The sequence below is a fragment of the Nyctereutes procyonoides genome, unplaced genomic scaffold (genome assembly GCF_905146905.1).
Source record: "Nyctereutes procyonoides isolate TBG_1078 unplaced genomic scaffold, NYPRO_anot_genome, whole genome shotgun sequence".
In the NCBI taxonomy this organism is placed as follows: domain Eukaryota; kingdom Metazoa; phylum Chordata; class Mammalia; order Carnivora; family Canidae; genus Nyctereutes; species Nyctereutes procyonoides.
The window spans coordinates 78,890,050-78,952,486 of record NW_026575146.1 but is presented as its reverse complement, the minus strand read 5'-3'; the positions used below and the strand labels follow the sequence as shown (position 1 = coordinate 78,952,486).

The 62,437-nt window shown below is 45.9% G+C and overlaps 1 protein-coding gene across 1 annotated transcript; it reads right to left on the bottom strand.

The window, feature by feature from the left end:
* Window positions 1–26,727: 26,727 nt before the first annotated feature.
* LOC129499612 (cytochrome P450 2B11) lies at window positions 26,728–42,854 on the bottom strand. Its single transcript, XM_055309399.1, has 9 exons — window positions 42,650–42,854; window positions 38,479–38,641; window positions 38,183–38,332; window positions 36,384–36,544; window positions 34,518–34,694; window positions 33,898–34,039; window positions 31,531–31,718; window positions 31,222–31,363; window positions 26,728–28,311 (listed from the first exon to the last, which is right to left on the bottom strand). The coding sequence occupies exons 1-9, from the start codon at window positions 42,818–42,820 to the stop codon at window positions 28,121–28,123; spliced, it is 1,485 nt and encodes a 494-aa protein (XP_055165374.1). The 5' UTR covers window positions 42,821–42,854; the 3' UTR covers window positions 26,728–28,120.
* Between the last annotated feature and the right edge of the window lie 19,583 nt (window positions 42,855–62,437).

Here is a 62,437-nt window from a genome sequence, read left to right as displayed (position 1 = left end):
GGGCAGTGAAGGATGAATGGGTAGATATCAGAGTCTGGAGGTATATGGTTCCTATAGATTTGGGGTTAGGGACGATCAGTTACAAAGTCACAAGAGAAACAAATGTGGTATCTGTTAGTATCAGAGACCCAAAAATAGCAGTGGTTTAAGCAAGGTAAATATATCTCCAACATGTCACTATGAATGTCAGCAGTCAGAGGCTTATATGACAGCTCCAGCGTCAAGAACTTATGTTTCTTTTGTCTTTCACTCCACAATTTCCCAGGGCAATGCCCTGATCCTCTCAGCTCACTATATCATGTGCTGGGTCTGCATACCCACTAGCAGGATGATGAGGCCCAGGACTGGAAGGCATAACCTGGAAGTGGTCACACCTCACCCTCTCATCCCCAAATCTCATTTGGGCACAGTCTCAATGTCATGTCTAGCTGCAAAGGAGGTTGGGAAATGTAATATTATTTTGGATGGTTCTTGAGTTGAGCTCAAATTCAGAGATTCTATTACTAAGGAAAGAAGTGGTAAATGGGTGTAAGGGGATAATTAATAGCATTTGCCATGGGTATCAAACCCGGGGCTGATAACAAAACAAAAGAAAAACAATCTGCAAATAGTATGGCTGATATTCAGCTGATGCACTCATCGTTATGAAGCTCTGGGATAGGAAGTGGGGTCCCAGACAGGTTCCCAGACATGGCAGAGACGAATACTTACTTTGAGCATGTTGTCGCTTTTATTCACATGCTTCCAGATTATAAAGCTCACCAGGACGGACACGTGGCAAAAAGGAAAAGGGTGAGGACCTCTCAGATCTCCAAGTTACCAGGAAGAAGGAACTGTCCTTGGCCATGGGCCCTGGCTAAAGAGATCCTGAGACTCAGATTCTTTAGTAACCTAAATACCTTTGGATTAAAATCCCTGGGGGTTGGATCCCACGTGGGAGCTTGCCATGGCTGTGGAGATTATGTAACTTCTAGTCTCCTCTGAGCTCACCATTGAGTGCAGTGTCTTCATCCCTTCAGCCCCTCTTTGCTAACATCCACATACTCCAAGTTTGTCCCCTGAGAACATGTCCAAGGCCATGGACATTCTAGGGTCTGGGAGAACCAGGTTTGCATTGTACCTCTGCTCCTTTCTTGGTAAGTGTGATCTGGAACAAGACACCTAATTTCTTTGAGCCTCAGTTTCCATTTCCATAAAATGAGAATGCCCATAACAGTACCTCCCTTGCCAAACCTGGAGGTTTTTACGGATTAAATGTATTTAAAGTCACAGCACAGTGCCATTACTATCAACAATCAACTCTGTAACCCGGGCTCCTCAGCCTTTTGGAATCTCTTCTCAGGGAGGAATTTACTGTAAGTGGGGCTGATGGCTCGGTCAGGGAGGCTGAGCAAGGCTGAGTGAAGGCTGCGGTAAGTGGCAGGTTGTGGGGAGACGACAGGATAGACTGTCAATGGGTGCTGAACCAGGAGGGAGAAGTGGTGGGGGCTGCCCGTTGCTGGGCCTCTTCTGTGCGCCAGCGCTGTCCTAAATTCCTGACTGCTACACTCTCACAGATCTTCATGTGTTTGTGCATCATTCCTATTTTATATACAAACAGGCCGAGGCTCCCCCAGGTTACTAGCTCTCAAGGGCAGTTAGGATTAGCATGTCCATTTGCCCCTCCAGGAACTATCTCCCACCAGTGACTTGCCTGGGGTCCTCTCCTTGAAGAGGGAAGGTTTGGGGATGGGATCGGCTGGTATGTATCAGAGAGGGGGTAAGAATTAGGGAGGCTGTGAGTGGGGTGAGGGGTCCCTGCAGCTGAAAGGAGGTTTAGGATGGTAGCTGCTTAGTTTTTCTCCAGTGGGTGGGACACTGACCTACTGAATTTTCAGGAGCACCAGGGTGGACCAAGAGTCCCCAGGAAGCGGGGAGAACCGTAAGCATTGTTTCCCTTGTTGAAGCCCCATAACAGCAGGCTGAGCAGATACCAGACATCCTTCTTCTTCCTCTTTTTTTTTTTTTTTTTTTTTTTTTTAACCAGACATCCTTCTGTCCTCAGATTCCTCAGCTCAGCTGAATTGGATGATTCCCCAAAGTTTCCATCACCACCTTGTTTGCACTGCTTCACACTTTTCCTAGGGGCTGGGGGAGAGCCCTTGTGCCTGCTTGCCTGTCTCCTCTGGGGAAGCTCCCCATGACTATAGCCTCTTACCTGTTTATTCTGTTTCCAGGTGAGGGAGGCAGTTATCTGATCTCTGCACCCAATCCAGGAAGAATGAGGCTGGGTTGGTGGGCTGAGAAAGAAAAAAAGAGAGAAAGCTAAGAAAGGTGAGACAAAAGAAAATGTTCCTTCCTGGTCACCTCCTCACCCCCCACCGCCCCTATTCATAACAAACAATTACATAATCAGCCCCATCCTACACAGCAGGAGCCAGAAGGGGAGGGGTCTGGGCAAAGAACAAGTGTAAATAAGAAGGGAGCAAAGAAACTGATCTTAGGGTGACAGAAAAGCAAGAGAGAGAAAGAGCGGCAGAGGATGGAGAGAGAGAGAGAGAGAGAGAGAGAAAGTCTCAGAAGAGAGAGATAAGAGAGGTGGGGGGATCCCTGGGTGGCACAGTGGTTTGGCACCTGCCTTTGACCCAGGGCGTGATCCTGGAGACCCGGGATCGAATCCCACGTCGGGCTCCCGGTGCATGGAGCCTGCTTCTTCCTCTGCCTATGTCTCTGCCTCTCTCTCTCTCTCTCTGTGTGTGTGTGTGACTATCATAAATAAAAATTAAAAAAAGAGAGAGAGAGAGAGAGAGAGAGAGAGAGGTGGGGAGAGGACAGGAGGGAGGGGCCAACTCAGACCCAGAGCAATGGGGAGAAAGAATCAGAAAAACACATGAGACAGAGACAGAGCCCTGGAGGGAAAGACACAGAGAAAGGAAGAGCCAGAGCAAAGGACACTCACTCAGAGATGTGCAGACAGAGAGAGAGATGTGGACACAGGGAGAGATCTAGAGGAGCAAGAAACAGAGCTTCAGAGAGATGATCCCATCAAAGGCCTGGCGACCTGGCCAAGCCTTGTGAGCATCCAGCAGACATTATTTTTCTAGTCCATGTTGTGTGTCGGACTGGATCCCTTGTAATCCCAACCACAAGACTCAGTGACAAAGGGCACCAGCTAACGCTTACAGAGCATTGACGTTGTCCCGGGATGGTCTAAGCACTCTACACACATCGACCTAGTTCCACAGCAACCTGACGCTGCCGCCCTAGGGACAACTATGAGCTCCTTTTCACAGACAGGGAGACTGAGGCATGCAGAGGGTTAAGTCAAGGTCACCAGCTAGCAGTCAGGAGTCAACACCCAGGCAGTCTGGCCCCAATCTGCCATGTTGAGTTCTCCGGTTTCAAGAGAGAGCTGGGGACCCTAAAGTCCTGGTCCTTAAATTTGCAAAAAGTGAGAGTTCTTAGCCTGGGGTCCCAAGATTGATGGAAGGAGCTTCTTTCTTTCTTTCTTTCTTTCTTTCTTTCTTTCTTCTTTCTTTCTTTCTTCTTCTTTCTTTCTTTCTTTCTTCTTTCTTTCTTTCTTCTTCTCTTCTTCTTCTTCTTCTTCTTCTTCTTCTTCTTCTTTCTTCTCCTTCTCCTTCTCCTTCTCCCTCTCCGTCTCCCTCCCCCTCCCCTCCCTTTCCCTTTCCCTCCCCCTCCCCCTTCTTCTTCTTCTCTTCTCCCTCTCCCTCCCCCCCTCCCCTCTCCCCCTCCTTCCTCCCCCTCCCCTCTCTCCTTCCCTCCCTCCCCCTCTCCCCCTCCTTCTTCCTCCCCTCTCCTTCTCCCTCCCCTCCCCCTCTCCTCCCCCTCCCTTTCCCTTTCCCTCCCCCTCCCCCTTCTTCTTCTTCTCCTTCTCCCTCTCCCTCCCCCTCCCCCTCTCCTCCCCCTCCCTTTCCCTTTCCCTCCCCCTCCCCCTTCTTCTTCTTCTTCTCCTTCTCCCTCTCCCTCCCCCTCCCCTCCCCCTCTCCTCCCCCTCCCTTTCCCTTTCCCTCCCCCTTCTTCTCCTTCTCCCTCCCCCTCCCCTCCCCCTCCCTCTCTCCTCCCCCTCCTTTTTCCTTTCCCTCCCCCTCCCCCTCCTCCTCCTCCTCCTCCTTCTTCTTCTTCTCCTTCTCCCTCTCCCTCCCCCTCCCCTCCCCCTCTCCTCCCCCTCCCTTTCCCTTTCCCTCCCCCTTCTTCTCCTTCTCCCTCCCCCTCCCCTCCCCCTCCCTCTCTCCTCCCCCTCCTTTTTCCTTTCCCTCCCCCTCCCCCTCCTCCTCCTCCTTCTTCTTCCTTCTTCTTCTTCTTCTTCTTCTTCTTCTTCTTCTTCTTCTGTTTAAGAGGAAGTGTCAGGTTTGATCAGGTTGGTAGTGACATGAAATAGACTAGACCAGGCAAAGGTGGGTAGAGGCAAGCTTTTAATGGAAGCACTCTTGGGCGAGGTTCCGCGGCTCCGCAAGGGAATGAAGCCAGGGAAGTCACGGGGCCAGGGAAGTCACTGGGCCAGGGAAGTCGCGCCCAAAGGGAGTACATGCAAGCTTTTTAAGGGGAGGGGTAAGGGATTGTGTCTGTATGGGGTGATAGGTATTAGGGCATATTACTAGTGGAGTCAGTACGGGGCGATAACTGCTTATGCCCATATAATGAGGGTTTGGGTAAGGTGCGGTTCCTGTTTCCTGCATAGGTCTTGTTTTTCCCGTGATGACATGTCCTTGGGCGGTCTGCAAGTGCCGGGAATGTTCCGAGGAGAGGGTAACAAGATGGAGGGTCCACCGCCATTTTGTTGGTGTCTCCCAATCCCCCATGATCCCGATGGCTCAACAGGAAGAACCCAATTTTTTTTTAAAGGTTCTCTGCTTTTATTTTTTTTTTAAAGATTTTATTTATTTATTCACGAGAGACAGAGAGAGGCAGAGACACAGGCAGAGGGAGAAGCAGGCTCCCTTTGGGGAGCCTGATCTGGGACTTGATCCCAGGACCCTAGGATCACAGGATTTGGGACTTGATCCCAGGACCCTAAGTCAGAGGTAGACACTCAACCACTGAGACACCCAGGTGCCCCTCCACCATGGTTATTATGAACCCTACATGTTGAGCACTGTTCTGAAGGATAGGGTGGGGGTCCACAGAGACCAAAGCAAACAATCACCACAATGAATAAATTGGTGAGAATCTCTGTCCTCAGGGATGTTATTTGGACAGGAAGAGACACTGAATGCTCCGGGAGTTCTTCTTCTTCAGAGTTCTTCGAGATGGCTTGCTCTTGCCTCAAGGCTTTTGCCCTTGCTGTGCCCTCTGCCAGGAATGTTTCTCCCTGTACCTTCCTAAGGTTGACTCTTAGAAGTCACCTCCTCAAAAAAGCCCTCCCTGACTACCCAATCTCCAGCAACCCTCATCAGGCAGCATCCAACATATTTCCTTGTTTCATTTTCTTTGCGGTGTTTAACGCAAGCTGAAGTCATTGTATTTATTCAATGTGCTGCTTGCTCTCCGTAAGCCTCCCTCACCTGCTAGAATTTAACAGCCTTCACAAGGGGAGGGATTTTTTAGTGTCAGGTTCTTTGCTACAGCCTCTATGCATACAGTAATATGTAGTATGTGCTCACTAAACCTTTGTCGGTTGGTAATGGCAATAACTCATGTATAAACTCATGTATAATGCTATAGACCACGAGAGGCTCTATCTGCCTTTCTCAGGAGTACTAACTCAGTTAATCGCTCTGCAGGCCTTGGAGGAGGGGGTTGTGGATGGAGACAGTGAGACAAAGAGCTTAAGAAACTTGCTCCAGGGACACCTGTCTGCCTTCAGCTCTGGGCGGGATCCTGGAGACCGCGGATCGAGTCCCACTTCGGGGTCCCTGCATGGAACCTGCTTCTCCCTCTGCCTGTGTCTCTGCCTCTCTCTCTCAGGCACAAATACAGAATCTAAGAAAACACAGAACAAAGGTTAAGAAGCAGATCCCAAAATATGGTGAATTAACAAAGAATGCCCAGGCTGGAAATACTTTTGGGAGGGAAACTTCTTTCCTTAGATTTCACCAGAATATTACAGGGCTGGGTGCTGGGGACACAGCAGTGACCTAGGCAGCCTAGCACCTCCCCCTCATGTTGCCTGTAGGGGAGACAGCTGTTCCCTAGGCAGGTGAACCTCTCTCAAGGTCTCAGTCCTGCTGACACGGGCTTGCTCAGGGGCACATATCCAGCCCTCAGCTCTCCTCACCTCATATTTCCCGGCTTGGAAGGCGGGAGTGAAACTGCCACTAGGCTCAGGAGATACCTTAGGGGAGGAATGAGAGGGATAGGGACAGGATGGAGGAGCCAGGAGACAGGAGGACAGGGAGGAACAGAGGGAGGCTGGCTGTCCAAACTCCCTGACATACCATCCCAGCCCACCCGCCTCTGCCTGTGCCTCCCATCCCAGGCCTGACCACTCGGTACTGTCGCTCTTGGGGGCAGGTTTGTGTGTTCTGTAAGGGCAGGAACCCCAGCCGTCTCCCTCTTTGCTGTGTCTCTGCTGCTCCAAAATAAATACTAAGGGACAACTTAAAAAGCAGAGAGCAGACTCCTGGAAAATTCCAGGGGAGAGATGAGGAGGCTTGAGTTGGTGCTGGAGAGGTGCGCAGGGGTGAAGCCAGGTGACCCTCTCTTTTCCTCCTCCCAACTCCCTCACACTACCCTCACCACCCCACCTCCCATCCCTCCTGTACCCCGCCTTCCTGGCCCATTCCCGACAAGGCAGAACCTCTGATTTCATAATCTCATTTCTGGCTCCTGCTGTTGACACTGTTTCCTTTAGAAACAAAACAAGCGCCAACCTTGGCCGAGGCTGGCCCCTTCCCCACCCACACACAGATCTGGCCCTGCGGGGAGGAGAGCGCAAACCAGAGCAGCAGAGTGGGCTGTAGGGCAGTTAAGGCCATTGGAGGGTCTCCCGGCCCGCAGGCCCGCAGGCCCGCGGCCAAGAGGGTAACCCGGGGCTCGTGCGCGCCCTGCAGGAGGAAGGCTGCAACCTCAGGGCCCGACGGCGCGGAGGAGGCAGAGGAGGCGGGGAGGCTGAGGCGGGTAGGTCAGCTGAGGCTGCCAGGTTTCCCGAGCAATCACCGGCAATCACCACCGTCTTTGCTGTGTCCTGATGTTTAGAAGGGCCACACCTGACTTCTTTCTCTGCAGTCTGCCTTTCCCCAAGTGAAAGGGCCATTGGGTACCCGGGGGGAGCGGGGAAGCCATGAGGAGACAAGAGGGAGAGGCTGTCCAGGGCAGCAGGGGAGGAGTGCTGAATGCTGGGACTACCATAGGACCCAATGAGTTTTTAATATCTTTTTATTGTTTTATTTTGGCAAAATACACATAACAGGTTTACCATTTTAACTACCCGAAAGTGTACAATTCAGTGGTATTAACTATAGTCACAATACTGTGAAACCATTATCACCTCCTAGTTCCAGGACATTTTCACCACCCGGAATGGAAATCCCAAACCTATCAGACAGCCTCTCCCCAGTGCCCTCCCCAGCTCCTGGCAACCACTAGTTGAAGCTCTGTCTCTATGAATTTGTCTATTATGGACGTTCTGTGTAAATGAAAGCATATATAGTTGGCCCTTGAACAATAGGTTTGAATTGCATGTCCACTTATACGTGGATTTTTTTTTCAGTACAGTACAGTGCTGCAAATGTGTGTTCTCTTCCCTATAATTTTTGTAATAACCTTTTCTCTAGCTTCCTTTACTGTAAGAATACAATATATACTGCATCTAACACCCCAAATATGTGTTAATCGACTGTTTGTGTTATTGATAAGACTTCTGGTGAATAGTAAATATTAGTAGTTAAGTTTGGGGGAAGTCAAGGCTATATATGGATTTTCAACTACAAAGGAGATTTGAGCCCCTAATCCCCATATTGTTCAAAGATCAACTGTGATATATGGTCTTCTCCAAGTGGCTTCTTTTACTTAACATGTTTTCAAGGCTTTTGATATATTGCAATGTTGTAGCATGCATCATAATTCTCCTTTTCATGGCTGAATAATATTCCTTTGTATGGATAGACCACATTTTGTTGTCAATGGCTGTTTGAGTTGTGTCCACTCTTGGTTGTTGTGAATAGATCTGCTACAAACATTCATGTTAAAGCTTTGGTTTGAACATCTATTTTCAAGGACCCAATGCTTTTTGAATTATTATGTTGGGTGAGTTGGCAAGTGAATTCCACTGATGTAGATATTAGTTTGTATGTTGTTATTTCCATCTCTGCCTTGTTTTCCTTTACTTTGGAGCTAATGTCAACTGCCTGTCTAGTTCCAGTGCAGGAAAATAGAATTAGCAAACCCCATTTATTTTTTCTCCTTTTCCAGCATTGTGTTTGTTTCTGTAGCAGCAGTGTACCAATCCTTCCTGTATATTTCCTTTTTGCTGGAAAATGTATGTTGAATCCAACTTTCTATAAAAATTAGAGAGGTGGGGTGCATGGGTGGCTCAGTTGGTTAAGCATGAAACTCTTGGTTTTAGCTCAGTTCATGATCACACAGTTGTAAGATCGAGCCCCAGATCAGGCTCTGCATTCAGTGCAAATTCTGCTTCAGATTCTCTCTCCCTCCCACTTACTCTCTTTCAAATAAATAAATAAAATATTTTAAAATATTAAAAAGAGAAAGGAAGAGAGAGAGGGCCACCTCACCCAAGGTCATGCCCTTCCTGGGACAGCCCACTTCAGTGAATGATGGAGATGTGGGGCAATTCTAATGGTCTGTATTTGCTCCCGAGAGCCCAGGAGTTGGCCAAGGCTGATGTTGTATCTACAATAGAGCTTAACTTCTCCCTCCACCCACTCCTGCTTCCTTCTCTACCTTCTACAGTTGTTGGCTATCCCAATAACACTCCCTAATAGATATCCTGCAAACAAAACTCCATATCAGGATCTGCCTCCCAAAGAACCCAACTTGCAATACCCATGTACTTCATGAAGACAGTCATGTAAGTAGTTAGACGTTAACTGTGTTTTCCACTGGGAGAGCACCCATTGTTGTGGACACATGAAAAAGTACACTCAGGACTTGCTTATTACCTGCTGGCTGTCTGGCTGTCATGTGTCTTTCATGTTGTTATGTACCACATCTAATTCATACACGGAGGGAAACATAGAAGGAATCTGGAGAAAGAGTCTGAGAACTGATACCATTTCAGGAACTTTTAAGACCTTTGAGACTCTTCAGAAGCCACCAGTTTCCTTGGCCTGGATTGTGATGACCCAAATGAATTCAGGTGAGCCCAGGTGAGCTTGCCAAGGATATCACTTCTGTGTTGTTCTGTTCTCATATTCTAAGCCATGTAAACTGTAAAACTTATAAGTATGAAATAGTTGAGACTAGGTAAACTGGGTAGCTAGGATACAGGTGGAAACTCAACTATCACCATACAAACAAACATGCCTGTTGGGTGCAGCTAAACCATACCCGCATGGTCTATTTCATCAGATTAGGATGTGAGCCTGATACATGTTATAATCAGCTCCAGGTGACATAATGAAAGACAATAGACTGTGGGTGAAACAACATTTATTTCTCACAGTTCTAGAGGATGGGCAGTCCAAGACCAAGGTGCTAGCAGATTCATTTCTCCGTGAGCACCTTCTTCTGGCTTATAGATGTCTGCCTTCTCCCTCTATCCTCATACAGTGGAGAGAGGATACATGGTGCCTGCTGTGTCTTCCTCTTTTTTTTTTAAGATTTTATTTATTTATTTCAGAGAGAGAGCATGAGAGCCTGCACATCAGGGGAGAGGCAGAGGGAGAGAGATAGCCTTTAAGCAGACTCTGCACTGAGCATAGAGCCCATCATGGGGTGATCTCACAACCCTGAGATCATGACCTGAGTCCAAACCAAGAACTGGACACTTAACTGATGGCACCACCTAGGTGCCACCCAGGCACTCTACTTCCTCTTCTGATAAGTACACAAATCTCCCCCTTGGGGGCTCCAATAACATGAACTCATTTAAACCTAATATCCTCCTAAAGGCCCCATCCCTTAATACCCTCACATTGGTGGTTAGGACTTCAACCTTTTAATTTGGAGAAAACGTAAACAGTACACCATCGGTGTTTTCTAGTTAATCACTTGAGATCTCACATACCTATATTAGCAAGAATCCGGTGTTTACATCTCCTTCCCAAATTATCAAGGAATCCAGGGGTTTTTCTCCCAAAGACATCGGTTTTTATTCCAGAAGCCAGGCAGAAAACAGGATTCTCCCCTGGGTTCACTCTCAGGGGGTATGCAATGGGAACTGCTGTGGCAATGCCTCCTCTGTCTGCATCAGCCAGGTTCCAGCATGGTGTAGATGGCACACTCACAAGGCTTCACCAAGGGGAGCTCAATGGTGGGCTTATCTGTGGACGTGTGGGCATGGCTAGGGGAGCCAGTGCTCAAGTAATAGCAAGAGCCACAGGTGGTAATTATCTCTAAACCTGAGGAGCAAAGAGAGAGACCCATTACTGGAAGCCAGCCAGAGCTGGAGCGATAGAAAAGAAGCCAGGGATCTGTGACTAGACAAAGATGCAGCTGTTGCCAAAACCATGGTGAACCAGGGAAGGACCTCTCTTTTCCTCTAGGACCTTCCCTTAGCTGAACCTAATTAGTAGAACCCAAAAGCCAACGGGTGCAGTGGATGATCAGAGTCAGCTCTTGATTTTGCCCCAGCAATTCGGGCTCCTTGTGAGGAACCTGCTTCTCCCTCTACTTGTGCCTCTGTCTCTCTCTTTCTCTCTGTGTCTGTCATGAATAAATAAGTAAAATCTTATAGTAAAAAAAAGACTCCTGGGTGGCTCAGTGATTTGAGTGTCTACCTTTGGCTCAGGGCGTGATCCCAGGTCTGAGGATTGAGTCCTGCATCAGGCTTCCTGTGAGGAGCCTGCTTCTCCCTCTGTCTGTGCCTCTGCCCCTCTCTCTCTGTGTCTCTCATGATCTTGCCCCAACATTGAGGATGCTCTTCTCGGCATGCAGACAGCCACCTTCTCCCCGTATCCACACATGGCCAAGAGAAGAAGCTCTAGTGTCTCTTCCTCTTCTTATAAGGTCACTATTCCCATCCTGGGTCTCCACTCTCATAGCTCCATCTAAACTTACTTTCCTAACAAGGGCCCCAGAGAACAGGGTTGAGGGAAGGGGCCAAGCGACTATCTAGCACACTTACCCACTAGTCTATAGACAGTTGTGCACACGCTTGGTCTCCAAGATTATAGCTCTTGAAGTTCAAACTCCCATCCTCTGCTGTTGTTCCTCAGAGTATGCTCATCGTGCTTGAACGCTGGGACGGAAGTGTTGCTGGAAAGCACCAATGATACACCATGTTGGAAGAAGTCTCCACCACACGTTTCCATGTCTTAATATTGAGAGCTTCACCCAGATTTCATTCCTCGGAATGCTACAGCACAAACAGCTCTCAATTCTCAGCAACTCACTGAACAACGCAAGTTTGTTTCTCACTCATGTTATGTGTCTGAGGCTGAGCCTCAGCTCTATTCATCTTGTTGTGCTGGCACCATGCTGAAGAAATGGCACCAAGGTGAGGCATGCTCTTTAGGATGGAGAGGTGGAGATCAAAGACTGAGATGAACCACAAAGCATGGTTAAAGCCTCTGTTCAGAGGTGGGATACAAAACCTCCTTTTCTTTACACTAACCAAAGCAAGGCACATGACCAACCCAGACAGTGTGCATGGGGAGGTAACCACACTCACAGAGGCCCTTGGAGTCGTGTGGCATCTGCTGAATGGGCATGTTCTCACCGAGGAGATTGGGTGGCCATGAACAATAAGAGTCTACCACAAGTGCCTTGCAAATTGCCACCTTCCCTAGAATAGTTCTGCCTACCAGCAATTTTGGAGTGAGACAGCTTTCCATGAAGCACAAATGAAACTGTTGAATGCTTCTGTCAAAACACTGGCTGCCTATTCTTTCATATTTGTTTAGTTGAGAAACATGACTTAGGGCCACCTGGGTGGCTCAATGGTTGACCATCTGCCTTTGACTCAGGTCATGATCCCAGGGTCCTGGGATTGAGTCCGCATCAGGCTCCCCACAGCGAGCCTGCTTCTCCCTCTGCCTGTGTCTCTTGCCTCTCTCTCTGTGTGTCTTTTGTGAATAAATAAACAAAATCTCAAAAAAAGAAATGTGACTTATGGTGCACATGGATGCCTCAGTCAGTTAAGCATCCTTGATTTAGGCTCAGGTCAGATCTCAGGGCTGTGAGATTGAGCCCCGTGTCGGGCTTCCTCCTGGGCAAAGAACCTGCTTAAGATTCTTTCTCCCTCTGCTCCACTTCATCCCTTTCAATCAATCAATTAATCAATAAATAAATATCAGGAGATATTTCAATACTAGGAAATGTAGTAACATAAACCATCACATTAATAGATCAAAGGGGAAAATCATATGCTCTTACTATGGCTAGACAGTGCTCCCGGTACTGCAGATACTGCAGAGAGTGACATCGTACTGTAGAGGAAGTAGACAAGAAACAAATTAACACAGAAACAAAGTGTTGGCCAGTGAGTGTATCAAGAAAATAAGACAGAGTAAGAAAATTAAAAGTGATTTAATTGGAGGGCTACTTTAAATAAGTTTATTCAATCTTACAAAGAGCCTTTATGCAGAGGTCTAGAGGATGAAAGTGAAGGCAGCTGAAAAATGAAGAGGAAAGAGAATCACAGGCAAAAGAACATCAAGTGCAACAGCCCTCAGCCTGAAAGGGCTTCCAGGGTTCAGGAAACAGAGAGATCAGTGGGACTTGAATGTGGTGATTGATGAGGGATGAGGCAGAGGATGACTCTGGCTAGGTCTGGAAGCCATGGGAATGAGTCTGGCTTCTCTTGTTTGTTTGTTTTTTTGTTTGTTTGTTTGTTTGTTTGTTTTAAAGATTTTATTTATTTTTTAATGAGAGACACAGAGAGAGAGAGAGAGAGAGAGAGAGAGAGAGACAGACAGAGGGAGAAGCAGGCTCCATGCAGGGAGCCTGACATGGGACTCAATCCCGGATCTCCAGGATCACACCCTGGGCCAAAGGCGGCGCTAAGCCGCTGAGCCACCCCGGCTGCCCAGGGTTCTCCTGTTTGAATCACTCAATCCCTCAAAATTCAAAATCCAGGGAGGAGTACTTAATGGATCTGATGTGGGTCATGTGGCCCAGGGGAACATGTATGGGCAACTTCGTCAACCCCAGGTAGATTTTATCTAATAGGGATTGGGAGGTACCCAGAGCTAAATACAGGTGCTGATACCTGAAAAGAGGGGAATGGGATCTGGGAAAGCCCAAACCAAAGATATCCATCGTATTACTTCAGTGGCACAAGAGCTTCACTCCCAGTGAGTAAAAATACATATTTCTCCATAGCAGCAATTATTGGAAAATGATATCAACATGAATGTCTCCTTCCTGGCTCTCTGTGATGCTGCCACCTCATCAGCTTTTGTACATTTGTTTCTCCCTCTGTTCAGGCACCCTTTCTTCTTGTTCCATAGAATTCCTTCCTCTGCAGCAACAGATGCTTTGGAGAGGTTTGTGGAAGTCCCCAATTCTTCAGGACTGGGAGAAACAGCCAACTGCCAGAAAGGCAACCACTCCTCAGCACCATGAACAGTAGCCCACAAACCTCCTTTTCCTTCCCAAACTCTTTCAATTTTATATGTCCCTAAGCCGTTTGACACTCCTCCAGTCAGAGGGAGAATCTGATGCCCCTTCTCTTAAATATGGGTATGACTTCCCAACTTGCTTCTATTTGAGTTTGGTGGATGAAGGGTCTGATTGGGCTGGTGAGGAAGCAAGGTCCAACTAGAATAATCTCCCTTTTGATGAACCCAGTTAAGGAAAAGCAAATAAAAATACCAAAAGTGCTTTCATGGAACCCATTATGGGAATTAGGACTGTATATAAATATCTCCCTCTGGAAACTCATAGCCTGTTCTGCTTCCCTCAACATACCAACTTATTCCCCTTTCTGTAGATCAACTTCTAGATGGTTTTTAAATATTTTATTTATTTATCTGAGAGAAAAAGAGAGAGAGAGCATTCCATTGTGTGCAAATGGGGGGAGGAGCAGAGGGGCGGAGAGAGTCCCTGTTGATCATGGAACGTGACCTGATGCTCAAGTCTCATGACCCTGATATCATGACCTGAGCTGAAACCAAGAGTTGGAAGCTTAACCAACAGAGCCACCCAGGTGCCCTGTTCTAAAAGTTTTCAATTTGTGAACCCAGAAACTATAGCTCAAGTGTATCTCTGGCTTTCCCTGGCATTGCGTCTTACTCAAGCAAAGTGACATTGGGTACATAGTGTCAAAAAAGAGAAATTGACTGATCTTACTCATGGATTGGTTCCTGTTCTGTCACCATGTCAGGTCATCCTTAGTCCAAATCACTGTGGCCAAAATGGTGTGGTAATATAGTACAAATTATATCAATGGAAGAGACTAGGGGTGGGGAATAATTTCAAAATGTCCCTCTGGCCAAATTTTTGTTAGTCTCATTGCCCATGCAGCCTCTAGATGGTTGCCTTCTTTTGGCGCAGATGTGGAAACTTTGACCAAGAGGACAGAGTCACATGATATAAATCACGGAAACTTATGCAGAGGGAACCATCCAGCCTTTTTCTCAGAGGCAGATGCTGAGACTTTGATGGCTTCCCTTTTGGCACACTTTTCCAAGTATCTTCTGGACTCCCCCTAAAGTACTGAATCCTTCAGGGTCACTAGAAAATGTTGTAGCAAGAAAAACCTGGGGCAGGGGGCAGGGAAGGGGTCTACAAGGATGGACTCTGGCAGAACTCATGTTGCTAATGGCTTAAATGAATGTTTCGATGTGTGAATAAAAAAAAAACCAACAAGTGGATGACTTAGGAGGAATGGATACTCTAATACATGTGGAACTGGTGGAAAGTGTGGACCTTTGGAGAAGAGTCGCTCTAGAGGTAAGAAGTGGTAGAAGTGCTCAGAACAAGCTATAGGTGAGACTCTGCCATCTTGAGCAGAGAAAGATGTCTTGGAAGGCTATAAATGAGTCATAGGCTCCATAGCTGCTGATAGCTGACCTCCAAACATTCTATCCTTCCTTGTCAGTCACTCAAGACTCAAAGTCCAAGGAATGAGCACTTGGTGAATATAAATTAGATCATGTGCCTGCCTCTGGCTGTACAGTGGCTGGGTGAGGGAAGAGCCTTACTCCCTGGGAAAGACTAAATTGTTCCAAAATTTCATTATTCTGTTATGAGACTATACACCCACATCCTTTGCCAAGTGCCTTTGCAATACCTGCCATTTGGGACAGAATATATAGCCCAGCCCCACTGATGTTGAGCTTGATCCTATGACTTTCTTTAACCAGTGGAATGCAAGCAGATGCTTTAAAACTGCTGGCCCAGGTTGAGTAGCTTCTTATGCTACTGTCATCTGCAAGAGAGAGCATGCCTGAGGTAGCAGCTTCCCTTTCACCTTGGGCCCCAGAAGGAAGGACTCCAGATTTTCAGTTGGATTCAGGTCTTAATAAACAGACTTTCTGGCAGATATATACACATTATGTATATACACTTATATATGGTTTGATAATGGATTATATATATAATATATATAATTATTATATAATTATTATATTATTATATAAATATTATATAATATATATAATGTTATATATAATGTTTATATGTATTTTATATATATATATATGTATTATATATATAATACATTATCAAACCATATGGACACACCTACTACCTTGCCTGGCACATAAAAGGTCATTTCATTCATTCACTTATTCATTCATTCACTATCTTCCTGAGTCTTTTTGTCACACTATTACCCACTATTCCCCCTCCTTCTAGTCTTGCCCTTCCTTTCTTTAGTCTCTCCTCCTCTCCTTCCTCTTTACCCAATTGTTTTCCTCCTCCTGTTGCTCCTGTGTCTTTCTTGTCATCCATTCTCTGACACCAATTCAGTGTTCTGTAATTTGATTCCATTCTGATACTAATTGCCTGGGGTTAGCATCAGATTTCACATATTTAAGGGCTCTATCCCACAAGACTGCCCCTCTTCAGACGCTGCAAGTTTTGGGTGTCCCCAAGCCACCCAGATTTCTTCTACCTAGCTGGTTACAAATTGAGGGCTTCCTACAACCCTCTCATTAATTCACTAATTCACCAGAACAACTCACAGAACTTACTGTACTTAGGACTACAGTTTTACTATAAAAGATACAACTCAAGAGCAACTAAATGAGGAAGGCACACATAAGGCAAAGTCTGAGAAAGAGATGCAGAATTTCTGTGCCATCTCCTTGTGAAATATGGGCATCCTCCCAGCACAATAGTATGTTCATCAACCAGGTGAGGACAAACTAGTTTTTATCTGGGTTTCATCATAGAGGAGTGGTTGATTAAATCATTAGCCATGTGATTTTTTTAAATTTTTTTTAATTTTTTATTCATTTATGATAGTCACACACACACACAGAGAGAGGCGCAGAGACACAGGCAGAGGGAGAAGCAGGCTATCTCCACTTAATGATTCCCTGTGAGATTCCCTGCCAGCAACCCAATCTCATCCCTACTGAAGGATCTCTGGACTATTGCATCAGCTGCTCTTGAGCAAACTCAATCCCACAGCACAGTCATCTGCCAGAGCCCTTGGAAGAAAGACCAATGTCCTGTGTTCCTCCGAGTGTTAGAGTGTAGTTTCCACATCTTTCTTTCTGACCACCTGCTCCCATTGAGCCTAAATCTTGCTGTCTATGGCCTCTCTCATGGAGGTGTGCACATGTCAGGACAGGCTCCAATTTCTCCCATCTCTACAGGACTGTGATGGCCTGGGGTGGGCATGTTGCCTGAGCATGAAATTCACATGGTGGTCTTAAACTGAGATGTTCATGTTGTTTATCACAGTCTCACATGTCCTGACTTGCCTCTACAGGACAGCATGATCCAACAGTAAAACACCTACTATTTTTTAACATTTTTAAAAAAGATTTTATTTATTTATTCATGAGAGACACACAGAGAGAGAGAGGCAGAGACACAGGCAAAGGGAGAAGCAGGCTCCACCCAGGGAGCCCCATGTGGGACTTGATTCCGGTTTTCCAGGATCATGCCCTCGGCTGAAGGCGGCGCTAAACCGCTGAGCCACCCGGGCTGCCCCTATTTTTTAAACAGATCAAAAGAGAAAAACAATTTGACCATCATGACAGGAGCAGAAAAGTTATTTTAGAATACACACACACAAATTCCTGATTAAAATGTTTAAAAATGGGGGTGCTTGGGTGGCTCAGTCCAACTCTTGATTTTGGATCAGGTCATGATCTCAGAGCCCCGGGTTGGGTTCCACTCTCAGTATGGAGTCCTCTTGAGATGCTCTCTCTCCTTCTGTACCCTGCACCCTGTTCTTTTGCACATGATCTCTTTCTCTAAAATAAATAAATAAATCTTTTTAAAAATGTTTGAAAATGAGTAACCTGATGTAAAATAGAGGCAGAAAGGGTTTTTCCTTAATTGGATATAAAATGGAGAAAAATATATGATAGAATAACCAAGGGCACTTGGGTGCCCAAGGAGCTTAAGAGTCTGCCTTTGGCTCCGGTCATGATCTTCAGGTCCTGGAATCCAGCCCCATATCAGGCTCTTTGCTCAGCGGGAAATGTGCTTCTCTTTCTCTTTCTCCTGCCCCTCCTCACTGCTTGTTCTCTCTCTCTAATAAAAAAAAAATTTTAACTTACAAAAGAAAGAAAGAGAAAGAAAGAAAGAAAGAAAGAAAGAAAGAAAGAAAGAAAGAAAGAAAAAGAATAACCACAAAATACCTGGAAAGGGCTATACCCAGCAGTAAGCTTAATAGAGGAAAAGAAAAGATTCCTTCAGAATGTTAAGAATTAGACAATATTGCTCACTATCACTACTATTATTTAACATGATTCTGGAAGTCCTGGCCCACGGAATTAAGGGAAACATATGGATAAACATAGGAGAATGCTAAGTCAAATATCCTCAGTGCAGATTCTAACACCAATTATCTGGAAGACCTAAGGGAATAAATGAAAAGTTGTTCTCTATAAAAGTGATATAAGGAAATTGTCGAATTTTGACAAAAATATCTTACCAAAAAAAGCCCACGGGATTTCTGATATACTAATTAAAACCATTTAGAATACTATATTAAAAGAGTGCTATGGGCTGAATTGTGTCTCCCTCCCACCCCAATCCATATGTTGCCCCATACCTATCAGTATGATGGTATTTGGAGAAGAGAAATTCCAGAGGAAACTATGTTTCAGTGAGGTCACAAGGGTGGGGTCTGTATGATGGGATTAGTGTCTTTAAAAAAGAGGAAGAGACACCAGAGCTCACTCTCTCTGCCATGTGAGGACACAGCAAGAAAGCAGCCATGTGCAAGCCAGGAAGAGAGGCTTCCCCAGAACCCAACCATAGTGACACCCTGATGTTAGATTTCCAGCCTCCAGAATTATGAGAAAATAGGTTTGCTGGTGAAGCTCCCCAGTCTGTGTCATTTTCTTTAGGAAGACTGAGCTGAGGGACACCTGGGTGGCTCAGCGGTTGAACATCTGCCTTCTGCTCAGGGCGTGGTCCCGGGATCAAGTCCCACATCGTGCTCCCTGCATGGACCCTGCTTCTCCTTCTGCCTATGTCTCTCTCTCTCTCTCTCTCTCTCTCTCTCTCTCTCTCTCTCTCTCTGTCTCTCATGAATAAATAAAATCTTAAAAAAAAAAGGAAGCCCAAGCTGAGTGAGACAAAGAGGCTGTATGATCAAGAGCCACAATCTCCTCCTGTGTTTCTTAGAAATAAATTTAGCAAGAAATATGCATAACTTAATTAAGAAAACAAAAGTCCAAGATGCCACCAAATCATACAAGGGTTGATTCAATGGACATACTATCTTTTTGTCTCGGATATATCAAATTTCTCAAGTTGTCAAAGCCATCCAAATTAATCTGCAAATTTAAGTTGATCCTAGTAAAACTCCAGTGGGATTTTTTGAGACCTTGAAAAAAATTTCTGAAGTATACTTGGAAGAAAAACAAGGGCAGCCCGGGTGGCTCAGCGGTTTAGCGCTGCCTTCAGCCCAGGGCGTGATCCTGGAGACCCGGATCTAGTCCCACGTCCAGCTCCCTGCATGGAGCCTGCTTCTCCCTCTCCTTTGTTTCTGCCTCTCTCTCTCTCATGAATAAATAAATAAAATCTTAAAAAAAGAAAAAAAGAAAATAAAATGTGTTACAAAAACCATGTAGGGGCTCTGGGTGGTTCAGTGATTGACTGTCTGCCTTTGGCTCAGATCACAATCCTGGGGTCCTGGGATTGAGTCCTGCATTGGGCTCCCCGCAGGGAGCCTGCTTCTCCCTCTGCCTATGTCTCTGGCCCTCTCTGTGTGTCTCTCATCAATAAATAGATAAAATGTTAAAACAAACAAACAAACAAACAAACAAACAAACAAACATGTAACTATCTAAGTCAGAGGGGTACCTGGGTGGTTCAGTGGTTGAGCGTCTGCCTTTGACTCAGGGCGTGATCCTAGGGTCCTGGGATGGAGTCCACAATCAGGCTCCCCAACAAGGAGCCTACTTCTCCCTCTGCCTGTGTCTCTGCCTCTCTCTGTGTGTCTATCATGAATAAATAAATTAAATATTTTTAAAAAACTATCTGAGAAATAAGAGTAATGGAGGGGGACTAGCTCCTGTAAAATATTAGAACATATTACACAGGTATAATAATCCAAATAGTATGGTATAGCTAGAAAAGACAGATCAGTGAATCATTGTGGATATGGGTCAGTGTAAGTAAGCCAGAAATAGACCTAAGGAGATTTAAAATGCTAGCATATGATAAATTTCAAGTTAGTGGCTAACAGTCGAATTATTTGATAGGTGAATCAAGGCACTTGCATAGCCACAAAAGTGAGTGGATACTGCTTCCATTTTTATGCCCTAGGGCTTGGATTTCAACAACTGGCTAAAAAGAAATAAATCAAAAAAAATTTTAATTAAAAAAAAGAAATAAATAAATTCACTATCCTCTTTTCCCTTCCCTACTGTTCTCTTTTTCTTCTTACCTTTCTTTTATCTACCTACCTATTATCTAGCTGTCTAACCATCACCTACCTTTGTGTTTGTGCATATATTTAACAAAAAATGTGGAAGGACATCCTCTATGATATTAACAGGTTTGGGGTTTGGAGCTCCTCTCTACTTGCTAGATGGGATGCTTCCCAATTCATGAATCACTTAATAAAGTCAATTAGATTTTTTTTTTAAAGTCTGATTTTGGTAGTGAATTACAGGTGATTTTCACTTTCAATTTTATAGCCTCCTTGCTTGTGTAAAAATTAGAAAAACACAATAAAGTTATTTTTATTTTGAAAGAAAGGCTCAAATGCCTTTCCCAATTCTTGGCACATAGCAGATGCTCAGTAATGGATCATTCATTTGTCTATTCTTTGTGTGTGCATGTGTGATTATGTGCATGTCTTTCATCTCCGTCATTGACTTCGTCTCTATCTTCTCCATTATACCACCTCCTTTTCCTTCTCCCCACACCATCTTTGTCTTTGTAGATTTTTTTGCATCCCCCCCCACCCCCCGCCGAATCCTCATCTTTTTCAAAAATCTTCACCCAGTGTTTGGGGCTGGACAAAGGGAGAAAGTTACACAAAAGGGAGGTGGTGAGCAGGAGTTCTAGATAGGTGGGGAAGGCCCAGTTTACCCAGGGAGAATGGGCTAAAAGCCTCTTGTGTCTTGAAGTGAGCCTCTGCATCCAGGAAGTGGCCAGGGTGGATGGCTTCTGGTTTCTCAAAGGGGTATGGGTCATGGAGGACAGAGCTCAAAATGGGATACACAGTAGTATCCTAAGAGATCATCAAAGAAAAGAGGACCCAAGTGGGCATAAATAAGGAGTGGCTGAATCAATTATGGCACATCCACAGTTGATAATGAGCTTCATTCACTGGATGGCTCTACAGCTAATGGCTGATATATTGAATAATTTTGCCCCATTTTGTTAATAGTTGTGTCCCAAGCCTTCAGGTATTCCCAAAGACTATCTTGTCTCCTCTTCCCCAAGACCCTTTGGGCTTCTCCATAATTCATCAACTAAAAAGTTCACATTTGGCTCAGCAGAAGCCTCCAACACCCAACTCAAAAAAATAAGAGCCAGGATTTACAGGTATACCTCAGAGACATTGCTGTTGTGGTTCTAGACTACCACCTTAAAGTGGGTAGTACAATAAAGTAGATCAAATGAATTTTTTTTATTTCCCAGTGCATATAGAAGTTACGTTTACACTCTGCTATAGTCTCTTAGGTGTGCAATAGCACTGTGTCTGAAAAAGTTTAATAGTAAAAATTAATTAATTTTGGGCAGCCTGGGTGGCTCAGCGGTTTAGCACTGCCTTGGGCCCAGGGCCTGATCCTGGAGACCCGGGATCGAGTCCCACATCGGGCTCCCTGCAAGGAGCCTGCTTCTTCCTCTCCCTGTGTCTCTGCCTCTCTCTCTCTCTCTCTCTCTCTCTCTCTCTGTGTGTGTGTGTGTCTCTCTCTCGAATGGATAGAAAAAATCTTTTTAAAAACTAATTAATTTTAAAACACTTAATTGCTAAAAAATGCTAACCATCATTTGAGCTTTCAGCAAGTCATAATCTTGCTGATCAAGAGTCTTGTGCAATGTTGATGGCTGCTGACCAATCAGGGGGATGGTTGCTGACAGTTGGAGTGACTCTAGTAATCCCTTCCTTCCTTCCTTCCTTCCTTCCTTCCTTCCTTCCTTTATACTAAAGTAAGCTTTAGTAAGCCCCAGGGTGGGGCTTGAACTCAAGACCCTGAGATCAAGAATCACATGCTCTACCAACTGAGCCAGATGGGAGCCCCTGGTTGTGGCAATTTCTCAAAATAAGATAACAATGAAGTTTGCATCACTGATTGACTCTTCCTCTCACAAACAATTTCTCTGTAACATGTGATGCTTTTGCATATCATTTATCCACAGTAGAACTTCTTTCAGAATTAGAATCAATCCTCTCAAACCCTGCCACTGCTTTATCATATAAGCACATGAGTATAAGAATATGTGATATTCTAAATCTTCTGTTGTCATTTCAACAGTTTTAACAGCATGTTCCCTAGGAGTTGATTCCATCTCAGATCACCTGAACAAATATAATAATGATGAAAATATTTCAAATATTTAAAAAATTACCAAAATATGACACAGAGACATGAGGTGAGCAAATGCTGGTGGAAAAAATGGCACTGAGAGACTTACAGAGTCTCTCACAGAGAGTTCCCACAGAGTTCCCACAACTTTCAATCTGTAAAAACCCAATATCTGCAAATTGCAAAAAAGTGACATGCAATAAAGTGAGGTATGCCTGTATTCTCATGGGTTAGTGCTCATTAGGAGATTAGATATTGTGACTATTACCCCTAGGTATATCTATGCTTGAGAACACGTGCAGCCACAGAAAAAAATGACTTAGAATCATAGGTATTGACTTGCAAATATATTGACAGCATACTGTTGATATATTATAAAAAGGAAAGACACACACACAAACACACAATAAAAGATAAGTTGCACATTGCAATGATATGCACATGAAGACAGGAGGGAAGAAGACAGGCACGCTGGACACAAATCTCAAAGTGATAGATAAAATAGAAACTGATATGGGGCACACCTGGGGGGCACACCTGGGTGGCACAGTCAGGCCTCTGACTCTTTTTAATTTTTTTTTTATTTACGATAGTCATACAGAGAGAGAGACAGAGGCAGAGACACAGGCAGAGGGAGAAGCAGGCTCCATGCACCGGGAGCCCGACGTGGGATTCGATCCCAGGTCTCCAGGATCGCGCCCTGGGCCAAAGGCAGGCGCCAAACCGCTGCGCCACCCAGGGATCCCCAGGCCTCTGACTCTTGGTTTTGCCTCAGGTTGTGATATCAGGGTCATGAGACAGAGCCCCGTGTTGAGCTCTGCATTCAGCCCATAATTTGCTTAAGACTCTCTCTCTTCCTCTGCCTCTTCTTGCTTCCTCTCTCCCTCTCTCTCTGCCCCCCCATTCTCTCTCTCTCTCTCAAATAAATAAATAAATAAATAAATAAATAAATAAATAAATCTTTAAAAAATATAAGCTGTCTTTGTATGTGTATATGTAAGGTACATGTTCATATAAACTTAAAGAAATTATGGAAAGAGAAACATCAAACTTTGAAATTTTCTTATGAAGGAGGAAGGTAGGGAGATGACAAATGGCTTTTTTTAAAATGACAGCTCTATTAAATGACATATATCAATAAGAATATGGGTTTTTTTAAGCATATTGAGGCCGAAGCAGAAGAAGAAGAAGGTGACAAAGAAGAGGAAGAGGAGGAGCTAGGAGAGGACATTTATAAAATCTCTCTCCCTCCCATAGAAGTCTAGAATTTAAAATTCTCATTGTAGTCCAACAAACCAGAGACATAAGCCATAAGACTGCACCAAGATTCTGTGGCCTCACCTTAGGGAGATGATAACCGTGGAAGTGAGTGTCCTTGGTGACACAGTGGGGAATGCCAAGGGGGATGATGTCACTGAATCTCTGAATTTCCTGGATGACAGCATGTGTATAAGGTAGTTTTGCCAGATCTTCAAGGGTGTGAGCCAATAATTCTGTCAATCTCCACCTCAACTTTCTCTAAATATAGCAAGGGTGGAAGGGAGAATAACCTCAATGAATGCCAATGATGGTGAGCTCAACAAAGTCACCCAAAAGATGTCCTGCAGGCTGGTGGGGGGTGTGTGTATATGTGTCTTGAAATCTTTCCTAAGATGTTGGGTTATTATTGCTCCTTCTTAGTGAAAGCATTGAGAAGGAAAGTCAATGGCTTCATTGTGGAAAAGTCTTGCCTGATGTTTCCACTCTTAGTTAGGAGTGGGGGTCACTTGGGTAAGGATGGATGAAGAAATTCATTCAACACTTAAGGCTAATTTTTTTAAATGGATGTGGCTGGGACTGTCATATCCTTTTGTCCCAGTGACTTGTTATATGACTTGAATAAGCCATTTCCTCACTCTGGCCCTGAAATTGATTACCTGCAAAATAGGGGAATTTGATTAGATCAGAATTTCTCTAAGTCTGATCTGCAAACTGTCAGAAGAAGAACCAATTCAGGGGCTTTTAAATTAGTTGTACATCAACAGCATACTCCAAAGAGTCACGTTCTTTATCAACCTCCAAATGCTCTGCCTAGAGCCATGTGCCTTTGTAGACTGCAAAATGCTTTGTGAACGATACTCCTTGCGACTGGAGCACACTTCCTAAACTATAAAGCATTTTACAACTCACCTTAGATAATTTATAAGTATGAAAGTACTTTTCTAACCATAGGGTGCTCACTGAATGAAAAACATTTTGTAAACTGTAAATTATCCTGTCAACCTCAAAGCCTTTTGTTAGCAGCAAAGCTTTATAATAAGTTGCTGATCCCTACAGGAGTGGATCTTTGCTGACAGAAGTTGTTGGTCTTCACCCATCACGTGACCACCTTCCAGCAGGGTTGCAAGACCCTCAACTCTTTCTGACGCTCATTCACCATAAGTCCAGCTCATCTAAAACATCAGGTTCTTAAGAAGAACCCCATACAAGAGAGTGGTACTGGAGCTCTGTGCTGGCGAAGAACAATGAGAGCATTGTGTAAATGAGGTTCGGTTCATATAGTGGAACTCACTCTCAGGATCAGAGCTTTCCTGGGGATAGTGAGAGACAATCTTTAATATCTCCCCTTGCAAAGATTCCCAAATTGATCCACCAGGGCATCCCTCACTGCTCTGTACCCACACAGGGTGATGACAGGCTGGGGTCCCAGGTAGACTGTGAAGACATCCCCATACTTCTTCCGGAGCTGTGGAGGCAGGGTCCGGCTCTCACTCATTCACTCAAGACAAGAGTCTCCACCCTCACACCTGGATCACAACCTCCAGCCTAGCCTAACCACTGTCATCCTTCCCCATCACATATTTATCAAGGAAGAATTGAAACCTGAACTCGGTGGCCTCCTTCAAGCCTCCCTCGTAAGCCCTTGCCCAAATGTTCTCTTCTCTCAGCTTCTCCAAGAACTCTCAGCTTTGAATCTTCAAAATGACAGAGACTCCTTACATGTGAGCTCTGGTACCTCTCCTTTCCAACACCTGCAGGACACAGCTCAAAGCTTCATGTCTATCATCATTTCTCCTTCCAATCTACCTTCCCTGCCTTCCTTTTTTTTTTTTTTAAGATTTATTTATTTATTTATTTATTTATTTATTTATTTATTTATTTACTTACTTATTTATTTATGATAGAGAGAGAGAGAGAGAGAGAGAGAGAGAGAGGCAGAAGCTGGCTCCATGCCGGGAGCCCGATGCGGAACTCGATCCCAGGACTCCAGGATCGCGCCCTGGGCCAAAGGCAGGCGCCAAACCACTGAGCCACCCAGGGACACCCCCCCCCCCCCCCGGCTTTCCTTCTTATAGAAATTCCGGAAGCTTCTTTAGTGGGCATATTGCGCTAGATGGCAGATCAAGGCTGGAAGAAGACATTCCCAAGCTGGCCTGAGAAATCCCACCCACAGTTTGACCCCCCACTCCTGCCTTGCTGCCTATGAGCTGTTACCTGTCCACCCACTTCTTCCTTTCCACCCCCTTTCCCCTCCCCATATCACAGCCTGGAAGGTCTTGAGAAAGCCCTTGTGGTCTATTTGCAAAATGTTCCCCAGGAAGAGCAGAAGCCAAGGTCCTTGAGGGAGGCAGCCTCGGGAAGCTGGGTGAACCCAGAGTAACAAAAGGCCAATGAAGACAGTGAGGAGCAGGAGGGCTGATAGTGCCATGGTCCTGGTTGTCCCTGCCTTCCATCCTGCCATTCCTCTTAAAAGGGAGACTAATCTGTTGCTTGTCACATTTTTTTCCCTGTGGTCAGTGGGGGCGAATGTGCCATAAATCTACCTTGGCACAGCTCTTGATAACTCTCCAGTGCAACAGGAGGTCCAAAGCTGGCAGAGGCTGCAGAAGCCAGGAAGTTTAACATCTCACATGGGTCCCAGAGTCAGCTTTCCATTGGCCCTTGGCTAGCTGGAAGTGTCCTAGCAGGCAATGCCCTTGAACCTGAAGTCCTTTCATGAAGGAAGGAAGGATAGTGGTGCCAGCTGGTGGCACATGTAGATTCTGGTGAAGGATGGTTGCACTGCAAGGATGGTTCTTGGCCAGTTTTCTCAGAGGGTGGTATTGCATCACGAGGGACTGAGAATAGCTAGAAGGCATAATTGGGGCATCCTGTCTTCATTTGTTCCGGGTATCAAAAAAGAGTAAGATATGAAGACAAAGGCAAATTCTGGGACACCTGATGGCTCAGTGGTTGAGCATCTGCCTTCGGCTCAGGGCATGATCCCAGTCTGGAGATCAAGTCCTGCATCGGGCTTCCTGTGAGAGCCTGCTTCTCCCTCTGTCTATGTCTCTGCCTCTTTCTGTGGCTCTCATGAATAAGTAAATAAAATCTAAAAAAGAAAAGGAAAGGAAAAAGACAAGGTCTGATGGGGGATGGCTAACTCCATGTTGGGTGCATTTGGGGTTGCCTGATTTATCCATCCATCCAACCATCCATCCATCCATTCATTCCTCAGCAAATATTTTGCCTTTTCAGAGCTGGCATTGTTTTTTTTTTAATTTTTTTTAATTTTTATCTATTTTATGATAGTCACACAGAGAGAGAGAAAGAGGCAGAGACACAGGCAGAGGGAGAAGCAGGCTCCATGCACCGGGAGCCCGACGTGGGATTCGATCCGGGGTCTCCAGAATCGCGCCCTGGGCCAAAGGCAGGCGCCAAACCGCTGCGCCACCCAGGGATCCCTCAGAGCTGGCATTGTAGGGAAGAAGTTCTTACCTCCCAGAAAGATCCCTAGTGACCTGACAATAAATGGGTCTCACACAAAATGGCATGGCTCACCACCTGACCAGGGGATGTCAGGCTTTTGATGTTTATTTGAGTTTCAGAGAATTGAAGGGCACTGTAAAGAAACCAGTTTAGGCACTAGATTAGAATCATGGGCCTGGAGCCCATGGGCCAAGGAGCCAAGGAGCCCTTTACACAGAGGGAAGCAGTAAGGAGAGTCAGTAAGAATGAGGACAGTAGGGTACAGCAATGGTCTACAATGTGGATGAATCTCAAAAATATTATCCTGAGTGAAAGAAGCCAGACACAACAGAGCACATATTGTATGATTCCATTTACATAAGATACACAGAATAGGCAAAGCCACAGAGACCGGAAGCAGATTGGTGTTTGCCAGGGGCTGAGGGGGAAGGGAAATGGAGAGTGACTGTTACTGGGTAAGGGGTTTTCTTCTTGAGTGATGAAAATGTTTGGAACTCGATAGTGGTGGTGTTTGTACAACATTGTGAATGAACAACTCAATGCCACTAAATTATACATTTTAAAACACTTGTTTTATGTTATGTGAATTTTACTATAATTTAAAAATATAATGGGGGGTTGTGGTTAGGTGAAGAATTTGAGTTTGAGAACCAGGGAGACAGAGTGTGAATCTTGCTCCTCCACTCCCAGCCATATGATCTGGGAAAACTGATGCCAGTGCCTGGCCTTTGTTTACTCGTCTGTAAAACACAATCACTGTACCCATCCCATGGGACTACTGGAAGGAAGATTCAAGTGAGCTCACATAGGCACAGATCATGGAGCACAAATGGTTGCTCAGTGGAGGTGGTGGTTGTTCTGAGGATGGGAGGAGTCACTGGGGGAAGCTGTGGTTTGGGAGGCAGAAATGCAGAGAGCACCTGAGTCAAATCTCCCCTCTTAATCCCCAGCTTCTAGCTCTACACCACATATGTAACTCTATTAACAAAGGAAAGAAAACACCCCCATGAGTCTTTACAAGAGCTGCAGAATGATGGGGTGAGATGAGATGGCAGAGAGGAATTTCCCAGGGAGGCAGCAATCAAGGAGGGGAAGGACACTGGCTGGAAGTGGGTCTTTCAGTGGCAGGAAGACCCAGAGAGAGGCAAGCAGCTGTTCTCCGAAGTAGTGGACATACTTCATGATCCTGGAATCCTTTGACCCCCCTTCCCTCAGCACCCTCCACGAGACAGAAAGCTGATCTGGTACACTGGGGGCAATTTGCCCACACCTATCTCCTGGGGTGTGAGGTCAATGTCCTCAGGGGCCATGGGGCTGGCCACAGAGAAGTTCTGGAGGATGGTGGTGAAGAAGAGGAATAATTCCATGCGGGCGATGCCTTCACCAAGACAAATGCGCTTCCCTGTGGGCACAGAAGATCATCATTGTGGGCACTCAGCTGATGTACATCCTTTGCCCTGTCACATCCCAAACCCATATATCTGTGTCCATTGCAACAGATTTGTCTGGGATTGCCCTTTGACTTGAAATTCAGGGTGGACTTTTAGGGAGTTCCCAGGCCCTCTGAAATCAGGTGTAAACATTTGGGTGGATTGGCCTTGCATATTATACCAGGAGAGAGTCTCTAGTTTCTGTTAAAAGGGCTTCTAGAGGATTCAGGGGCCCCTCAGAGAATGTGTGTGTGTGTGTGTGTCTGTCTGTCTGCCTCCACACGTGTAGGTGTGTGCACATTTCTGACAACATTTTTAATGTCTTTCATTTCTAATGTGGGGAGAATGGTACCCATCAACTAGGGCTATCATGACGTTAAAGAAATTAGTATTTGTAAAAATTCTTAGACTAGTACCTGGCCTGTACTAAGGATACTGTAGGTGGTTGTTGCTTTGTGTTTCTTTCTAGGTGTGTGTGGTGGGGAAGGTGTGTGTGTGTGTGTGTGTGTGTGTGTGTGTGTGTGGTAGGGAATATGTGCATTGGGGAGCAGTATGTGTGTGGAAGGGAAGGCATGTGTGTGTTTGGGAGTGTTTGTGCGTGTGTGTGTGTGTGTGTGTGTGTGTGTCAGGGAGTGTGTTGTGGTCGGGAGTGTGGGGGGAAGTGTGTATATGTGTGGTGGGGAGTGTGAGTGTGTGGTAGGGAGTGTGCATGTGGGGGAATGTGCATATTTGTGGCAGGGAGTGTGTGGGTAGTCAGGGGTAGTGGGGAGGTAGTTTATGTGTGGTAGGGAATGTGGGGGGTAGTGAGAGGGTCTGTGTGGGTGGATATTGCGGGTGTGTGGGGGTTATGTGTGTGGTGAAGAGAATGCGTGTGTTGAGAAGTGTGCATGTGGGGGGGGAGTTGTGTGGTGCAGAGTGTGATTGTGTGGTGGGGAGTGTGTGGAGTGTGTGTGTGTGGTGAGGAGAACGGGTGGTGAGAAGTGTGCCTGTGGGGGGGAGTCATATGGTGGGTTTTGTGAGTGTGGTGGGGAGTGTTTATGGGGGTGTATGTGGCACTGTGTGATTGTCTCTCTGAGTTGTCATCTGAACTCAGTGTGGGAGCCATGGGCTTCAAGAGTTTTGGGGAAAAATCAAGCTGCACATGAAGTGGGAGTCTATGGCTTCGGGCCGACTCCAGAGGTGTGAAAGCCCCAGTAGGTTACAGAGCTTGGGCTTGTCGAGAAATGAGGACACAGGGCATGGGAACCTCAGGCAGAGATGCTGAAAGCCTGCTCCTTTACTTCAATGGCTCTTAATCTGCAGGCTGGCCACCTTGGAAAGACCATTCCAGACATTTCCTAGACCTTCCATTGGGCTTGTGTGGAGGCTTCTTGAAGGGGGTGTGGGGGGAGTGTATTCCATATCTTTTTTGGCACATCAGAAGTGAGGACATAGGAACTTAGGAAAACTCAGGACAGGGCTAGGTCCCGCAACTCGTTCTGTCACCCAGTTCTTTCCAGAACACCCTGGCCCTACTCTCTCCCTCTCACCCTGTCTTCCTCATCCCTGGGCTGTCCATTGGGACACCTTTGCTATCCTTTTGGCTCTAACATCTTTTTAGGCTCGGTTTGCCTTTCTTTCCCCCCATGGCGAGCTTGCCTCAGACTTCTGCTCTGTCTCTATCTCCTATCTGATTTCTGTCTCCCTCATCTTTTGCCCACATTCTTCAATCTTAAACTCGCTGTCTCTGTCCATTTGATTCTGATTCCACTTGAAACTCTCTCTCTCTCTCCCTCCTTTTCTGTCTCCCTCTCCTCTTTCTCACTCTATCGTCTCATGCTCACTCTGTCTCTGTCACTATGTCCCCCGTCACTGTCTCCCTCTGTGTCTCTCTGTTTCTCACTCACTCCTTCCTTCTTTGTCTGTCTGTCTCTGTCCTTTTCTTTCTCTGTATCTCTGCCTTGATTCCGGGGTGCTCTTCTCTCCTAAAGGATGAGGAACCTGGGCATTGGGGTTTTCTCTGCATGAGGCCAAAGGGTGGAGAGTTGGGGATAGAGACAAGTCAGAGCACATCAAGACACTCTCTGGCCCCCAGTGCCAGCAGGATAAATGCAACTACCTCCCAGCTTTCAAGGCCCTCCAGCTCAGAGATTCACCCTTGACCCCCTCTATAATCTATACTCCAGGCTCCCTGGGCTCATCTAGCGTCTCAAATATGCCATGCTGTCTCCACCCTTAGGTTTTGACCTTGCTCTGCCTGGACCACTCTTTCTGGTGGCCAATTGATATTTATCCTTGATCTCTTAGCTTTGAAGCCAGTACATCAGGGAAGCTTTTATCATGAACCACTAAGAGTAGTCAGTCCTTCCTATGTTGCGCCTCCAAAGCCCCTTTTAGAGCATCTATCACAATTAGGATTAATTATAGTAATAATCACCACTTCTATGAGCACTTACTTTGTTCCAAACAGTCCTAATCACATGGCAAGCATTAATTAATTTAATTAGGTACATTATTGTGGCCAAATGACAAATGCCCTTTTTCCCTGCTGGATGATAAATTTCCCAGGGCAGAAACCATGTCTCCATGAGACTTGTCCAGTGCATTATCTTCAGCCTCCAATAGAGTACTGAGCTCAGAGTAGTTCTCCCAGATATTTCATGCCAAGGTATAGAGAGGTTAAAATACTTTCCCATGGTCCAACTTACCAAGATGTGCCTTTGGAACATGATCTTACTTCTTAAACCCCCCTGGGTTGTAATGAAGATGGAGCAGATTAAATCAGGTAAAGCAACTGGCACATACTAAATGCTCCATAAGCAAAGATCTCTCCTGGATTGTCTCAAGGAGGGGGTGACATCTGCACTATGGTATCTGGGAAAGGGAGTGTGGGCCTGGCTTACCTATGGAGAAGGGGATAAATGCTTCATTCTTCTTCAATGCTCCATTGGCATCCAGAAAGTGGTCAGGATTGAAGACATCTGGTTTTTCAAAGTAATGGGGATCATTGAGAGCAGAGTGCAGGATGGGAAATACTTCAGTGCCCTAAGGGAGAGTCACATGGTCAGAAGATATTGCCATTCCCTTCCTCAACCCATTTGATTAAAAAACAAAAGCAATAACAAACAAACAATAGCAACAGGTCAAGTACAGAGATTAAGAGCACCCAGACCGGCCACATAGGAGAGATGTGGGAGCCCAGCTGGCCTCACCTTGGGAATAATGTACCCTCTGAAGCAAATATCTTTGGTGACCATATGGGGCACGCCAATGGGGAGAAGGTCCCCAAATCTCTGAATCTCGTGGATGACTGCATCAGTATATGGCATTTTGGCTCGGTCATCAAGGGAAGGAAGACGGTGTGGGCCAATCACCTGGTCAATCTCCTTGTAGATTCTCTCTGCATAGATGAGTGGGACCAGGGAATCTCATTTTTAAAATTTATTTATTTTTATTTAAATTCAATTAATTCACAGAGTGTATATTAGTATCAGAGGTAGAGTTCAGTGAATTGTCAGTCTATATAACATCCAGTGCTCATTCATCATGTGCCCTCCTTTATGTCCATCACTCCATTACCCCATCCCCCCATCCATCTCCCCTCCAGGACCCTCATTTTATTTCCTAGGGTTAAGAGTTTCTTATGGTTTGTATCCCTCTCTGATTTCATCTTGTTTTATTTTTCCCTCCCTTCCCCATGATCTTCTGTTTTGTTTCTTAAATTCCACATATGAGTGAGATCATATGATAATTGCCTTTCTCTGACTGACTTATTTCACTCAGCATAATACCATCTAGGGGAACTTCATTTTAAAAAGACATTTCAGGGACACCTGGGTGGCTCAGCGGTTGAGCGTCTGCCTTTGGCTCAGGGCATCGAGTCCCACGTGTCAGGATCCCTACTTGGAGCCTGCTTCTCCCTCTGCCTGTGTCTCTGCCTCTCTCTCTCACACTCATGAATAAATAAATAAAATCTCTAAAAAAATAAAAAGACATATTAGCAGGGATACTGTTTTCTATGGACAAATGAGTCAGGAACAATATATATAATATAATAAAGGATTAGGTCATTGACACCCCTCAGAGCCACCAGCCTGGGGTAGGGGAATGAGGGGGAAGCAAGAATTCTCACCTTTTGCAATCTAATGAATGTTACAAATTCTCCCCCATGGGCGCACACATATACACATCACAATTTTGCATAGAATTTCAGATTAAGAAGTGAAGACTATAAGCTTGTCAAAATTCTCCCTCTAAAAAGAGTAGAAAATGAACTAATAATTATTATTGTTTGTATTATTGATGACACACTGTGCTAGGTCCTCAGGAATATAACAATGAACAGATCAACAGATTAACCCACCAACAACTGGATAAATAAATGAAAACATAAAGCAATCAACTAATGATTTATGAGTGGAAGAACATTAATGAATGGATGTATGTATCACTCAATATAGGAATTAATGAATCATTAATCATTAATTAATAAATGGCCCATAGAAAAGTACATGAACCTGATTAACCAATAAATCCCATAAATGGATGGATGGCTAGATCTATAGAAGAATAAGTAAATAAATAAATTAGTGAAGGAATAGGTAAATATAGGAATGAATGGATGGATGGATTGAATGATATATCCATAAATTAGTGATGGATAACTGAGTGAATTAGTAAAGGAATAATAGATGGATGAAGGATGGATTGAAAGACCGATGGGAGAATTAAGGAATGAAATCTTCGGGATCCCTGGGTGGCTCAGCGGTTTGGCGCCTGCCTTTGGCCCAGGGCGCGATCCTGGAGTCCCGGGATCGAGTCCTACGTCGGGTTGCCGGCATGAAGCCTGCTTCTCCCTCCTTCTGTGTCTCTGCCTCTCTCTCTCTGTCTATCACGAATGAATAAATAAATAAATAAATAAATAAATCTTTAAAAAAAAAGGAATGAAATCTAGTTCATAGGACAGATGGATGCACGCACGAACGAATGAGCCGATGAATCAATGACAAATAGTTCATTCGATTAATCACTGTTTTAAAAGATCAACAGATGAAGCAATTAATCCATATAAAGAAAAAAATTAATCCACATATAGAAAGGGAGTTGACGTCGTCAGATTAATCATTGATTAAAGAATCTGAGTACACAGGTTAATAAATAAATAAAAGGACAGACAGGTGCATGGATGGCTGGGGAGATAGATGAGTCAGCCTGTAAACGATGGGAAGAAACAGTGGGAGAACATACTGACACACTTCACCCATCCACCCACAGGGCTGGCTTAGTGAGGGATTCATTGAAAACCTGAGTGCTACAGGTATAGAAGAGGAACTCCGCCTCTCTCATTCAGGAAGCACCTCAAGGGGGTTGGGGTAACTCGGTGGCGGGCACTGAGGGGGGCACTTGACAGGATGAGCACTGGGTGTTATACTATATGTTGGCAATCAAACTTCAATATAAATAAATAAATAAATAAATAAATAAATAAATTTTCAAAAAAAAAAAAAAAAGAAGGACCTCAGCCCCACTTCCGCAGCCCCCAAAGGGGTCACAAATCCCCCCTGCCCCGCCCCACCCACCTGCGATGTGGGGGTATTTGAGCATGAGTAGGAATCCGTAGCGGAGCGTGGTGCTGGTGGTCTCCGTGCCGGCGAAGAAGAGCGAGAGCGCCGTGTCTATGAGGTTCCGATGGTGGAACTCGCTGCTGGGCTCGGCCTTCTCCTGGATCCGAGGGGAAGCGGGGGGCTTGGCTGCGCGCTCCTCCCTCGGGGCGCCCTCCCCTCCTCAGGGTCTCTGGCAGCGTCTGGACCGCCTTCCTTTTCTGCGCGCTCTGCGCCCCCAACCGCGAATCCCTCTCCGCCTCTCTGCGCGCGGCCTGGGCTCCAATCCCTCTGCCATCCCTCTGCTGTGCGCATCCCCCTTTCGCTCCCAGCCTCTCTTGGCCTCTGTGAGTCCTGTCACCTGTTGCTGGACTTCTGTCCCACGTCCTGCGCTTCCTGTTTTTCTCTCCCTCCCTCTGTCCTCCTTTCTCCTTTTTAACTCTTCCCCTTGTTTCCTTTCTGCCTCTCCCCTCGTCTTTCCAAGATCCCTTGGCATCCCGCGTCCTTCCCCCCCATTCCCTCCCCCTCGCCGCTGCCTTCTGCCCCCCCCATCTTTTCCTCCCTCCCTGCGTCTCCCATTCCCCTCCCGCAAACCCCACTTTGTCCATGCGGATCAGGTAGGCGTCGATGAAGTCCCGCGGAGCGCTGGGGTCCAGGGATTCCCGGTGCTTCTCCACCATGCGGGCAATGAAGGCTTTGATTTCCTGCAGGTTATTGTAGACCTGCCTGTGTGTGCCAGGGAAGTACTTCAAGAAGCTGTGGAAAAGCTCGAACATCTGCGGGAAAGAAAGGGGGGCTGTGAGATCGTCCTGGGGCTGAGCTGTGGGTCCCAGTGGGGGGAGACCTCCCTGGCCCTGACACCCGGGAAGGGGTGGTGGTGGATATCATCACCCTGTGTCTGTCTCTCTTTTTCTGTCTCCCTTGTCTCTGTCTCTCACCCACTCACTGATTCTAAGTCTCCTTTGATCTGTTCTCCTCCCATTGATTTTTAAAATTTTATTTGTTCATGAGAGGCAGACACACAGGCAGAAGGAGAAGCAGGCTCCACGCAGGGAGCCCGATGTGGGACTGGATCCCATGACTCCAGGATCAAGCCCTGAGCCGAAGGCAGGTGCTAAACCGCTGAGCCACCCAGGAATTCCCCAGAAAACTTTTTCTTAATCGCTCCTTCTAGGGATAACCATTGTTAACTCTGGTGAATCTCCTTCCAGAGTTTTCTCTTTGTGGTTTTCCTTGGAAGGGGAAAAGTGAAATCACCTGTTGGGCTTCTTCCAAATACTCACCTTGGGCCCCATTCCAGATTTTTGGATCAGACTCTCCCGTAGGAGGTCATAGGAATTTGTTTTTTTTTTTTAATTTTTTTTTAATTTACGATAGTCACACAGAGAGAGAGAGAGAGAGAGAGAGAGACAGAGACATAGGCAGAGGGAGAAGCAGGCTCCATGCACCGGGAGCCCGATGTGGGATTCGATCCCGGGTCTCCAGGATCGCGCCCTGGGCCAAAGGCAGGCACTAAACCGCTGCGCCACCCAGGGATCCCCGGGAATTTGTATTTGTGACAGTCCTATGCATGAATCTGAGATATGCTACTAGTTAAGAAACATAGTCATAGTGCTCTGAAGTTTAATTTCCTTTCTTTCTTTCTTTCTTTCTTTCTTTCTTTCTTTCTTTCTTTCTTTCTTTCTTCTTCTTCTTCTTCTCTTCTTCTTCTTCTTCTTCTTCTCTTCTTCTTCTTCTTCTTCTTCTTCTTCTTCTTTCTTCTTTTTTTTTTTTGAGAGAGAGGGAAGTGGGGGAGGGGCAGAAGGCGAGGGAGAGAGAATCTTAAGTAGGCTCTATGCTCAGCGTGGAGCCCAAGGGAGGACTCCATCTCACAACTGTGGGACCAGGACCTGAACCGAAATCAAAGAGTTGGATGCTTAACCAACTGAGCCACCCAGGTGCCCCCGAAGTTTAATTTTCTTAACTTAATATACAATTAGGGTATTTCCGGGTTCATTGAGAAAGAGAAATCACACTATTTTTTTTTAAAAGAAGAGCATATTACTTTACAACCTGAGAGACATTTAAAATAAAGAAAGAAAAAAAAAACAGAGGAAGGAGAATGGGGTAAACAAAGAAATGTCATTCCTTTTTTCATATATCCTTTGAACTGCTTCAAGGGAGGGGCTTTGCCAAAGACAGAAGTGAAGATTTTAAGAAATTGGGGACAGAAGAGTAGAGAGCTTGATATCCTGATTCATATTCTGTCCCCTTGTATTTTCATCTCAGCCTTGTCATACTAGGCTCTCTGCCCCGTCTCTTGTCCCTCCCTCCTGTCATTCAGCACTCAGTGTCCCTGTCCCTCCTTGTTGTCTCTGCTCCTCTTCCAGCCTGTAGGTGCATTTCTGGGCCCCCAAAGCAGATTGCCCCTCTGCCTTGCCCCAGATGTCCACCTCATGCTCACCCTCCCACTCCCTCTCCCTGACCTGGCTGGAGAAGGAGCTGATGAGTGCGAAGGACACATAGAACAAGTTCATCAGGCGCAGGAACTCAGGGTCTTTGTAGCCAAAGCGTTTTCCAAAGACAATGGAGCAGATGATGTTGGCGGTCATGGAGTGGAAGAAGAAGGTGGGGTCCTGGAGGGCTCCTAGGAGGAGGCAGCACAGGTCATGGGACACAGACTCAAACAGAGGCCTTGGGAGCATTTGGCTACTGCCCCATGTCTGTGTGTCTGCCCTCCCTCACCCAGTGATGGTAAAGAAAGGGAGACAACAGCTAACACGCACTAGCCCAGATGATGTGCCAGGCCCTATTCTAAGCACTTCATGTATTGTTTCATTAAATTTGCCACCACAATCCTGGGAGGAAAGTGTTGTTCTGTTATTATTTCCATTCCACAGTTGGGCAGAGAGGTTGAGTAACTTGCCCAGTGTTACCCAGCTCCTCATCCCTGGGATTGGGATTCAGACCCAGACAGCCCAGCTCTAGGGACTGTCCCTCTCCGGCCTCAGCTCTGACCCTGGGAGCAGGGAGTTAAGTCCCAGGGACAGAGGGATGCAGAGCAGGCGTTCAGTCAATCACCTGTGCAAAGTAAAGAACTCTGTTCTCCCTATCCCTGGCCTGTCACTCCCCCTTCATCTCTTCTTTCCACCTCCAGGGCTTTCTGGTCTCCAGGGAATTGTCCTGCACTTATTAGTTACTGTTTGTATACATCCTGGCCTCCCTGACTATGCCCAGGAGCAACGTGTGATCAGCCTCTCTCTCTGCGGGTCTCACCTGTCCATCTTCTCTTGGTCCCCATCAGAGCCTTTTCTGAGCAAGTCTGTCTGTCTGTCTAATTTTCTCTGCCTTGGTTTCTTTCTGCCTCTGCCAGGCTCTTCCAGTCTCTCTCTGTTTTGGTCCCTCCCTCTCTGTCTCTTTCTCCTTTCCTGTCTCTCCAGCTGAGTCATTCTGTATCCTCCGGTCTGCTTCTTTGTCCTCTGTCCCTAGTCCTCTACAGCTCCATGTGTTTCTACCTCTGCCTCTCCCTCCCAACCTCTGCATTTATGTCCCAAAATATCTCTTATGGAAGGACCCTGTCTCATAAACACCTTTTTTTTTTCATAAACACCTTTTTATGGAGAATCCCAAATCAAGCAGAAGTGCTTCTTTGACAGCTTGTACAGCTGTCTGAGAGTGGAATACCCCGGCTGCCCTCCTTGCGCACTGCCAGCTCATCAGCAGTTCACCCAAGGAAAGGAAAACCCAGTTCATCATTTTCAAAGTATCTGTCATTTTCCCCTTTCTCTCTCTGCCTTCTTTTTATAAGTCCTATTTTTGTTCTTGATAGATACAATTAATCCATGAGTTGGTTTCTCTGAATTCAAGTAAACAGCATGCTAACACCTAAATTTTATGCCTTTGAGTTGTTCTCAACACTATACACTCTACATCTCTCTGGCTTCCTGTGTTCTTCTCTTCCCCATCACTGTCCATCCCTCTGTCTGATGGTCTCTTGGGATCATTTTCTTTTTTTATGATTTTATTTATTTACTCATGAGAGACACACAGAGAGAGGCAGAGACATAGACAGAGGGAGAAGCAGGCTCCCTGCAGGGAGCCTCACGTGGGACTCGATCCCAGCACCCTGGGGTCGCGACCTGAGCCAAAGGCAGATGCTCAACCACTGAGCCACCCAGGTGCCCTTGGGATCATTTTCTATCTCTACCTCTCTTTCTCTGTCCATGGATACCCCCTATGTTTTTCTGTTGCCATGCACCCCGCATAGCCATCACACAGGACTCACCCTCAGTTTTCCGCAGCTCTTCCACCAGACACTGAGCCTCCTCCTGAATCCGCTCCTCCACACTCCGCTTCCCCATCCCGAAGTCCCTCATGGTGGCCAGAGAGAATCGGCGAAGAGTCTTCCAGCGTTCCCCATTGGCAAAGACTATACCTGGGTGTGTAGAGAAGGCATGGGTTGCCTAGGAGACTGGAAGGAGACCCTGTGTCCCTGTGCACCCCTTATCTTCTCTTCCCAGATTCATCCTCCCAAATTCCCCTTCTCCAGCATTCCCTTCCTGCTGCCTTTGAGGCCCTTACCGTATCCCTGGAAGACTGGATCCACTATAGCAATTTTTCCCCGGCCAGAGAAGGCCTCAGCATTGTCCACCAGGGCCTCCCGTATGGCGTCTATCCCACATAGCATGACCGTGCGCCTTGGCCCCAGGTACACCGTGAAAACATCCCCATATTTCTCTTGGAGCTGCAAAGCATATCCACACCAGGGTTACTATTAGTCCATATGCACCTATGCAGCCATCCCAGTTGTTAAACCATAAAAACACTTACACATAGATTGGTCTTGTGTAAGACAAGACCCTCCAGCCCAGGGTGCCTTTCCCCTTCCCAGGACCCAGCAACTAAAAGATTAACCCATGGCCCAGCCAGGGTCTGCATGATTGGTGCCCTAAGCAACACAGATGGTTAAATATCTCTCATTCCTACCCATACCTGTGACTCTAGCCAGATCTCCCCAGCATTGAAATTGAAGAGTCATACTTCTTGTGACCCAAGGTCAACCTGCTGTCTGCCTCCTGACTATTCCCCCTAGGGACCTACCCTGAACCACCTACCTGGTAGACAGAAAAGGGAAAACAATGGATTCTGGGATGATCATGAAATCTGAGGAATCATAACATCAGTGCAGCCACTTATAAAACTGCTCAGTGGTATTTATCAAAACTAAACACATGGATACTAAGTGATTCAGCAGCTTCACTCCCAGATGCCTGCCCAACAAAAATGTGCACATAGGTTCACGAAAATATAAACAGTAAGATCCATGAAAGCTCAATAACACAGAGAGAGAATAAATATATAATGATATATTCATGCCATGGAGTACTACGTAACAATTACAAAGAATCTGCTCTATAGCCAACAACATGAATGAAACTCACAGGCATAGAGCTGAGTGAAAGCAACCAGACACACAAGTGTCCATAATTCATAATACTATTTATTTATTTATTTATTTATTTATTTATTTATTTATTTGGTAGAAGGGATGCAGAAAGGGAGGAAGGAAGGAAGGAAGGAAGGAAGGAAGGAAGGAAGGAAGGAAAGAAGGAAGGAAGGAAGGAAGGAAGGAAGGAAGGAAGGAAGGAAGGAAGGGGGAGGGTGGGAAGGAGGGTTACCATCTGCCTATCAATTACTGAAAAACTGGAAAGCTCAATTGCTAGAGCCCTAGTTTGGGCTTCAAGATGTCTGAAGACAAGCTCAAATCCCTTGTGACCCTGGGTCAGCCCCATCACCTTTTAAAGAGAAAGAGTGCAAGTGTGCAAGCAAGGGGGGAAGGAGAAGGGGGCGACACAAAGGGGCAGAGAGAGAGAGAATATTAAGCAAGCTCCACACCCATTGTGGATCTGGATGCAAGGTTCAATCTTATGACCCTGAGATCATGAACTGAGCTGAAATCAAAAGTCCGATGCCCAAACAACAGAACCACCAAGGCACTCTGGTCATAATCCTATTTATATGAAGTCAAGATAGTGGGAGGGTGGTGATCGGTAGGAGATTTCTAGGGATAAAACGTATTGTTATGTATCTGTATGTCAATTACATGAGTATGTTCATTTGAGAGAATTCACTGAGCTGAACACATGAGTTGTGCACTTTTAGGGTAAACCTCAATAAAAGTTGTCTTAAAATTATGAAAAGTTAAGGGGTGCCTGGGTGGCACAGTCAGTTAAGCATCAGACTCTTGATTTTGGCTCAGGTCATGATCTCAGGGTCATGAGAGTGAGCCCCAAGTCTGCTCTGGGCTGCTTAAAATTCTCTCTCTCCCCATCCTTCTGCCCCTCCTCCCACTTGTGTGAACATGCACTCTCAAATGAGTAAATAAATAAAATCTTTTTAAAAATCATTAAAAGGTTAAGTTTACTGAGAAATCTCTCATACTGATCTCTGCAAAGCCTCCCTACTGGTCTCCCCACTTCCATTCCCATTCCCCTACAATCGGTTTACCACCCACCCCACCCTACCCTGAAGCCAGAGTAGTCCCATGAAAACGTAAATTAATTAATACCCCTAATCTGATCCAAACCCTCCAGTGGTCCCACTGCACAGAGAGTAAGATCTGAGTTCTCAGGGCGCCTGGGTGTCTTTGGAGTTGGAGTGGTGTCTGCCTTTGGCTCAGGGTCATGATCCCAGGGTCCTGGGATGGAGGCCCTCATCAGGCTCCCTGCTAAGGAGCCTTCTTCTCCCTCTCCCTCTGCTGTTCCCCCTGCTGCTGCTCTCTGGCTCTCTCTCCCTCTCTCTCAAATAAATACATAAAATCTTAAAAAAAAAAAAAAAAAGATCGGAGTTATCCACCATGGCTCTGTCACTCCTCTGCTTGTCCTCTCTCTTTTCCCTTTACTCATTATTCCAATCCTGCCTTCACGTTGTCCTGAAAAAATGCCGAGCTTGCTCCTGCCTCTTCTCTTGCATCTTTCAGAGTCTGCTCACTAAGTGAGACTGAGCCTTTCCCTCACCATTCCATCTATAGTAGCTCCACACTTTCTAAAATAGCACCCTGCTTTCTTTTAATCATAGCTTTTGTCTCCCTCATATTTCCTTGTCTATCTTCTATGCTCTGTCCAAAGTCATATCATCAATGCCTAGAATATTCCCAGGCACACAGAAGATGCCCAGGAAATGATATTGAATGAACGAATAAATTAATAAGTGGATCAAAGTAGCTGCCATTTAATGAGCACTTAAGTATACACCAGGCTCTATGAAATATGCCACCCATCCTCAACAATGTTATGAGTCATGCCTTCTTATCACTATCTCATTTTACAGACGAGGGAACTGAAACTCAGTGAGAGTTGAATCTAGAAAACAAAATCCACATCTATTTGTCTCTAGAAAGATCTGGGAAAGTATTGGGGAACAGAGGAGGAGTGGGGCCACCCTCCCCAAGTTGCCCCATCATGACACCCACTAGGTAATTCTCTTCCTCTCTATCCCAAAGATGATATGATAATAGAGGATCATGGACCCCTAGGGAATCCTGGAAGGTCCATGGAAGAGATTTAGGGGGTCTGGAACTCTCAAAATTATATGCAGAAATGTTTATGGACATTTGAAGGGGAGGGAGCCCACAGCTTAACCAAATTCTCAAGGTATTTTGTGATCCCCCAAAATATTAGGCAGTTCAGTCTAGGAGAGCATAGGAGATGAAGATACGCCATGTTGGACCTCAGTGTTCCTTCCATGCAGTCTCAGGTGTGTGACTGCAGACAAGTGTCCTTCTTGGGCTGAACCTCACAGTTCATACCTCGAGGCTGGGGGTAGCACCTTACCTAGCCCGCAGGGTCGTGGTGAACCAGACCTGATGAATTCCTGCAGCAATACAGATAAATTCTAGCCACGTAATTTTGAGCGAGGAAATCAAGCCCGGGAGTCTACAGGAAAGCACGGTGCCCTTGTGATGCATTGAAGACAATGAGAATTAAATAATATGTACCTGGTGCTTCCACATATGTGGGAAAATTCTCTCTGGTAAGCAAAAGCAAAGGGATGAGAAGGCCAAGATTCAGGAGTGTGGTCATCATGAGGCAAGGTGGGGGTGAGGGGACAGTGAACAGGGCAGCAAGGGGCAGCTGGAAGCTGGTGATCCAGTTCCTCTGTTGGGAAGTGGATTCATGGTGTGGATGATATTATTAAAAAATAAATGGATAATCAAACAAGAAATCATGCCAGGAAAGCTGTGATCCGGAGCCTGGTAAATCCTCCAGAGTTATTTATTACAGCTCATTCATGGTCATTATGGCTAAGCGCTCTGTGCATGGCCTCCTGTCCTCACCCCGCCTCCTGCCAGCACTGACCTGGGCTAGTCTTTGACCTCTTCTGTTGGCAGAGGAGAGATCTATATTAGTGGTGACACCATCCCTTTTTTCTCTCTCTTTCAGTGCCCAGGTCAATCCACGGAGGGTGGCAGGCACCCAGATACTCCACAGAGGGTGGCAGAAGAATGGAGTTCTACACCATGGCTCGCACCCAGACGCCTCATCACGCCCACTTGCTCACTGCAGGGGCATGGCCCACACACTCCAACTGAGCAGAGACACCTGACTACCTGACCACCATCCAGCATGCTTCACCTCCATGCCCCTTCCTCACCCCACCCCTTAGGGTGACAAGATGCCCTCACTCCTGGTGAGTGATCCCCAAATACGGAGGCAGGGAGCAGCCCTCAGACCCCATCCAATGTGCATCTCACCCTGAGGAAGGATTTGAGTAAGCCTTTTCTGTCCATCTGAAGAAAGTTCCCCAAGATGGGCAGAGGACGGGGGCCTGGTGGAAGGTGGCCATAAGTCTTTGGGTGGCCCCTGGCCATCAGAAGCAAGAGCCCCGTGAGGAGAGCAAGGAGGAGAAGGACGCTGAGCTCCATGGTTTGGTCCAGGTGCCTTCCTCCCAACTGTAGCCTCAAGCTGAGCCTTTTATCCGGAGCCTGCCTCCCCACCAAGTTATGTAACTTCATCCCTTCCCCGCCTCTCCTCTCATCATGGCCAGGAATGTGAACTTGAAGGAGTGGTTATTACAGACCCATATTTCCTGCTCAGGCAACCCTACCTGTTGGTACAATGTGGTAGTGATTCCAAAGTCCACATGAGGATGTGGATGACACACAGTTGTGTTTGTTTTGCAGGTATGGGTGAGCATGCGCTGTCCACTTGGGTGCTTATGCTTGCATTTGCTCTCCCATACGTCTTTGCACTTGTGTGTATGCCTGTATGATTTTATATGTGAAGCAGTGTTTGTATTTATGTGAATGCGCTTATGTGTAAATCTACATGAGGTTGTTTATATATTTTTGCAAATGTATGATTTTATGAGGCTTCTTATGTGAGGATATGTTTAGCATTTGGGTGATGGTGGCGATGTACATCCTTGTGTGTGAGTCTTTGTGTGCCCATGTGTTTGTATCTCTGCCCTGTCCCTGTCTCTGCAGGGCCTTCAGATGCTCCATGTCTACCTCCAACCCTCCTTCCTTTGCCCGCACTTTGGCAACAGCCACAGCTAGGAGTGATGGGGCGACAGGAGAGGTGGGGGAGGGAAGAGACACAGAATTGGTGAGAGAGACAGAGACTGAGGCCTAGCAGGTATAGTGTTCAGGCTCCCTGGCTCTCTGGTTGCTCTGTGCAATGCCTGACACTTCTCTCCCTGCCATTGGCTCTGCCTTCATGGTAGGACACTTCTCTGATCCTTTCTTTGTGACTCTCTCTCTTTCTCTTGCTATCTCCCTCTGTCTTGGTGTCTCTGTTACTGCCTTTAGACTCTAAGCTCCAGGAGCACAGAGACTAGGTCCATTTTGGTTGAAGTTCCCCTTGGCCCATGTCTGTCTCCATCATCATCACTCTCGGCCTCTGGCAGGATCAGTCTTGTATTTACCCAGTATGTGACTGAAGGTGGCCACATCCACCTGTCATGCCCCGGGCCTGGCTTTCACTTCTGTCTCTCTCCTTCAAAAGGAAATGGGCGGGGGGGGGGGGGACACCTGGGTGGCTCAGTCAGTTAAGTATCTGACTTTTGATTTCAGCTTGGGTCATGAACTCAGGGTCATGAGATGGAGCTCCATGTCTGGCTCTGCACTTAGCAGGGAGTCTGCTTGAGGTCTCTCTTCCCTTCTGTTCTCTCTCTCTCTCTCTTAAATAAATAAATAAATAAATAAATAAATAAATAAATAAATAAATAAATCTTCAAAAGGGAATTGGGGGGAGATGAGGCAGCATCTGTCTTGCAATGTTGGGTCCCTTTGCGGGACCCAGGACCCTGACCCTAGCAATTGACTCACACTCCTCTGACTCAGGAGAAAAGGACTGATAATCCTGATATATTGAATTCAGGGGTAGAATCTGCACTTTCCTGACCTGGGAGAGGTGCCATCACGGACTCTCCTGACCCGAGTCCTGGCTCCTGGTGTGCCCTGTGATCTGGCACTGAACTTGGGACTCGTTCCAGCCCCAGGGAATGCTGATGGGGACCCATGAAGTGCTTTACACAGAATAACTCACTCAATCCTCACCTTTTGAGGTAACTATGGTTGTCATCCCCACTTTGTAGATGGGGAGAGCTAGGCACAGAGATGTTGAGAGTGTTACTCAAAGTCACACAGCAGGTTGTTCAATATAGTAGCCACTTGCCACATGCAACTATTAAGCACTCATAATATGGCTAGCAGAAAATGTGAAATTTAATTTTAAGTAGAAATTGATACTCAGTTCAGTTCTTGGAAAACTTCTAAGTACATTTAGAACAACTTAGGTATGTGAATCTACTTTTTCAGTTATAAATCTCATGAAATCTAAACACAGATCAAGTATTTCTTTTTTTCTTTTTTAGATTTTATTTATTTATTTATTTATTTATTTATTTATTTATTTGAGAGAGAGAGAGACAGAGACAGAGCACGAGCAGTGGAAGAGGAAGGGGCTGGAGAGGGAGAGGCCAACTGGCTGTATGCCAGGACCTGGGATCATATCCTGAACCAAAGGCAGATGCTTAACTGACTGAGCCACTCAGGTGTCCCTAGATCAAGTATTTCTGAAGAAAAGTCAAAGTCCCAATAAAAATTCCCTATAAGTGCAAAATACACACCAGATTACAAAGACTTCTAATGAGAAGAAGATATACCAAGAGGCAGAGGCCAAGAAATAGACAAGGACTATAATATGAGGATGGAGGCAGAGAAAAGGAGAGCGCAAGAGAGACAGCAAGAGAACGGAAGAGCAAGAGAGAGGCAGAGTTACAAAGACAGAGGGACAGGGTCTGTGGGGGGCACAAGCAGAGCTGGTCTCAACGAAAGAGCTGATTTTCTTTTTTTTTTCTTGAGGGTTTTATTCATTTATATGAGAAAGAGTGCACACACGAATGGGGTGAGGGGTAGAGAAAGAGAAGCCGACTCTCTGCTAAGCAGGGAGCCTGACGTGGGGCTCGATCCCAGGACCTGGGGATCATGACCTGAGCCAAAGACAGACGTTTTATTGACGTTTTATTGAGCCACTTAGGCACCCCAAAGGAGCTGGTTTTCATATATGAAAATCTGTGGGGTTTTTTTCATTTTTAATAGCTTTCCTGAGATATAACTGACATATGATAAGCTGCATGTAAAGTACAATTTGGTCAATTCTGAAATATTGCACACCTGTGAAACCATCATCACAAACAAGACAATGAAAGTTTTCTCATGACACCTTTGTACACCTCCCTTCCCATTTTTAATCTCCTCCCCAGGCAACCACTGATCTGTTCATTACTAGAGATTAGCATGCACTTTCTCAATTCTCTTTTTTTAAAGATTATTTATTCATGAGAGACATAGAGACATAGGCAGAGGGAGAAGCAGGCTCCCCACAGGGAGCCCAATGTGGGACTCGATCCCAGGACCCTGGGATCACACACTAAGCCAAAGGCAGACACTCAACCGCTGAGCCACCCAGGCGTCCTTGCACTTTCTCAATTCTATGTGAAGTGGAACCATGTGATATGCACTATTTTTTGCCTGCCTTCTTTCCACTTGGTGTCTTTATTTTGAAGTTTGGGGTAAGCTGAAAAATAGCCTGCCAAATATGTCCTTGTCCTAATCCCCATAACCTGTGAATGCTACCTAATATGACAGAAGGGATTTTGTAGATGAGATTAAATTAAGGACCATCAAATGAGGTGGGAGCCCTCAGAATCACCTAGTGAACTGGTTAAAACCCACATTCCTTTGTTCCTGCCCACTTGCTGTGTATATCAGTTTCCTGGGGCTGCTGTCACAAAATACTGCAAACTCGGTAGCATAAACAACAGAAGTGTATTCTCTCCAAGGGCTAGAGGCTAGAAGTCCAAGATCGAGGGGGTAGCAGGATGGTGCTCCCTCCAGAGGATTGAAGGGAGAGCTCATTGCTTGCCTCTTCCAGCTTTCAGTGGTTGCCAGCATTCCTTGGCTGTGGCTCCATCTCTCCATCTCTGCCTCTGTCTTTACATCACCTTGTCCTCTGATGCATGTGTCAAATCTCTTTCTCCTCAAAGGACATGCATGGTTGGATTTAGGGCCCACCTAGATAAACCAGGATTATCTCCCCCACATTAGGACCCTTACCTAAAATCATATCTTCCCAGACCCTTTTTCTTTTCAAAATATAGCTTGCAGAGATTGGGGCCTAAGATCTTTGGGTACCATCACTGAGACAACCACACTGGGCATCGGCTCCTCATTCATTCTCTGCAGGGTTTCTGATGCCCATTGAAGCTGAGCCCCTCAACATCAAGAGAATGCCAGCTCCGAGCTGCAGGATGTTTGGCAGCCCTGCGGTCCTTCCTTGAATGCCACACAGGGATTGACAGACCAGCTCATACCTCTCCTCTCTGGGCTTCGGGCCACACCACAGCCAGGCCTGGCTTAGGGGCACAGAGCCTCTGTGGTGGGAACCTGATCTCAAGTGGGTGGATGATGATGGGGCTTAGGATATACATGGCTCTGGGAGGGAAGCTGGGGCTTCAGAAGTGGGGAAGTCACAGGCTCTGTTTGAGGCTGCCACAGAACCTTCCTAGCAGCCTTGGCATAAAAGATAAGCATTTGGGAAGTGGCAGGGGCTGTACAGACTCACATCCTGGAAGCAATGGCTCCAGAAACCTAAAAGGGTTGTGCAGGCTGGTACAAGCTGAGAGGCAAAGGCCAGGGATGGGCCCGCAGGGGGCATCTGGGCCTCCCACCCCTGCTTCCAAAAGGGTTATTATAAAAGTATGCAAAGAGCAGCACACAGCCTTACAAAGGAAACCCACGGCTGGTGCAGTGTGGTGTGGTGGGAAGCACAGGCACTCTAATGACAAAAGACCCTACATTTGAGCCCATGACTTGCTAGCTGTGGGACTTGGGCAAGTTACTTAACTTCTCTGTACCTCAGTTTCCTTGTGTGTAAAATGGGAGAAATAGCAAGGCCACCACACAAGATTGTTGTGAAGACTAAGAGGATCTCTGTAAGGTGCTTAGCACATAGTAAATGTTCAACAAAGTCAGCTGCTACTGAGCATTTGTCTCTTATTGCCTCATTTGATAATGATGAGAAACATAGAGTAAGTACTGTTATCATCTTCATTCAGGTTATACTGGGATTATTCAAGTAGACCAATGATGTAATCAGTTGGCCAGTTAAAGAAGGTCAAGTACATGACAATGGGCTCATCACTCATTATCAGGGAAATGCTCATCAAAACCAGAATGAGATCACCTCACATCTCTTAGGATGGCTGTTATTACAAAGACAAGAAGCAAAGACTGGACAGCTCAGTCGGTGGAGCATGTGACTCTTGATCTTGGAGTTGTGTGTTTGAGCCCCACATTGGGTATAAAGATTACTTTAAAAAAATTTAAAAGACAAGAAACAAAAAGTGTTGGCAAGGATGTGGAAAAAAGAGAACCCTTGTGTACCATTGGTGAGAATGTAAGTTGGCACAGCAAGTGTGGAAAACAGTATGGAGGTTCCTACCATAAAATTAGCAATTGCACTTCTGGGTATTTACCTGAAGAAAATGAAAACACTAACTCAAAGAGATATCTGAACACAAACACATACACACACCATTTATTGTAGCATTATTTGCAACAGCCAAGGCATGGAAGAAGTGTGTACTCTGCTGTTGCACGGTTCAGTGTGCTATAAATGTCACTTAGGTCAAATTGGTTGATAGTGCTGTTCACTGCTATTATATCCTGCTGAGTTTCCACCAACTTGTTCTATAAGTTATTCAAAGAAGGGTAATCAAATCTCTGAATATAACTGGGATTTGTCTATGCCCCCCTTGCAGTTTTATTTGTTTTTGCTTAATGTGTTTTGAAGCTCAGTTATCAAGGGCATACACCTCTGTGATTCTGAGTCACCCCACATGCATGGGAGTGAGGCAAGGTCAATGCTTTATCTGAGTCTGAAAGTCAAAGCTGCCAGGCCAACCTTTACCCCATACACCTCTATCCAGGAAGGGGGGACTGACAATTCTGATACTTTGAATTCAGGAGTAGAATGTGTACTTTCCTGACCATGGAGAGGTGCCACTGTGGACTTTCCTAACCGAAGGCCCTGGCTCTTGCTGTGCTGTGTGATCTAGCACTGAGCTTGGGACCTCATTTCAACCCCAGGAGGCATGAAGTGCTTCACATAGAGGAACTCACTTAATCCTCACCCTCTCAGGGAGGTATTGCTGTCTTAACCCAGAGAGGTTAAGACCTTGCCTAAGATCACACAGCACTCTTGAAGTAGAATCAGGTGTCAAATCCAGTCTCATTTGCAGAACATGCTATTCAATCACTTCACTCTGCTGCCTTCCTGAGAAGCACAGAGGCACAGAGGCACAGATGTAGAGGCACGAAGACACATGGAGAGATAGCAGACAGTGAAAGGCAGAAAGAAAAAGAAAAGATAAAAGATAAAAGAGGACAGTAAGTTCTGGGGAAAAGGGATTCTTTGGAAAAATAATCAAGGAGAGACTAGATTAAACAAAGGCAAACTGGTTCCTTTCTTGCAGGACTTTTCAGGGATTTTAGAATACTAATTTCATTGTTTTTTTTTATTTTTTTTTAATGATAGTTACACACAGAGAGAAAGAGAGGCAGAGACATAGGCAGAGGGAGAAGCAGGCTCCATGCACCAGGAGCCCGACGTGGGATTCGATCCCGGGTCTCCAGGATCATGCCCTGGGCCAAAGGCAGGCACCAAACCGCTGCACCACCCAGGGGTCCCCTAATTTCATTGTTAATAGCCCAGCAAGAGGCAAGGAGAATCAACAGTAGCTCCTCAACACATCTTTCATTTTTTCTTTCCTTCCTTCTTTTTTTTATTTCTTAGACCACCTCCAGGTCTAAGGATCTGAATAGACACACTCTAGGACATGCTCATATGTCAGAATAAAGCACTAATTTTTAGAGTCAGACAGACTCAGTCTGAAATCTCAGCTTCACCCTATACTTGTCATGTCAAAGACACTTAGGCAAGTATCTGCTCCTCCTGAGTCTCAGGTCGCCTCCTGGAGGTGGTGTGGGTACCTAGCCTGTGGGGTCACTATGAGGATGGAGATGCGATCCAACACTTGTGGCCTACCACATAGTAAGTGCTCAATGAATGCACAATGGCTACAGGAGAGACCCAGAGGCTGAGGCTAATGGGAGCAGAGGATCAGACAGGCCCGGAAGGAGGGACTTGTGACGTGACCGAGAGGGCAAGAGAGTGAGAAACCTGATGGTGAAATAGTGAGACACATGGCGAACATTCACTCATTGATCCAACAAATATTTATCAGGCACCTGTGTGCCAGGCACTACTCTAGGCACCAATTAGGGAGGCCGCAGTGAACAAGACAGGTAAATACCTGACTCTCACAGAGCTAACATGCGAGTGAGAGGGACAGATGACAATGAGACAGAATAAATACAGAGTAATTCAGAGTGACAGGGTGATGTTCAGGCATCATACCCTCATTTGTCCTTGCTGGTCATTTCTCCTCCAGCGCCCATTGTGGTGGGTCAGTGCCTGTGCCTGCTGAGCGTAAGGCAGTGTGAGGGCAGCACATTTCCCTATCAGGACAGGAGGCACAAGGATGGAACCGTGATACCTGAGTCTGTGAAGGGAAAGATATGGCAAAGAGGGAGGTAGAGAGATGATGAGATGGCCAGAGAAACACAGGAGCCCAGAGACTGAGGACGGACAGACAGACAGACACATGGAGACATGAAGTCTCACTAAGAGACAGAATGGAAAGATGTGGGTTCTGAGGATTAGTGAGGGGCAGGGGGGACTAGCAAGGGGCTGAGTGACTAGCGAGGGGCTGAGGGACTAGCAAGGGACTGAGGCACTAGTGAGGGACTGAGGGACTAGTGAGGGGCTGTGGGACTAGTGAGAGGCTGAGGGACTAAAGGGGCTGAGGGACTAAAGGAGCAGAGGGACTAGTGAGGGGCAGAGGGAGCTAGTGAGGGGCAGAAAGAGTGAGTGGGGAGCTGGGGCAGTGAGAGTTAGGAACCTAGCTGAAAGGCTGAGAGAAGGCCAATGCATCAAGGCCCAGTGGTTAACTTGGGTTCAAGTCCCAACCCTAGCACTTTCTGTAGGACAGCTGGAGGGCTACTTAACCTCTCTGTGCCTCTCTCCTCACCTGTTAAATGGGTATAAATTATGCTCACTCTCCACCCCCAGGAATGCTGTGAGATTTCAGTTATATGTGTAAAGAACTTAGACAGACCCTGGCACATAGTGTGTACTCACTGAACATTTGGGGGTTTTAAAATATTTTATTTATTTATTCATGAGAGACACAGAGAGAGAGAGAGAGAGAGAGAGAGAGAGAGAGAGAGAGGCAGAGGGAGATGCAGGCTTCATGCAAGGAGCCTGACGTGGGACTTGATCCCGAGTTTCTAGGATCACACCCTGGGCTGAAGGGCAGGCTAAACCACTAAGCCACCCAGGGTGCCCTAAAAATTTGTTTTTCTCCCAAAAACCAATTCATGCAACAAGAAGTTTGCTATAAATCTTCTTTTGTTCACTTACACATCACAATGCACTATGGTGCTATGGGCTCTTAGGATAATGTTTTTAACTGCAAAATATTGAATTCATGAAATAAGCCGGACATAAAAGGTCACATATTGCCTGTAATTCCATTGATATGAAATGTCCAGAATAGGCAGATCCACGGAAAGCAGATCCGTCTTTACCATGTACTAAGGGAGGAGGAATGGGGAGTGACTGCCTAATGCTACGGATTTTCCTTTTGGAGCGATGAAAAAGTTCTGGAACTAGTTAGTGGTGTGGTTGTACAATGTCATGTCATTGTACAATGTCATGTGTGTACTTAATGTCACTTAGCTTAATTTCAAATAGTTAAAATAATAAATCTTATGTGTATTTACCATAATTTTAAATTCTAACATAATTTTTAAAATTTTAATTCCTAGAATTCCCATAAATTTATTTTTATTGAAAGTTATCAGATTTTATTATTTTAAAAATATTTTATTTATTTATTTATTTATTTATTTATTTATTTATTTGAGAGAGAGCAAAAGCGAGGTGTGGGGAAGGGAGAAGGAAGGGGCAAGGGGAAAAGCAGACTCTGTGCTGAGCAGAGAGCCAGAGGTGGGGCTCAATCCCAGGACTCTGAGATCATGACCTGAGCCAAGGCAGATATTAACTAACTGACCCACCCAGGCGCCCCCCAAATTATCAGATTTTAAAAATAAGTCAAATGTGTGATGTAGTATGTTCTCCTCATAAACACATTAGATAACAAGATCTGGTCATGGGTCGACAGCACCATAATTTCAGAGTGGTAACAAGTCTAAATGATATTTCAAGAGATATAGATATAGATAGATGATATAGATAGATATAGATATAGATATAGATATAGATAAGTGTAGCTGAATTGTGTGTGTGGGTCCCCTTGCTCCTACACACAAAATCACAGAATGTCAGAATCAGAGAGGAGCCAAAAGAGGCCATCTATCTTGACCAGGGATGGCAGACACATGGCTCTCCTTAGTATACTTCCACTTCCTTGGTCCTTGCCCACAGCAGGCAGCACCAATCAATCCCAGCACTCTTGTGCACTAAACCTCAGAATCCTTCTCAGGCTCCCATTATCAAATGAGCAAAGTTGACACATGAGCCCATTTATAATTCAAGATCTAGACCAAAAGCTCTGTTATCAGTCTATCAGTTTTCCTGATGGAAAACTTGAGATACAGAGATGTGGAGAAAATTGTACCTGGTCATATAGGAAACGAAGAGGTATAGAGTGGGATGATTTGGGACCCAGGTCTCTTGAGTCCCATCCAAGGATGCTCCAAGACCCTCAGCCCCCACAGATTCCAGAATGGAATGAATCTTGCTCCAAGTCTCCCTTGCTGCATGTGAATGGGAAAGGTGTCATTGAAGTCCTGGGAAGAAAGGGACCCTGAAGAAAAGATGTCTTGGCACCTGCTGTTCCCTCTGCCTTAGATATTGTTCCCCATACTTCTCACTTCTGCTGGCTCATGCTTATTTATCACTTAGGTATCAGATTAGATGGAATCTCCTCCAGAAAGCCTTCCCTGACCTTCAGACTGTGGCAGGCACTGCCTCTGTGTGCCACAATTGCTTGAGCTTCAGCCCTAATCCCTCTTCCTATATCTCTCCACCTCCCAGAATTGTCCATTCTGAGCTGATGCTGTCTTGTGACTGTTTCATCTCCTCCTCTGGATTGAAAGCTCCATGAAGGCAGGTCCCAGGGCTCCTGGTCACCCCTGTGTCTCAGCATCACCCATTATAGGCTGGCATGGTGCAGTGGGTTCAGTACACATCAATCAAATGACTGTTAAATTTGTCACACTGGATCATCAGTATCTGGTGACAAGTCTGTCTATCCCACTAGACTGTGAGCCCATAAGGACAGTACTGGGCTATCTTGGCCCTTGCTGTGTCTCTAGTACCCAGCAAAGAGCTGGACACAAGATCAGAATTCATGGCAGACATTTGAATTGAATGACAGGGTCTTGGAGAAAGGGCTATGGGGTGGTGGTGAGGTGACTTCAGCAGGTACCTACACCCAAAACATGTCCATCTGCTTCAGGTTTTCAGCTAGAAACCCTAAGAAGTCCTAGAGTCTTAAAGTCCTCATCCTGATAGTCAAAATGATGACTAAAAATCATAGATAATATTGGAGAGAGGGCACCAAATCAGGAAGGTGGGGTCAAAGGGTGTGCCTGTGCCAGGACCAAGAGGTGTCAATTGCCCCAGTCTAACTTCTTCATGGCAGCTGGAGTGATACTTTCCAAGTATGCATCTGGCCATGCCACTCCCCACTCAAAATCATTCCATGGCTCCACAGTGCACTCAAGACAGAGTTCAAGTTAATTTTTTAAAATATCATTTATTTATTTGAGAGAGAGAGAGAGCACAGGAGAGCATGAGCAGGGAGAGGGGCAAAGGGAGAAGCAGGCCCCCCACTGAGCTGAAGGCAGGGCTCAATCCCAGGACTCGCAGATCATGACCTGAGCCAAAGGCAGATGCTTAACAGACTGAGCCACCCAGGCAGCCCCAGAGTTCAAGTTCTTAACATAAATAAGAGGACCTCACATTGCTAGCCCCTCCTGGGGGCTCCAGCCTTGTGTCTAACCACCTCCATAGGCTCCAGCAAAATGCAACATTTTCAAGTTTCTCCAGAGCACCAAACTCTCTTGTCTCTGGATCTTTGTTCATGCTTTCTTCTTTACCTCTTCTCTCTCTAAACTGATCAACTTCTAGTCATCTCAAATATCAGTGTAGATATCTCCAGGGAACCTTCTCAAAACCCTCCTACTTGTCTTGGTCAAGAACCTCCTCTGGTCTTTCCCCATCAGCCAGAAGAGTCAGTAGTATAATGGGAGAAGCACAGGGCTCCTAGAAATCCAGAGGAGGATCCTGACCTACTCTTGAATGGTGGTGATGGAGGGAGAGTAGTGGTTACAGACTTCCTGGAGGAGTGGATGTCTGAGCTGAGACATGAGTAGCAGCAGTAGTATTTAGCCAAGCTAAAAAATGGCAAAAGCATATTCCATTCCAAAAGTCTGGCCCAGGTGAAGGCTCTAAGGACTTGTGTCAGGGAGGTTGTTCAGGTTGTGCACTACACAAAGGTGCAGCATCTAAGAGGCATCTATTACATTGTAGGGGAGGGAGGAAGGGAGAGGGGGAAGGAGGGATTTCTGCCAGCCCTCCTCCTAGCTCTCTGAAATACAGAGCTTCTGGTGGCAATTTTTGGTGTTTGGTCTTGATCTTGAATTATAAATGGGCTTCATCTCGTGTGTTAACTTTGTTCATTTGATAATGGGAGCCTGAGAAGGATTCTGAGGTTTAGTGCACAAGAGTGCTGGGATTGATTGGTGCTGCCTGCTGTGGGCAAAGACCAAGGAAGTGGAAGTATACCAAGGAGGGCCATGTGTCTACCATCCCTGGTCAAGATAGATGGCTTCTTTTGGCTCCTCTCTGATTCTGACATTCTGTCGTTTGTATGTAGGAGCAAGGGGACCCACACACAGAATTCAACCAAGAAAATTTGCTCACTCCCACTCTTGACATCTTTGTTTTTTTTTTTGCCAGGATGGAGACAACCAACACTACTTCAGATATGGGTTCCAGATCCCCCTGAAGTACCCACAGGTTACTCAGCCTCTCAGCCTGATGTCTTCAAAGCTGGGGACAAGGATCTAGGACTCCTAGTATGTTCCTGGGGGCATGGGAGAGTATCATTTTAGAGGATGCAGGGTGATTGCCATTAATGCAATCCTGGGCTTGAAGTCTGGGAAGTTGAAGGTGGGGCGAGATGCCCAGGGCGATAAGCCTTCCCATGATCACAACTTTTTCCCATCCTTCTGAGCGGAGCCAGGCTCACGCAGAGAGTGACTGGTTGGTGAGGAGAGAGACCACGCTGCCTGGAGGACAGGGCCCGGGTGCCAAATACTGGTGTTGTCCTCCCCAATATCCTGAGGCTCCTAGACATCATACTTCTGCGTGTACCTACCCTATGCTGTCAGCCAGGACACCCACTTCTGGGGATACCACATCCCCACGGTACAGGCTGAATATGGGTCCTCTGAGTTCAGCTGGTGTTTCAAATCTCCTGGGTAGAGTTGCCAGACTGGGCCTTTCAGTATTTGGTTCCTGGGTCCTTCCAAGGCCTGATCCCCACCTCACCTCCTTCAACCCAAGCAGAGATGAGATTGCCAGCTCCCCAATGTAGCGCCAATGTGCCACAGTTGAGAACTAGAGCTCTGGAGTCATCTTGAATCCCTGTACCACCACTTCCCAGCTCTGCCACTCTGGACAACTAAATCAATCTCTCTGGACCTCAGTCTCTTCTTCTATATAAGGGGTACAATTGTACTACCTACACTGTGTGGTTGTGAGGATCCAGTGGCTTAACGGAACATAGTAAATGCTCAAAAAAATTAGCTATTTGGGTTTTTTTTTTAAGATTTTATTTATTTACTCATGAGAGACAGAGAGAGGCAGAGGGAGAAGCAGGGTCCATGCAGGGAACCTGATGTGGGACTCGATCCCAGGTCTCCAGTATCTGGCCCTTCCCAGGCCTCCTGGGCCGAAGGTGGCACTAAACCACTGAGCCACCCAGGCTGCCCCCTATTTGTTGTTACAACCAGATGTCTATCACCAACACCAGTGCCAGAGTGATCTAATAAAACTTGTTAGGTCACATTCTTCCTCTGCTTAACAATCCCTCATGGCTCCCATCTCACTTTGAGTGAAACCAAAGGAGCCTGCAGGGCCTCCAGCCCCCTCTCTGAGCTCATCTCCCATTCTCTCTTCCCAGCTCACTCCAGAACATTTCGCCTCCTCATTAGCCTTGCATATTCCAGATCCTCTTTCACCTCAGGGCTTTTGCACTGGCTGTTTCCCTGACCTGGCATGCTCTTCCCTTGAACACCTTAATGACTCACCCTCTCCTCTCCTTAGAACTTGCTCAGATGTCACCTTCTCAGGCCTTCTCTGGCTCCCAAATGAACAACCGTTTGCACAGTTTATCAAGCATTGTATAGTTTTTATACTCTGTCTGATTTGGTCCGAGTGGGGCATTGTGTCTGTCAGGAGGAGGGGTAGTAGAGGTGTCACCATGAAAGAGAGATGAGGCTCCTGGCTACGGAATTGCCTAGAGAGAGAAGTCCCAATTCCATCACTACCATCTATGAGCACAGAATGTCTTGGATCAGGTCCCTAGAAGTGGACTCTGAGATGGAGATACACACACAGGAGGTTCACCAGGGAAGCTTCTAGAGTGCCACTTGCAGGGAAACCAAGCCAGCAGGTGGTGGTGGACTGTGACTCAGCTGTACAGAGAACCCAGTCAGTCCTATGGGGAGCTCTGGGGCTATGGTGCCCTAAGGACTGTCCCAAACTGAAGCAAGCAAGGAGCTGGCTCATACTCCTGCATCCACCAGTGGCTGGATGTGCCTTTCTTTGGGGAAGAGTGCCAACTTGGTGAGGAAGCTCCCTTTAGCCAAAGGCAATTCTCAGAAAGCAATCAGCTCTAGGCCATTAGCAGTGGACACTCCCAGGAGCTAGGAGTGAGTGTCTCAGTCACAAAGCAGGTCTGGGAGACCACCATAGGGCCCATTACACAGGGCAGGGCACCAGTGATGGTCCAACTTTCACTAAGTATTTGGCAGTGTCATATCAACCAACAACCGTCAAATAAAGCACGGCTTCTCCTCCTTCCCTGGCAAAGAAACCTTCTCAACCACCTAGAAAGCAAGGTTTGATCTGGATATTCTCAGAGTTCCTCAAAGGAATGTGACCATTCAGAGTGAGTCACTCTGGCCCCAGGTTCACTTCTATTTCCTTCACACCTACAGCTCCATCCTGTTCCTCAGCCCATGTGAGCCAGTCTCCCTCCACACCCATATCCAGCCACCCCTTGGCCATCTGTCAGGCCAAGGTGTGCACATGCCAGGGGGGTCAGACTGCCCATGGAGGATGGAGCTAGGGAAGAGGCACCTCAGGCTCTGGACGTCGACTTGAGGCCATCATACAGGGAATTCTACACATGTGCAAGGGGAAGTCCAGAGCAGGGTCCCAGGGTCCCAGAAGGCACACAAGCTCCTTCCTCCTTGAGGCCATAGCTGGAAGAGGTCAGAAGGCCTAGATCTATTGTTTTCTTCTTTTTTTCCCTTCTTCTTTAAATTGTGGTAAAAGACGCACAACATAATATTTACCATTTAAATCATTTTTATTTAGGGCAGCCCCAGTGGCTCAGGGGTCTAGCACCGCCTTCAGCCCGTGGTGTGATCCTGAAGACCTGGGATCGAGTCCCACGGCGGGCTCCCTGCATGGAGCCTGCTTCTCCCTCTGCCTGTGTCTCTGCCTCTCTCTCTCTTTGTGCCTCTCATGAATAAATAAAATCTTTAAATAAAAAATAAACCATTTTTATGTGTACAATTCAGTGGCATTAAGTACCTTCACATTTTGTGCAACCATCCCCACTACCCATCTCCCAAATCAGCATCTTGCAAAACTGAAATTCTTTTTTTAAAGATTTTCTTGATTTATTCATGAGAGACATAGAGAGAGAGGGAGAGATATAGGCAGAGAGAGAAGCAGGCTTCCCATGGGGAGCCTGACGTGGGACTCGATCCCAGGACCCTGGGATTACAACCTGAGCCGAAGGCAGATGCTCAACCACTAAGCCACCCTGGTGCCCCCCAAAACCTGAAATTCTTATCCATTAAACACCACCTTCCCTTTCCCCTTTCCCCGGACCCTGGCAATGACCACTCTTTCTGTCTCTGTGACTTTGACTACTGTAGGGATCTCATGTAAAAAATAAAAATAAATAAATAAATAAATAAATAAATAAATAAATAAATAAATAAGACAGTATTTGTCCTTCTGTGACTGGTATATTTCACTTAGCATCATGTTCTTGAGGTCAATCCGTGTTATAGCACACCTATGAATTTCCTTCCATTTCAAGGCGGAATATTATTCTATTGTAAGGATGGGCCCTATTTTGCATATCCACTCATCTGCTGGTAGACATTTTAGTTACTTGCACCTTTTGGCTATTATGAATAATGCTATTATGAACATGAGCATGCAACTATCGCTTCAAGTCTCTGTGTTCACTTTTTTGGGGTTCATGCCCAGGCCTGGGTCTGTTCCTGAGACACCCCCTCAGACACCCTCTCCAGGCCTGAGTTATAGCAGAAATACAGGCATACCTCAGATATATTGCTGGTTAGGTTCTAGATCACCACTACAAAGCTAATAGTGCAATAAAGTGAGTCAAATTAATATTTTGGTTTCCAGCCCATATAAAAGTTACACTACAATCTGTGGTAAGCATTAAGTGTGTGATAGCATTACATCTAAAACAATGAATATACCCTGATTTTGAAATACTTTGTTGCTGGGATGCTTGGGTGGCTCGGCAGTTGAGTGTCTGCCTTTGGCTCAAGGCGTGATCCTGGGTCCAGGGATCGAGTCCTACATTGGGCTGCCTGCAAGGAGCCAGCTTCTCCCTCTGCCTATGTCTCTGCCTCTCTAAGCATCTTTCATGAATAAATAAATAAAATCTTAAAAAAATAAAATAAAATAACTTTACTGCTAAAAAATGCTGACCATCATCTGAGCTTTCAGTGCATAGTAATTACTGATCACAGATCCCCAAAACAAATATAATAATCCTGAAAAAAGGGATCCCTGGGTGGCGCAGCGGTTTGGCGCCTGCCTTTGGCCCAGGGCGCGATCCTGGAGACCCGGGATCGAGTCCCACGTCGGGCTCCCGGTGCACGGAGCCTGCTTCTCCCTCTGCCTGTGTCTCTGCGCCTCTCTCTCTGTGACTATCATGAATAAATAAAAAAAAAATAATAATAATCCTGAAAAAGTCTGAAATATTTTGAGAATTACCAAAATGTGACATAGAGACATGAAGCAGGCAAATGCTTCTGAAGAACTGGCAGGGCATCTGGGTGGTTCAGTCAGTTAAGCATCCGCCTTCAGCTCAGGTCATGGTCCAGCTCAGGTCATGATCCTGGGGTCCTAGGATCGAGTGCCAAACATTGTCTGGTACTCCCTGCTCAGCAGGGAACCTGCTTCTCCTTCTCCCTCTGCCCCACCCCCTTGTGCATGTTCACACTCTCTGTCTCTCTCTCTCAGGTAAATAAATAAAATATTGAAAAAAAATAAAAGAAATGCACTGATAGATTTGCTACACACAGGGTTGCTACAAATCTTCAATTAAAAAAAAAAAAAGCTATGTCTACAAGGCATGGTAAAGTGACATGCAATAAAGTAGGGTGTGCCTGCATCAGATTTCAAGGACCTGCAAAGTCTCCGTGAGAGTTAGCGTAGGTGGCATGATCCTTCAGGGTGTGAAGAGGGTGTGAGTGGTGCCAGGGAAGAGAGCAACTTGCCAAGAGAGTGCCCATACAGTGGTCCCCAGTGGCCTGAATGTTCCCAAATGCCCTTAGTACTGGCTGCATGCTTACTTATTTGCTGGAACTGACAGTAAAGTACCTTTAGAGAGGTTAAAAAACCTAAGACATGCTCAAAAACAATCAAAAGAGCTACAGATGGTATAGAATAGCTACATGTTCTCAGAAGGGGTTGAAACCTGTTCTTGAGGTCAGAAGTGATGTAAATAATACCAGGGCAGCCACTAGCCCTTATGGTGCCCCTCTGTGAGAAAGGCACCGCCTCCAGGCAAGTGGCCTGTTGAATGCATGGCATGAAAGGGGGGGCCCTTTTGAGATTTTAGTCCTACTTGTACAAGGCACAACTTTGTGACCTCATGCATAACTCTGAGTAATAGCAATCATTTATAGAGTGCTTACCATATGCCAGGTGATCTCACTACTTCACCTACTCCTCTGAATAGATACTAGTATGCCCACTCTGCAGATGGACTTCCTGAGACTCAGAGAGACGTCACCTGCCCAGTCACCTCACTGGGAAGTGACAGAGCTGGGATTCAGAGACCACAGTCTCCCCACGCTGCTGTTGCTGAGGACCAACAAGACCAGGCAGCTTTGGGCCATCGTGCCAGAAGCATACCTCTGGGGGCTTTCCTGGGTGGGCAGCCATAAACATCTAGACCAGCTCCTCCCATAGAGCACCATGGTACTCCTGCTGCTCTAATCTGCCTTCCTCGATCAATTCTAGGACTCTCTCCTTCCAGCCCCAGAGGCTCCTGGGTGCCAGGGAGCTTTTCAGAGGAACTCTGCTTCTCTGCCTTTCTCTGCAGCTCAGCATCCATGCTTTTGTCCAGACCAGGGGCTGCTACGTGGCTCCAGGGAGGACACCTTCCCTCTCTTTAACATAAGCAAGTGGTGTTCTGATTGCTGGTTCAGAAGACAGATGCTACAGGCCAGACTTATGTAAGGAGGGTGAATAGAGAGCCCAGGTGTGTCCCAACCACAGTTGATCCTCCCTCAGGAAGAGAGGATTATACTAATCCTTGAAAAACATTTTTTAAAAAGCTTTAAAAACTTTTTCATTTGCTAAAAATAAAAACTTCTAAAAAGTAAGTATAACCCTCAAATTCTAGATAAAACAAATAGCACATTTAATTCAAAATAACAAATGTTTTTTTAATGACCACTCTTGTTACAGCTATCTGAAAATTAGAAGCTATGTATTAGCTTCTAATACATACCTAGTAGTATGTAGTATTTTTATTTAAACTAGTTTTTTTTTTAAATTTATTTATTTATGATAGTCACACAGAGAGAGAGAGAGAGGCAGAGACACAGGCAGAGGGAGAAGCAGGCTCCATGCACTGGGAGCCCGATATGGGATTCGATCCCGGGTCTCCAGGATCGCGCCCTGAGCCAAAGGCAGGCGCCAAACCGCTGCGCCACTCAGGGATCCCTTTAAACTAGTTTTTAATTATATATAATGCAAACACCTGTTAGGAAATAAATCAAGCAGATGGGACGCCCAGGTTGCTCAGTGGTTGAGCATCTGCCTTCGGCTCAGGTCATGATCCCGGGGTCCTGGGATTGAGTTCCACATCAGGCTCCCTGCAGGGACCCTGCTTCTCCCTCTGCCTATGTCTCCACCTCTCTCTCTCACAGAGAGAGAGGCATGAATAAATTTATTCTCATGAATAAATAAATAAAATCTTTTTTAAAAAGGAAGAAATCAAGCAGAGCAAGAATATAAAATGAAAGTAAAGTCTTCCTCCTGATCCTGTCCTATTCCCTAGATTCTAAGTCCTACAACCTAGCAATAAGCACAGTTAATGGTTTCTTGCGTATTCTTCTAGAATTTGCCTAAGCAAATGCAAGCATAAATATGAAAATACATGTTTTACAAATATCCATTTAACCAAGCATCTTGAACATTATACTATTGGAGCACATAGAGTTCTAACCCATTCTTCTTAACCACTGCATGGCGTTCTATTGTGGATGTACCATGATGTATCCACTCATTCCCATAGCACGCGATTGTTTTCTGTTTTCACCTGGCTCCAGTGTACATTGTTCTGCATGGGTCTTGGGCCACATCTGGGAATATTACTGAAGGAGCAATGGCTAGGATTTCTGGGTCACATACATCCACTGGGTCACATACATCCACTGCCTGATTTTACGGACCACTATTGAAAGATAGAAGGACACAGACCCAAGGATGATCTAAAGCAGTGACCACGAATCCATGGTATCCCATCTGACTTTGTGGCATATTTGAAACATGATTGAGTCTGGGGTCTTTGTAAGCCACAGCACTTCAAACATGATCACTCTGGGAAGATACCAGAAATGCCATTGTTGGAGAGGCGGGGCAAGCTGGTGGAGGAGTAGGTATCCTCAACTCACCTGGTCCCACCAACTTACCTAGATAACTTTCAAATCATCCTGAACACCTACGAATTCGACCTGAGATTTAAGGTGGTAACAGCTGGAATGCTACAGAGAGAAGGGTTTTCGCTTCTAGCAAGAATCATCTAGGGTGAAATTTACTTAGGTCATGGTTGATATTCTTAACTCAGCCCACTCATACAGCCACTCTGCACTGAGCAAAATGACTAGAAGGAAAAACTCACCACAAAAGAAAGAATCAGAAACACTCCTCTCTGCCAAGAGAGTTACAGAATTTGGATTACAATTCAGAAACACAATTATAAAGCTACTGGTGGTTCTGGAAAAAAGCAAAAGGATTCAGGAGACTTCATGACTGCAGAATTTAGATCTAATCAGGCTGAAATTAAAAATCAATTAAATGAGATGCAATCCAAACTGGAGGTCCTAATGATGAGGGTTAATGAGGTGGAAGAAAGAGTGAGCTACATAGAAGACAAGTTGAGGACAAGGAAGAAAGCTGAGGAAAAAAGAGAAAAACAGAAGACCACGAGGAAATGTTAAGGCAAATAAATGATAGCCTCAGAAGGAAGAATCTATGTATAATTGGGGTTCCAGAGAGCGCTGAGAGGGCCAGACGGCCAGAAAGCATATTTGAACAAATCATAGCTGAGAACTTCCCTAATTTGGAGAGGGAAAAATGCATTC

Excerpts from the sequence above, each read along its gene's own strand:
- LOC129499612 (XM_055309399.1), bottom strand. The coding sequence starts at position 42,820 with ATGGAGCTCAGCGTCCTTCTCCTCCTTGCTCTCCTCACGGGGCTCTTG. Across the intron at positions 38,642-42,649 it reads TACTCAAATCCTTCCTCAGG|CTCCAAGAGAAATATGGGGA; the intron begins GTGAGATGCACA and ends TATGCTTTGCAG. Across the intron at positions 36,545-38,182 it reads AGAGCTGCGGAAAACTGAGG|GAGCCCTCCAGGACCCCACC; the intron begins GTGAGTCCTGTG and ends GCCTCCTCCTAG.